The following is a 72089-nucleotide window of genomic DNA, read 5'->3' on the forward strand; positions in this document are numbered from 1 at the left end:
AAGACTGGCACAAAAGCGCTCATCAGTTCATTTCTGTGAAGCTAAGGCAGCTGTGTCTCTCGGCTATAATTATTGCACAGAGGAACTTCCTGCAGAGCCATCGATCAAGTGTTTACCCTCTATCCTCCTTTAATCTTATCTTTATGAACCTTTTTTTAAAGCACGGTGAAATCACATCGACCTGAGCTACAGGGAATTCCTCTAACCTAGCTGCAATAGCACCAAACTTCTTAGACATGTTTCTGTTTGTTAATTATTTCAGGACAGTTCTGTTGTCCTGCATTTTATGGCCCAGATCTCTCAAAAATAAAAGCAGCTTAAGTTAAGCAAACCATTAAGGCAGACCTGTCCAGACCTATTCATTACAGTATGAATAATTGCGTGTTGATTTGTGACTTAATTTCAAAGTGTCCTCCCATCAGGAACACAGTGGCCCCCAGGGATCCGTAACCTGTCATTACATACCCTTAGTTTGAGACCTCTTACTCCTCAAGGCTGTAGTTTGCAGGATCATACATCCCTCCGGCACGGACCCATACTGTACAACACATAAGTAATGATGACATGAACATGATTTACTCTTTCTAGTATCAGCCGCAAAACAAGGCTGGGGTCAAACTAATGAGATTTCAGCTAGTGGCCCAATGAGGCATTGCAATATCAATAATATACTGAAATGGCGGTTGGAAAAAACTGAGAAAAGGAGGAATTTTGCTTAAGATGTGAACGCACTATCAAAAGTCTTCTCCATAGTGGAACAATCAAGACACCCTTGAATGTTCTGGGTGAAACTCGTGATTTCACCCTGAAATCATATTTTTCATAAAGAAAAGTAAGCCTATGTATGTTAAGGACCATTAGGATTTTATAAATTTTTTTGCTTTGGGAAATTATTTTCCTGACAATTTTCCCTAAGCTAAATAAATAGATAAATCTCAAACTAATAACTGTAAAAATGACCTGGACATTCCCATTTTCGTGAGATTCACCCACTTGCAAAGGACATAAAACTGAAGAATATATAGTGAAAGTTCAACTTTTCTCACAATAATATCAATTTCATACACTTTCTTCATTCTTCATGATATACAGGTCATACTTTCCCCAAAAATAATATTGTTCTAATTTAAATAACTTATATGAAATTGTTATGAATGCATTTGGTGTACATAAATGTAACTCTAATATGAGAAAGCACAGTGTCAAAGCAATCAGTCCTTTTATTTTCCTGTAAAATTTGTTTGTGCAGAATGAAAGGGGAGAAACCAGAATGTACTCACAGCCAGGTGCACTGCAGCTTTTCAAAACATACACAAAATTGGCTGTTAGAATCAAACAGCTGTTTGTAGTAACAGGATCATAATCAAAGATTCATGTTCTAGTTTGCTAAAAGGAATAGTTCACCCGAAAATATAAATGATGTCATCATTTACTCACCCTCATGTCATTCCAACCCATATGATTTTCTGACTGTGGAACAGAAAATAAAAAGGTATATTTTGAGGAATAGTACTATAAAAGTTATTCATACAACTTGTGCACTATATTTCGCATATTCTGAAGCTAAAAGATCGCCATGAGAGGAACAGACCGAATTTTAAGTAGTTATTCACATATAATCTTCCTCTATGGAGCCCCTTGATGGACAGGAAGGAGATTTATTTTCTGAAACAGTTTTGCATTGTTTCACAAAAAGTTTTGTATTCCCTCACAACAGCTTAATTCATCCCCAACAAAAATGTGTACAGTAACTATAGTTAAACTATGGTATTTGTAGTAAACTGTAACAACATTTTACTAGAGAAACCATATTTTCACCATGACATTAAAATCATAGTAATAAAACAGGAAATCAAAACGATTGTAATAAAAGTATTTTGTTCTGCAAAATAATTAAATGAATAAATACTACTACTACTACTAATAATAATAATACATGGTTACTACAATTTTACTATCGTAACACCATAGTTCATTTATGGTATATGCACCATGATTTTTAAAACTATAGTTGCTATCAAGTAAATGAATAATAAAAACGCCCATATGAAAATCAACCATGGTTTTACATTAGAAACTATAGTTCAACTATGGTAGTTGTAGTAAAACCATTGTAAACACAAAATATTATATGGTTTAATACAGTAACCATTGTCAAACTATGGCATTTGTAGTAAACCATAACATCACATTTTTACTACAGTAACCATATTTTCCCCATGATATTAAAACCATAGTAATACCACAGAAAAATAAAACTATTGTAATAAAAATAATTAATTATAGTATAGTAATACCATGTAGTACCGCACACCCTATATACATACTTCGCAGACATCGTTGGGCACCAACTCCTTAGGGGGGCACAATCTTACCCTAGGAGGGCACCAGAAAGTCCACCAGCTGCCCTTATTCGCACGTTATACGTTATTCAAGGACCTGAAAGCAGCTGCGGAACACAGACGATCGATTCATGCTCATATCACAAAAAATGCCCTTTATTAATTATAATAAAATTGACCATGGTTTTAATTCAGTGAAACTGCAGGGTTTATATATAGATATCTTAACTGCTGGCAACAAAAGTGAGTACACCCCTAAGTGAAAATGTCCTTTTGTTACCAGAGGTTTAGACATTAATGGCTGTGTGTTGTTATTGTTATTTTGAGGGGACAGCAAATACTCACTACTTTGCATTGTAGCAAAGTGTGATTTCTTCAGTGTTGTCACATGAAAAGATATAATCAAATATTTACAAAAATGTGAGGGGTGTACTCACTTTTGTGAGATACTGTGTATATATATGGTTTTAAAATCCATGATACATGTACTACAAATTAAGATAGGTGCTTTTACAGGGAAACAATAAAACGGTCAAAATATTTTTTTTGTCAGAATGATTACATAATGATTTTTAGTACAAAAGATGTGGTTTTCCTGTAGTTTTAAAACAAAGTTACTGTAGTAAAAATATGTTTAATTTTCATCACATCTTCGAAAGTCTCATTTTTATGTTACATGAAACTATTATGACTGATATTTCATTCTTGGGTGAAATACCAATTTATTCACTGGGACCGAACACAAGAACACACTCTTACAAGTAAAACAGGTTGCCAGTTCTCTGTGCATCAGTACTTGTATTTTTAGTAAACAAATCCAAAAGGTCAGAATAGTAAGATTCATCTTTTAAGACTTTGGCATGTCTAAAAGCATCACTCAGCTTACAGCTATGCTGCAATTGAAGGCTGTAATGCTTTTTTATTAAACACTAAAAACACATTATTGGGTCAATGCCCTGTAAACCCAGGTATTTACCTTGTCAGCCTTACTCGGTGCCTGTGGAGAAACAAAAGTAGGCCACTAAGTAGTCTTAACCTTATTCTCTTTCTTTCTCTCTCTCATCAAGTACAGTCCTCTCAAAGGACTCACTTAACCCTGTGAAAGACCTTTGATTAAAATTTAAAGGCCACTCAGAGAAGGTCATTGCTCGTTGCCCAGATTAAGAGCTGTGAAGAGAGAGAACATTAGTTGGAATATGTCTGTTCATCCTCATGGAAGTCTTCCCGTCTGTACGCTGGTGTAGATCTGCTGTTATGAGAGTAATTAGGCACTTGCAGGACTGTAAATTATTACGTGTCTATCACTGTGTTCCTCATTTGTATAATCGCTCACCAACATCTGCCAACATTGCTGTCTTTGTGGAGACCAAATGAAGGGACCCAAATTTGCTTACTGTTTTTTCATGGCAGGGATGAGCAAAACAGCATATTTTCAAAATTAACTAGTCTGGGCATTGTCCGGACAACTAGTTTGCTAATCTGCTTTAAGGAAGTCCTGGATAATTAGTCTGGTTTGAGGTTAATCTGACCCCGACTGCATGCATTTCTTAGGACGCCTTTACATAAGACGCATTCTTGCATTCAAAAACAGATAGATGGAGCACAACGGAATGGAGCATCAACTTAAAAAATGCAACACAATATATACATTGACAACATGATTACAAGGGAAATCAACATGATGCTTACAAACATTCATGTACCCTGAAATTAACACCATACTACCGAATTACTGACAAGCGACATCTCCCATCAACCTTTTTTTTCATCAAATTCAATTAAGTTCTGGACGCATTGCCCTCTACCTCCGAGATACGGGTTCTGGTCTCATTGGAAATGAGATCTTGCACAACAAAAAAACGATGGATATGGAAAAGGATGGAGATGACGGTACAGCCCAATTGTGTGTATTGCCACCTAGTGGACTCAACAGTCAACCTTGCGCATGCGCATTTGTCCACGGCCAGTCCACATGGACAGAAAAATCTGGCTGCACGCGGACACTCCTGATGATGAAAATTACGTCCGGCGGACTGTGCACGGACCGTCGGGGAACATGGACAGGCGAAGTATACTTTGGGCTTCACAATGAACAATACTTTTACAGCATTTATAAATATTGGTTAATGTTAATTTCAACATTTACTAACACATTTGAAAGATTTTAATGAAAATTAATAAATGCTTCAAAAATATATTGTTCATCGTTAGTTCATGATAATACTAATGTTAACAAATAGAACCTTATTGTATATATTATTATTTTTTTTTTTAGATAAACTTCTGGAACTCATAGGTAAGTAGGTTGAATAGTGTTTTAAATCCAAGGAACATGAAAATGTAAACCCAAACCATTGCAAATCCTCCAGCTGAAGGACCAGACAAATAGCAGTGGTTTCCAAGACATTCCTCTGCTCATAAAGCCTATTGAGCCAGAGCTCATTTGTCTTTACACACATGATCCTCCCATAACTGATGAGAGCACTGCATCAATAATTCACCTATACATCTGATTCTCTCACCAGATTAACGACCCAGCCGAGCCTGTGTTCCCAAACCCATCATTTTCCCTCTGTTTGCGTGCTTTTCTGTTCCAGCTGGCTGTAATTACAAGACGATACCATAAAAGTAGTGTACCATGAAATTCATGTAACACAGAACTAATGGCTTGCATAAGTACCACAGCTATAGAAAGCACTGCAGTTGGAGCTGTTGAGCAGTGTAGTACAAATGCTTTTGACACAGTAAGCACCATTGTGCTCATGGGGGTGCAGGTTCAAGTCTGGATTGCATCATTTCCCAATCCCATTCCACATATAAGTCAGTATATTTATAGCAACTTACCTTAAGAGCATCCACTGAAGTACAAGGTGGTAGGAAAGGGCCGTGGGACATGCTTGCATAGTAAGGAAGTAAGTAGTATTGAGTAACAGACTACCTTATTACTCTCTCAGTGTGAAGTTTAATACTTACTTGCACTGGAGATAGGAAATCATCAGATAAATTGGATCAATAAGTAATTAACACTTAGCATCTTTGAGGCAATCTTCTTTAACTCTTCACGCAAACACTTTGGCTTCCCTATGGAATCACAGTCATGTAATTTAGCTATTTGCTGAGGTAGTCAGAATGCATGTCGGCGAATATTGATCACTATAGCGTCAAGTTAGGAGGCTGGCAGAACCACTAGAGAATCAAAGGCTCCAGTGGACTGTTGAATGGAAGTCTGGATATTAAAAGTGCAGTTAGCTGTACGTCTAATGTCAACAATAAGTAGAGTTTGCTTGATTTATTTGCCCTGTTTATTGTGTTAAGCTAAATGCTTGCCAAAGTTCCTTTAGTGGATTGTGCTTTTTTTGTGGTGTTTGCTAAGGCAAGCATCACTATAACTAATGCTCATAATTAGAATTTTATGTTTGAATAAACCCCATAACCCAAAGGCCACTTTACACAAGTAAGTTACATCGAAGCCAGCATTTGGCCAACACATTGCCAACAAGTGGTCCGGTTGAACATAGTTCACATGCAATCTCGGATTACTGTGGCAGTAACAAACCTCAGTACTCAAAGGGGCAATAGAGTTACCTGAGGCACTTAATGGAAGTGAATGGGTCAATCCGTAAACGTTAAAATACTCACTGCAAAGTATAAATATGCATGTGAACATGATTTTAGTGATATAAAATGCCATGACGACGTAAAGCCATAAACCCTAAAAATGACCACAAAAACATGATTTTAATAAATTTAAAGCTCAAATAATACACATATTTTAACAGAATAATTAATGTAAGTGCATTAAAAAAAAAATATAAGCTTCACATTTCTGCTTTTAAACACTCCAAATCTTGGCCTTATTCAATTCCATTGTAAGTGACTCACGGTAACCTCGATTTTTTTCTTCTTTCTATTTTTTCCTTTTAAAAAAAACTAAACAAAATTATGAGTCATTGGATGATTTTATTCCCCGTAGGTGTGACAGAACACACAACAGGGTCTTTCCTCCACATGTGAAATAAGAAAGGCAACAGGCCGAGCTTTAATAACTGTTATTAAACATGAATTTAATCGTCCTTGTAAAACCCCCATACTTCAGTAGGCCTGTATGCAGTATACCACTGACATGGACCATCAACTGCATAAAAGATAGATGCACATGTACAGCTTATGTATTATGTTAAGACACATCGAGGGTCAGTAACACTTGTTTATCCTCTTTAGCCAAATAAACAACAGCACCAGAAAGCTGCAAGCCGAACCAAAGCACCAGCTAATTGTGACAGACAAGTAATTTAGTACTGAACAAATTATTAAATCAGCATATGCTGTAAAGTCACTGTACAGTGACAATGCAATAGATAACACATCATTTATTTTCTCCACAAACCCACACACACACACTTTTTTTTTCTTCCATTATACAGAGGTCTGAATTCAGCACTTCTGCATGGGTCAGGGCTCATATATCAGGGCCGTGACAAACGGCTGACCCCGGGGTGAATGAGTAGCTCCACGGTGGATGTGGATCACGGCGGGAGATCTTGGGCCAACCCAATGACCAGCCCACAGCTCAGCACCCCGTGTGACATGAATCACCCCACATGCTGAGTCAGAGTGCTGACAAGACAAAGTGGTTATGAATTATGGACACACATGCAGCACATGCTTGCCAGAGAGCTGTATGTGGCTAGAAATACACATACAAATATGCAGTACAGGATAGATGAACATTCCAGCTGTATCTATGAATAATGCAAACACATAATGCTTGTGTCATGGCTAATAAACAGCAAGATTTTTATTAAGATAACTTCCAAAAATAGCTTATTTGTCACCATTTTGAGTAAATTCTAGAGACTGTTGTGCGTGAAAATCCCAGGAGATCAGCAGTTCCAGAAATACACAAACCAGCCTGTCTGGCACCAACAATCATGCCATGGTCAAAATCACTGATATCACAATTTTTCCCATTCTGATGGTTGATGTGAACCCGTATCTGAATGAAATTATGCATTGCATTGCTGCCACACGATTGGCTAATTTGAAAATCGCATTAATAAGTAGGTGTACAGGTGTTCCTAATAAAGTGCTCAGTGAGTGTGTGTGTGTGTATATATACATACAGTGTATATATACATCAACACTCTAATTTACTTTTTACAATTAATTATAAAAATTTAAAATTAAATGTATATTTAACTAGACAAAACATTTGCATTTACAGTAAAATGTTGGTAGAAACATTTGTTGTAATTAAACAGCACATTATGAGTCATATTATAATTTACAGTAACAGTAAAATGACAAACAAAAAGTTTATTACATATTTTGTTTGTTATATTTTGTTTCTCTTATATTTGATATCAGCTCCCAATAATTTGTCGCAAATGTAACTCTTTTTTTTCAGTAGGTACAGATATACTCGGTGGTCATTTCAAAGATGCTTTTATCCAAAGTAATTTACAGTACGCTTACAGTATTACAGGGGAAATACCCCCAAAGTCACCTGGGTTTTAGAGTCTTGATCAAAGGCACAGTGATAGCACTTCGTGGTTTATTTGTTAAATCTTCAATTTACTAGCCTAAAGCTGTGTCTGCTTTTCTAACCAGGTGACCACAAAATCAATCAAATTCACATACCCTGGCCTTAATTCAAAGAATAGCTGTCACTCATATGAGTAGACCTGTAGCTGAACCGCATTTTCAATCCACCACTAGCAAAACAAAACATTCTGGTAAAGCCCAGCCAATCTCTCATGCCTCCACAAGGAACAGGCTCTAACTTCCTTCTGGATTAACCTGTCAGGGCCAGATCACCGCTCATATTTTACATTTATAGGAGGCGGAAATAACCAGCCGTGCTATTTGACCTGTTCCCAGCTTGCGTATGTTCTTCTTTTAAAGTGCGACAGTGGCATTCTGTGACTGACAAGGCGTGTGATTTAATGCACCCATAAATTAACTGTTTAAAGTGGGACAGAAGGCTTTGTGGCTATAAAGAAGTATCGCTTGTAAACATAAGTCAGTGGTGGCTGTTTTAGTCAAAATCTTACCAATGTAGGAACATGCATTGATTTACTGTCCTGAACATTTATATGTTCACATCTAAAGGTCTTTGGCAGTACAGTCTGTGGGAGCACATGGCCTCCATCACAACATGGAACACAAAATAACTAAATTACAGAATTAAAGTTTAATGAACACAGAGAGAGAGAGAGAGAGAGAGAGAGAGAACGAGCACAAGAGAGAATGAAGGAGTGTGGGGTTCTAATTTGAATATATATATATATAATTTTTATGTAATTTATGAAGGTGGCATTTAAAACATTAATTATGAATATCATATAATATTACTGGAAATACTGCATATGTTGTGTAAATTTATGTTGCAAAAAATAGTTTTATTAAAAATTACAAAAAAGTTATTTAATTTCTTACATTTGCATTCTGTTTGCTACCTCAATACATCGACCTGACTGGAAACTAAAAGGTGTTCTCAATTCAATTCTGAATGGCACACAATCCTGACATGTAAATTCATTCCTCCTTAACTCTGCCAGAGCCTCTTCCTCTGCTGTGTCATGCCTAAATGGGCACATGGGATGTTGTGATGCCAGGCTAGCAGTCTTTGGATCAAGCTAGTGTCCTTATATCCCCTGTCCCCTCCATCTTTGGTTTGTGATAGATGAGGGAAAGCAAGGCAAACTGTAGCCATCTGTTGTCTTCGTGTCAACAGGAGACGGGAATATACAAGTCACACCAAAGAAACTGAGAGCAAACATTTATAATGGTGCCACCTGTCCACTATATTAATCACTCCTCCAGTTTGCCAGCAAAACAAGCATCAGAGTTCAGACAAACACGCAGATGAAGCAGCTAATTTATCTTTGCGTGTCAGCCCTCATCAACATGCGCTTTTTTTGTATGAAAGAAAAAACTTTCTTTTAACTCAGAATGTGATTTCTGCCATCCAGAACATGTAGCGCCTTGCCCCACTCAAAATGGCAGCAGAGACATCATGGCCCTTTGTTCTATGATCAAAGGTGAGACCTTGAACTCGGTTTCCCAGAATGCTTCACAGCCGGACGGGAAGTCCCGCCCATGGACCCAATCTCAAACGCCATTGGTCAAAAACAGGCTATGACCAATGACGTCATCTTCTTAACAAAACCAGCGGACAGATTTGATTTCGCTCTCTCTGCATACAGCTGCCATAGCCTGTGGTTTAAACAGACGCGTATCTACACAAAGGAATTTCCATCCTTCTGGACAAAGAGAGACCACATTTTTCTAAACTCACCATTTGGCCACGCTAGAGTAAGATTAACTTAGCTTTGTTCCAGTCGTGTAGTATACTTATTACAACTGGTTCATTTCATTTTCACTGCGAGACAACAGTGAATTTATTTAGAAAACGGAAAAGGCGACCAGCTTCCCTTCTCAATCGTTTTCTATCAACGTTGACTACCTCCCGCGTTTCTCTTCATCACCGGACCCAAGAAACAAACGCAGTTGTGTTTTCCATCTCAAATTTCTTCTTTTCTTTTTTTATGACACTATCAGTTTGGTTTAGGTTTAAGATTTAGGGTAGGTAGCTTATGTTTATTTATGTAAAAGTATATAGAGCACAACGTTTAAGTCATGATGCAAGCAAGGAGCCACATAAAAGCAGACACTTGATACTTGAGCCTATGATTGGATTATTATGTGTAGTGTGTAGCTTTTCATTTATTAAGCAACCATGTTGAAATCATATCCTGTGGTCATGGAAAAGATGTTACTGTGTTTCTGAAGTGGCAAATTATTCGCCTGCATCAAGCAAAGAAAACCACGAAGGACATTTCTGAAGTCACTGGAATTGGCTTTAGAACTGTCAAACACATTATAAAAACTTTGAAGGATAGCGGTGAAACGTCAGCAATGTGGAAGAAATGTGTTTGGAATAAAAATCTCTAATGATCATGATCGGAGATATTCAAATTCTTAAAGTCACATCGTAAAAAATCGACAGTAGAACACCCGTCTGTGTTGAATAGTGAAAGTAAGAGCGTTTCCACACACAATGTGGTAAGAAATTACAGGACTGGGACTAAACAGCTGTGTGGCCACAAAAAAGCCACTTGTTAGTGAGGCTAATAATAAAAAAAAAACTAACATTTTCTTGGGGGCATAAAAATTGGACTGTGAAGCAATGGAAAAAGGTCATGTGATCTGATGAGTCCAGATTTACCCAGTTCCAAAGCGATGGGCACATCAGGGTAAGAAGAGAACTGCATGAAGTGATGCACCCTTCATGCATAGTGCCCACTGTACAAGCCTCTGGAAGCAGTGTTATGATCTGGGGTTGCTTCAATTGGTCAGGTATGGGAAAATAGTAGAGTTTAAATGAGAAAACGTCAATCCCCCAATTCTCCCAAGGTTAGTTTTCTCAATTAACCAGCATCTTATGGTGTTTTGTGTTTCTTGCCACAGTCGCCTTCTGAATGCTCACTGGGGTTATAACTACAATTATTATTTAATTACTTATTTTTAAACACAATTCACAGTCGTATTTTATCACTCTTCACTTATTTACTCTTCTGTAAAGCTGCTTTGAAACAATGTGTGTTGTGAAAGGTGCTATACAAATAAAAATGACTTGACTTGAATATCCCAAAAATTGATTTTTTTTTCCATGACGGCACGGGCATATTCTAGGACAACAATGACAAGATTCAATGGGTTCAAATTGTGAAAGAGTGGTTCAGGGAGCATGAAGAATCATTTTCACACATGAATTGGCCACAACAGTTAGTCCTGACCCTAACCCCATTGAAAGTCTTTGGGATGTGCTGGAGAAGACTTTATGGAGTGGTTCGAGAAGACTTTATGGAGTGGTTCGAGTCTCCCATCATTAATACAAAATCTCGGCCAAAAATTTATGCAACTTTGGACAGAAATAAATGTTGTGACAGCGCAGAATGTTGTCAAAACAATATCATGATGACTGTGAGCCATAATCAAAGCTAAAGACAGTCCAAAGAAACTTTTTTTTTTAGGCCAGGCAATGTATATATCCATGCATCCATCCATCCAACTGTCCATCTATCCATCCATCCATCCATCCAACTGTCCATCTATCCATCTATCCATCCATCCATCCAGGGAGTAAGACAATAAGACTAAGTGTAAAGACAATTATGAGTTAAACTCATTCACATTTTCTGTTGACAGTAACATCAGTAAATGACAATTGTATGCCAAACCTCTCTCTCTTTCCCCATGATAGTAGCCTGAGGGAGGTGATTCATTTTCTTAGGATATTTGTCATAGCACACTTACTCTCCAGAGGAAACTATCTCTGTTCCCTCACCTTCCATTTCACAGACAAACACAATACAGCTGCATGAGGAATCACATAAGTACATTTCCATTCAGTAGCATACAATTCAAACACAAAAATACTTCACAATGTGGCACATTTGATAAGTAGACCTTAAAAAGACAGTTATTGAGCACATTAGGTTTAAGGAAGTTGAGTGTAAATTGAGTGAAAGAGGAAATATTTGTAATTTAAAGTAAGTATCAACTTTCTCTCAGGTATTTCTCCTAAAATCAAAAATGGGAAATAATAGAAAACAAATAAGACAAGTGTTGGCATAGAGTGAGTGCATAGAGCTATAAAATGTATGTGGACATCACTCTGCAACTTTGATAATTTTATGATTGTAATCTCAGATTTTTTGATTGAAGATACTTTCGTATCTTAGCAAATTTGAGCAAAGTTTGATAGATTGTGGACATTTCTTCTGGATCTCTCACGTCACGTTTTTCGCAACGCACAAAGTTTGAATTTTCACAAAAAACTCTTTGAATTAAACTAGTGTCTACAAACAAATAAGAAACAAACAAAAAAGAGAATGTTTACAAAGTCAGATAAATTCAACAAGCTATGCCTTTCTTTTTGGAAACCCGTGCAAATGTGGGGCTTTTCCACTGTACGGTACAGCTCCACTCGACTCGTGGATAGTACCTGGTACTTTTTTTAGTACCACTTTACAGATGACTATTTTTCAGAGGAAGTGTATAGTTTATTGAGGATGATTGTTACAAACATGTCTTTATCAGAAATGTGAAAAAAGGTAATCCGTTGTAATGACATTATATGTCTGTTTTAATGACTGTCTGAGTTTAAGGACATCAGTAACATGTAAAGGAATTTATGCTGATATGTAAAAGGATTTAAGTAAATATATATTATTTTGGGGACATTAGTTAACGGAAACCTATATGTGATATGTCTTCTGTAATATATGATTGGTTGAGTTAAAATTATATGTAGTTAATTCAAATCTACTAACGCTGATCCATGTAAAACGTATACAAATATTTAAACAGTTTTAATGTTTCTAAAAAAATAATACAGAGACTTCGATGGTGAAGCAGCAGCTACGTGTCTTGTTTTTTATTTCACATCAAATACTCCCCTCATTAGGTGGTGAGGGTGCTACACACACATACTGGTCTGATAAGCTTCAGAGTTTCTCTTACCACTTCGCAGTTTCTTTCCACCATAAAAGCAGATCCTTGTCCGTTGGTTTGCTTGACATCAACAAGTACAGAATATCAATAAGAATCAAAATTGTAAAAGTATTGCTAGTGCTACAATAGGCTTTACTTTCAAAAGCACAGAATCCATCAAATCTTCTTCTCTTATCCAACACCTCGACAACACTCATCCACAGCGCATCCCAGTGGACTCAATTGTAACTGTATGATTTGGTGAGAGATTCAGGGGGGAAGTAAATATAATTCAGTGCTGCTCACAGCAATCAATTTGTGGTTTCATATAGTGTTTTCGAGGAGCTGGTGCTGAACAAGTACTCGATTCCTTGTATGAAACCTGGAAAGGAAGGAGAGACAGAAAACAAAAGATGGTTATGAAGAGAAACAGATCTATCCTTGTCCCTTAAATGATGCATTTGGCCACACATTGAACGGGCATCACATCACAGAAAGTTGACGCATTTCTTCAAACGTGTGACCTATAGCTGAGATTTCCACCCTACTGAGTTCAAGTGACCAGATCACCATATTCAGGTCTGAGGTTGATCAATAAAAGGAAGGTGGACATAAAATGTGGCTAGTGTACTATTGAGTCGCCCCCTGCCTGTCTGCTCATTGGCCCCTGTGAAAAGCCCAGGACATAGGATGTGGCCGATCCCCGGTAGCCAGACTTCCTATTCATCCTATTCAGCAGCGTAATGTCACAATCAATTTCACAGGTCTATACAAACTTACAGACACAGGAATCTGGGATATAGAAAGACTATAAGTGTGTGTGAGTGTGTGTGTTTGTGTGTGTGAGAGAGAGAGAGAGAGAGAGAGAGAGAGAGAGAGAGAGAAAGAGAGAGAGGTTTTCTGTTCAAGCAGTGCCGGTCCTATCTCATTTGGCACCCTAGACGAGACCCTATTTCTTCCGTGGAGGCACCACAACACTTTATTGGAACGCACAGGGTGCATTTTGTTCGACACAGACTGGACACATACTTATTGACTCTGATAAGATCAGCGCCCCCGAAGCGATGCCGCCCTAGGCGCTCGTCTATATACTCAAATGGGTTGACCGGCCGTGTATTCAAGGGTCTGGCATTCAAGCAATGCTTTAGAAACGTTAGACTTACAACACCAGGAATGTTAAATCATCCATCCAGACAGACAACATCAGGAATGATAGATCCAGTCTTCCACTAGACATCTCTCTTCATCAGAATTATCTAAATATAAGAGTTCTCTCTGATATCCAAAACCAGCCAACATCAACAGCTTGTTATGCCTACACTTCTACCAGCACAAGAGGCATGCAAGGGCAGCAGGGCAATATAGCAGAAGGCAGGAGCTGAAGTGATGGTAAGAACTAGCAGAATATTGAATAATCTTAGTTGCTCGTTTCTCAATGCTCAGTCTGACTTCTTACAACCAACACAAGTTCAACAAGTGTTACTATACCAAGCAAAGACAATGGTAAATTATTGCTTCACAACATCATCCTGTGATGTTGTAGACCTTGAAATCGAGAATTATTTTTTCTAACTTTGAATACAATAAAGCGCACAACATTAGATTAAACAGAAATAATAATGCATAGCAAGATCAAGAAAAAATATAAACGGTAAAGTAATAGGTAAAAACAACTATATATAGAAAATATAAAGGAATTATTTCATATATAAAGAATTAAGGAAACAAATGAAGTACAACACAGATGTATGTTTTTTTTTCCCTTGAAGCCGCGCACCCACTCATGTGGCCATCAAAAACTCAAATTAGATCCAATATTTTTTTCGCCTTGAGAGTAAAATTATGCACTTTAACCAAAATGACTGTACCACCCCAATGACTAATGAGGGTACCACACCATTGTGCAATTTTCTTTCAGCAGAAAAGATCTCACAAGTGACTCAAAGAGGTTGAGTTTATTTGACATGACACCAAGCAGAATTCAATATGAATTCGGTGTGAATGGCTCCATCATACTCAAGCTTTTATCTGTCATGTGACTGCTCAAAGCTCACATTCTCACATTAAAAATTCATCTTTCAATGCAACTTTACGTAAATTCTTCCAATCTGAAGGAGCCATAAACATAAATGCTTTCTTTCCAAAATGCTTTTTCTTTGCCTCAATTGATATATTGATGAATATAGAATCAAAAACTGTTGTAAAGGATACAGATAGTTAAAATGTATACATTTATAAATTAATTGCAGCCAATGAATGTGTCTTCTTATATTAAGTGGAAACCATTTAAGTGACTTATACATTATTCAATCATGAGTATTAAAAGAATATCCAATAACAAATCTACATAGTTTAATGTATGCTGTATTGAGAGATAGAAGGTTAGTTTTAGAAGTATTTTTGATAAACTACGTCTGCATAGTCAAAAAAAAAAAAAAGAAAGAAAAATGGTAATATAAGTTGTGTGTTAAATTTTGACCGTGAAGTGCAAAGCAGTTTCTGGATTAATATAATGCACTAATTCCAAAATTAAATTTCCGAAGAATATGATCAATGTCAGGTTTGAAAGTAAGTTCAGAGTCAAGCCCTAAACCCATATATTTAGTCTGATCAACTTTTATGCAGGTAAGTACAATCCCTAAACATTATTATTAGGTTCTTAGGTTTTGTTTAAGAAGTAGTTGGTTAGATAAGAGCCAATTTTGTAGGAATTTAAAATCTGATTGAGGAACATTTTGAATTTGTAATAAATGGGGTTTAGAAGTGTAAATGACAGTATCATCTGCATATAGTTGGACAGAACTACAGAAGAAAGATCATTAATAAAAAGAGAGAAAAGAAGTGGACCCAACATTGATCCTTGGGGTATACCACTTTGTTGAACAAATAGATCAGACTTACTCCCTTGAAGAACAACACAGTGTTTTCTATTATGTAACTAAGAATTGAACCTTAATAATGCATTTTGAGATAGACCAACTGCATAATCTTATCTAAAAGTAGGTAGTGCTCAACCAAATCAAAGGCCTTCTTGAGATCAATAAAAATAGCTCCTGTAAGATTACCAATATCTGATGCTGACAACACATCATTAGTACGTTTTAAAAGAGCAGATGTTGAATAATTAGGTCTTAATACAGATTGAAATGGTGATAGAATATTATTAATCTCAAGATACTGTGATAAAGGATTAAAGATACATTTTTCAAATACTTTAGCAGTAGCGCATATTATCGATATTGGTCTATAATTAGTGGATCAAGAATATCACTGCCTTTATAAAGTGGAGTAACCCGAGATTGATTCCAGATAGCTGGTAACTCACAAGTAGATAATGACATGTTAAACAAGACAGCAAGTGGATACATGAGAATATGAGAGGCTAATTTAAAATAATTTAGTACTTTAGCACAATCCCATCTAGGCCAGCAACATCACTCTGTCTTAGTTGTTTGATAGCATTCATAACTTCTGTTGGTGTAATTTTAGTGAAGGAAAAGGTATTATGAGAAGAAGTATTATTCACAATAAAAGTGTAAAACGGCATCAGATATTAATTTGAAAAGTAAATTGAAAAGTCTTTGAAGGGAATAAGGATGATTGCTTATGAATGGAATGCACCCTAAAACGGACTGCACAGCAAGGTAATCAGGGCTGAGAGGAATTAAACGCCTGAGTGGGAGAACAAATTTGAAACTGGAGTGTGTTGTAATAAGTTTGAAATCAATGCTGATTGTAGATTCCCTTGCCTCAAATTAAAGCTGTGATGTGATCCGGAGCAGCGTGCAATCGCGGAGGCACCGCTCTGGGAGGAAGTTAAGATGAGAGTACCTATTGAGCTGTACTATAGGTATAAAGAAAGAAACAATAGTTAAAGTAGCAGCCACTGTTGCCACGAAAATAAGAAAAGAGTGAGCTGCTGCGGCAGCTTTGTGGAAAACGAGAGCTTATGTGATGAGGGCAAATGCTTTGCATGCTTTTGTAAGTGGGCACGGCCAGATGCTGGAAGAACTGTCGCTGGATAGAGGTAAGCGGCGGTTTATATGTGCTTACTCTGATTGGTTGGAATAAATGAACATGCTCCTCCCGAACTTTTGTTAAGAACTCCATTTAAGGTGAATTTTAGATGAAGGTTTTAATGAGCAAAGCGTACCTCCCTAACCTAAAATTTTAGCCTTAACCCAAGCAATAGTGTCCTAATAGTAAATTAGAAGTAACCAAACACCCTAACACCCAAACACCCTTAACCAACACATAAACATAAGCGATAGTGTTTTAAAGAAGTCATGAAATGGAGAATCAAATTTTCCTTGATATGAAAATGTATAAGATGTGACTGTACTATAAAAACATACTGTAATTTTAGAACTAAAAAATTCCTCCCCAGACTAAAAAGAGCATTTACAATTGCTACCCTGCAGACATTTTTCATTTTGAAATATGTCTATGACAAGATAAAACATTGCTCATTTGTATTTACACATCCCACAACATGCGGCATCGTATCCTTGGCCCCGCCCACTGGCATGCAGTTCAAGTCAAAATGGCAGGCCTTGCATGGCTAACTATTCCTAACATAACACCAAAGAGGACCCATCTGGACAATTATTTGTATTATTTTGTATATAAACATGAACTCCATTGACTCTTTGACCACTGCCATGTATCTCACCACTTTTAAAAGAAATGGCGTCAAGTTATACTCCGAAAGTGAGAAGCAATTCTCTCATTCAGCTGCTGCCTCTGTCATGGATGTGTTCTTTCTCCCATCTACACTATTTTTTAATTGTTTGTGTATGTAAACATAGGACGTCTTTATTGATGGACGTCTTTGACCATTTCGGTGTGTTTTCGGCAATGTGCGCCTCAGTGCACTTTCAGTATGTAAGTGCATAATTTCACCATTCTTTAGACTATGATGTGTTCATTTCTTTTTTAACTCATGTCTGCATGGCTTGTGAACAGTCAAAATATGATTTAAAGGAACTGTTATTGAAGGACGGGGCATTTAAAAACACTTCAACAGCGTAAGTAAATAATTGAATTCATGAATATGTCAAATGTCATGACAGTTTATGCTGCTGAGTATTAACATTTGTGCTTGAGATGAACAGTATAATGAATTCAGATGCTAAGTGTTGGATGTGTGTTACGTGTAAATCCTGCAATTTTGTGTTGCAATGTCGAGGTTCATTCTCTTCTGATTGAGTTTTCTGAATTTGAGGGGCTGCATGATGTTAGCAAATCATAACAGTGAGTGTTTACGTTGAAGTTTTAAGGTGGTGCTTAGGCCAAAACTGGATGTTTCAGACAGAGGGCCAAAAACAAGGTGGAAAATTATCATATATCTATATAACTAAATTGTGACTGTTTTGGTCCAAAAAATAAACTTTTATAACATTATCATTGGACCTCAGGGACAATAATACAATTATATTTTTAAAAAAGTACTTTAAGACCCATTTAAAAGCAAATGTGACATAATAGCACATTTTCTGAAGTAACCACCTAATGTTGTGCCCCTTCAATCTATGACACTTTCATCTCATGTGTCAGCTTATGTGCTTGGCTGAGCTCGAGCCTGAGGTGAGCTACCGCGCAAGCGAATCACGTTGGAATAAGTGTGTATATGTAGGTGGGTCAGTCATATAAGCGTTAAAATGTGTCGTTTTACAACTGATGTTTTAGAATAAAAGCAAAAGTGTATCGATATCACAACATAGCAGTGTGTGAGTAATAGAGCAAACAATATGTATTTATAAAGTTATAATCAGCAATTGTAATCCTGGTTTGTGTGAAAGTGAATAAAACACACAGTTGTCATAGCACCTCTAGTGTTCATTTCACCAGGTAACTACGGCAATACATAGAACACGGCACGTAAAACTCAGTTTGCAAAAATCTAGTTATTGTAACATTCATTCTGTGAGACTAGTTTGCTTAGATTACTTTAATCTATCTATGAGTAATAGTAATACTGATGCTTGCCTTAGCAAACACCACTAATAATTGAAACTTTATGGATGCAACAGGGGTGTGTAGCTTTCAGATTAATAAAGTGCGCTTCCTCTAATAATTACATTGTCGTCTGACCCACTGTACGGGCTGTCAGCGGTGTTCCATGTAAATGAATTGTTTCCTAGAGTGAATGATTAAAAATCCTCTTTGGCTAATTATTCATGCTAATTACAGTCTGTGCTTGTGACACTGAAGAAATAGCTAATTTCTAGCTGAATTTGTCTGTGAAACCGAAAACTTGATTTACAGTGTTTGTGTGCATAAGTTAGGCTATAATTTTAAGGGGCAATTGTTCGACTGTTAAAATGAAATATGATGAAGACTTACTTTTGAGGACATTTTAAGAAGTCCTGATTAGTTAAAAAGGCATGTATTGCTTTAAATCTACTACTAAAGTAGGCCTGTCGCAATTTAACCGTGATTATTTGAGGCAACCGCATTATTGGGCATTTAAATTCCAATCACAATTTTAAGCTTTTATTTAGATGAACTCCAAATCCGAGCACCACTGATCTGTCAACCAGGTCCTGTCCTGAAGAGCTCTGATGCATGCAATGTCAGAGGCTCGTGCTAAACTCCAGCGAAGTATACATTTTGATAATTTGGAGCAATTTGACAAATTGCTCCAGTTTCACTTTAAACCATCGTGTAATGGCAAATGATCCTGGTTCATACATGTTGTGCTAATGACACGCAGTGACAAAGAGGAAGCTACGCACACTTAATCTATTTCTGTGGAATGATAAAATGATGAAACAAAATCTCAAACGTTCTGCTTCATAACATATAAGAGCTCATGGGTTTAATCAGAGCATTAAAATAATGTGTGAAAGTGAAGAAATTAGTAATGAAATATTTTAGTACTGCAAAATATTATAAAAATATAATTTATATGAAAAAGAGAGACATATTTTAATTATTTAGAAAAAAAAAATTATATTTATTTTTCATGTCATTCAAAAGTTATTAAAGCCTTAAAATTAAATCATAGTTTATCCCTATTTTATTATTTTATTTATATATTTGAAGTTAAATATGTAAAAATGACTTCTTATAGTGTATGAAGCTCACATGCAGAAAAGCAGCACACCTTAAAAAATATGAGCACTGATATTTTTGACAATAATTGACAATTATATGACAATTAATCGTGAAAGCCCTTAACGAGACATGTAATCGCCACAACCATAAAACTGACAATTAATAGTCATAATCACAATTATTTGTTTGACAGATAATCGTCAGCCAAATGTCATAATCGTGACAGCCCTAATAAAAAGCATTGGATAACTACATTGTGAAGACTATTTATATAGACTGTGAGTCTATGGGAGTTTTCACCCATTTGATCATCTGCCAAGTGAAAATCAAAGCTTCGATAGCTCTCCTCAACAAGCAAAATGATTTGAGGTATCATTGATGCGGGATGAGTTATGCCCCAAAGTTTCATTCAAATAGCTAAACCTAAGTATCAGCAGTAATAGTGATGTTTATCTCAAGAAAAAAATATTCATATTTTTATTCAAGCAATAATATGATAATTAATAAACATAAAAAGATAAGCATTTTAACTGAAGCATATGATTAAATTCAAATAAAATAAGACATTTTATATAAATCTGAATATTGCAGACAGTCAGAAACAACTCAATATTATTAAAATATATATAGTTAGGGTTAGGTTAGGGTTAGGTTAGGGTTATGGTTAGGGTTAGGCTAGGGATTGGTTAGGGTTAGGGCTAGGCTAGGTTAGGGTTAGTTAGGGTTAGGGGTTAGGTTAGGGTTGGGTTTAGGTTAGGTTAGGTTATGGTTAGGGTTAGGTTAGGTTAGGAGTTAGGTTAGCGTTAGGGTTAGTTTAGGAGTTAGGGTTAGGTTAGGGTTATAAAATAATATAACCTATATTTTTTCATTTTCAATACCTTTTTTTATTTCTGAGTACTCCGGTTCAAACAAATAAGGCTGGGCATAGAAATGCATCTTCTCGTCGACTTCAAACTTTTCAGACATGTTTTGTACGTTTTGTTCTCTGGTTTGTGTGCAGCTGTGTTGTGTTTTCTAATGTTAACTTTGCTTGTGGTCTGGTTGAAGCAAAACAAAGTGGTTAATCTCTTGAATGCCCCATCTCACGAGCAGGTCTGTGTATTCTGCTGCTCTTTTGCACTCGTATGAAAGCGCACAGATCAACGGTCGGTAAAAATGTTCACTAAATAATACATTCGATTTTTGTTTGCTTCTCACCAAACCTTATTGTATGCCTTCAGAAAAAGGCTTGAGTCTCTTTGAATAATTTATTACTACTGAATTACACATGTGTGTCCTTTTGAAGCTGGCAGAGGTGGTCAACATAAACTGCCATTGTATGACATCGAGAACAACATAATACCATAATACAGACCACCCTAGCAATCACACATCAACAAGCTAAAAACACTCAAAACCACATAGCTACATAAAATGTTGCACAGACATACACCTCTCATAATTTCTTCACAAACTGCAAAAATCAAGTAATTTTTATTAAAAAGTACACTATGTTTTGTATTTCAGTAATGTAGGCAGGGTTGTGGAGTCACGGAAAACATGTAACGGGATCATGTATTTAAGACACTAAATGGTAATTAGAATATAATTACATTTTTAATTAGAGTTTAGTTTGCCTATTAGTGTAATGTGTTTCATTTAATCTAAATGCTGCAATCAGAGGAGCTTTTGAATTTCGGTAAAACAATTTCTTATGATTTGTTTCATTCATACGAGCGCTTTCACACTGTTGTGAGTGAAAAGGTGGATATGAAGTCATTGAGGAACCTTCCCTAGGGAACTTAATAGCTTCATCATGTTTCTATAGCCTAACAAAAAACATTTAAGAACGCTTTGATGGATGAAACATAAACACAGTACATACACGATTACATGCCTTGTCAATGTTTTGTATGCAGTTAGGGCTGTACATATTACCAATATACATATTAACATCGTATAAAAATACAATGGTGGATTTTTCAGCATACGTTTAATTAAATGTTAAGTATAATTTTTATTACAGAGCTGCTTCTGTGTCAAAAGATGGCAGCATCAAATCAGTATTATTCATCATATCTGACAATAATTCAGTAAAAATTTGAAAACAACGTAGAAATGTACTTTTTACCTCTATTAAGGTTTTCCTTGTATCTGGTTTAGCCATGCATGTATATGTGGTATGTATACATAGTTGTTAAAAAGGTCTTCATTCACAGAATGCAACATCTTTTTTTTCACGCAACATGAAGTGGTGTTGTTCCAAATATATAGTTTGATAACCCTTTGGCCTTTTGTTTCATTAAGAAATTATTGGAAGGAAATTGATCCTGTTATAACCAGTTACCGGCATTTAAAAATAACGTTTTCACTCCGGAACATTTAAAAATCACTTTGTTATGGTTTTCGGTTCCGTTCAACTAACTTTTTTCATTTTCAATCCTTGAACCATTTATAGTCCCTGGTTTTTGCCTCTACATTATATGAACATTATACATATATCTAGGCTTTTTCAGATAATTTATTTTTACAGTGAAGTGTAACACTTCTTACTTTGTTTACTTGTTTGTAGTCAAGTGAAAAAAATCTGCCAGTGCTGAAGAAGAAATCCAAAGTATTTCGATTATGTTACTGACCTTGAGTAATCTAATGGAATACAGAGGCGGACCCTGACTCGTCAGTCGACCTAGAGGGCTTCACGCTGGTGAGGATGGACCGTAACCAGAACTCCGGGAAAAGGAAAGGTGGAGGTGTGTGCGTGTTTATTAACAATACATACTGTAACCCTGGTCATATTACAATGAAGTATCATATTTGTACGAAGGACATTGAACTGTTAGTGCTTTCCCTAAGGCCTTACCGCTTGCCTAGGGAGATACACCAAATCAGACTGTTTGTTGTGTATATTGCACCCTCCGCCGACACACTGGCCGCTGCCACTATGATTCATGAACTTGTAACTAAAGCGGAGGAAGAGGCCCCCGACGCAGCTAATTTTGTGTTGGGTGATTTTAATTCATGCAGTTTAAAGGAATATTTACCCACGTACCAACAATATGTCACCTGTTCTACGCGCAATAAAGCTTGCCTTGACCATTGTTATGGAAACATCCAGGATGCGTTTTATTCTAAGGCATTGCCCGGTCTAGGGAGCTCGGCCCATAATATGATTAAACTGATGCCTACATATGTGTCCCGCTTACGGCGTGAGAAAACAAAAAAGGTGGAGGTTAAATGCTGGACTGCTGCTGCGACTGAGGCACTTCAGGATTGCCTGGAGTGCACGGATTGGAATGTAGTGACGGACGGGACTGACAACGTCAATGACGCAGTGTTTGCTATCTCGGGGTATGTACAATTCTGTGAGGACACTATCATCCCCAGAAAGACTATTAAGATGTTCCCAAATAACAAGCCTTGGGTTACCCCAGAGTTAAAGCAACTCCTTAATGAGAAAAAGTGTGTGTTTAAATTAGAAGGAAGTAGAGAAGAGAAAAAGATTAAAAGTAAGATCAATGATTGTAAAGCAGCATATAAACACAAGTTAGAAAACTTCTTTAAAAATGATGCTAGGAGAGCTTGGCAGGGAGTCCAATCTATCACAGGATATAAGCCTAAGAAGCACCCGATGGTAGCAGAGAACAATTTTAATATGGCAAATCAATTAAATAATTTTTATTGTAGATTTGACACATTTGATTTTAAGGTTGAACAGAATGAGGCCATTACAGCAGTAAAAGACATGAAGGGGACGGGCATTTACATTCCAATGGATGAGGTCAAATCTTATTTTAGACGTGTAAATCCCCGTAAAGCTTGTGGACCTGATGGTATCAGTTGCAGGACACTAAAGGTGTGTGCTGACCAGCTGGCACAGCCCTTCCATAGGTTGTTCCAGCTGTCACTAGATACAGGTGTCATTCCCAGCCTATGGAAACAATCCCTAATAGTGCCTGTGCCTAAAAACAATAGACCTAAGGAACTTAATGATCTGCGCCCTGTTGCCCTTACCTCTGCAGTTATGAAATTTTTTGAAAAAATAATTTTAAAACAACTTCTTTATGAGGTTTCACCTCTTTTAGATCCGAATCAATTTGCCTATCGTGCAGAGAGAGGTGTTGAGGATGCACTGCTATCTTTGATTAACAGCACTCATGAGCATCTTGAGCATGCTCAGAGCCTGGTCAAGATTGTGTTCATTGACTTCAGTAGTGCTTTTAATACGATCCAACCCCACCTGTTGGTGAGAAAATTAGTGCATTTAGGAGTAAATCCACAATTGATTTTATGGATCTATGACTTCTTGACGGATCGTAGTCAGCAAGTCAGATTTAATTCATGTATATCTTCCTTAAAAATGATAAATACAGGGGCACCACAAGGGTGCGTTCTGTCGCCTATCCTATATACATTATACACTAATAACTGTCAAGCTTCCTCTTCAGCCCACACTTATTTTAAATATGCTGACGACACAGCATTGGTTGGTTTTTTAAAATCGGACAATTCTTCTGTGAGTGGATTTCAGAGGGAATTGCAGGTTTTCACTCATTGGTGTTCGGATAATTTTCTCGAAATCAATGTGAAGAAAACAAAATAGATGGTCATAAATTTTAGTAAAAACAAAATAATAGTTCCCTCTTCTGAGATCAATGGTGAATTAGTGGAGAGGGTCTCAACATATAAATACTTGGGAATTGAAATTGATTCGAAATTAACTTTTAATGAATGTGCACTGAACAAAACTAGGAAAATGCACCAACGGATGTACTTCCTTAGAAAATTATATAATTTTAGATTAGAAAGACACATTCTTGTAATGTTTTATAAAAGCTTCCTCCAGAGTGTTCTGTCCTTTGGCCTTATCTGTGTGTTTGGTAACATGCATGTTAAGGACCAAAGGAAACTGCAGCGCATGATTAAGATGGCCAGCAGGATTATCGGAATTGACCAGGTGTCGGCAGCTGAACTGTACAATGAGCTTATTTTTTAAAAAAACTGATCAAATCCTCAGAGATCCTGCTCACCCTCTATATCATAAATTTATGAGAAGCAATAGGTCAACTGGTAGGATTTTACAACAGAGAATTAGAACAGAAAGGTACAATAAGTAATTTGTACCTACAGCGATCAGATTGTATAATGATCAAGTACATCGCAAGTTATCATAGTTTTAGTCACTTGATAATATTATACATTTTTTAGCGTTAAATGTTGGATTGTGATTTTCAATTCTGCAGTATTTTTATTTCTTTTTGTGTTTATGTGTTGTTTAGTTATTGTGTTTATGTGTTGTTTAGAGAATATGTTGTGACAAGGGCGTGTAATGAATGACCACATGAATTTCCCCTTGTGGGATAATAAAGTTAACCTTGACGTTACAAAGGACATTTTACAGCATGTATTCTGTAATCTGTAGTGGAATACATTTAAAAAGTAACCTTCACAAACTTGACTGTAGGTAATATGTCCAGTTGCCAAACCAAGGACAGAACTGATGGAATATTTAAATTTTTCCTGCAGCAACATGAAAAATGTAACTAAATAACCTGTACTTTTTGAGAGAAAATAACATGGAGAACATTTCCAAATCCAAGGCTGTTTTACGTATTGGCAATATTTTTTACGTAGATGGAAAAAGGCTTTACCATAAAGAGTGATGGCAGATAACCATGAATCTTTAACATCATTTATTTTCTACCACCTAATGAATATTAATGTCACATAATGGACCACATCCACAGGCTTTGAAACAGCTATGAATGGAAGGAAAACAGATATATAGAAAGTGACAAAGGGGCAAAAAATTATAATTATCTGTAGTACAAGTCAAAGGTTACTTGAAGCCAAAATAAATGTCCTGACAGCTCAATTATCATGCCAGTCATTTCTGGAGTAAACAAAACAAACTATTACATGGCTCACTTTAGTGGTTTAGCTGTGTTTATTAGTGTTTTAAAGGTATTCATGTAGTAGTAAGGATGTACAATTCTGGGAAACTGATTCTAAACAGTATATTTCATAAAAATTTATATCTAATGCACCTTTATGATGAATACGACGAGTTAAAGCAAATAAACATCCTTCTCTCAAAAGAATTTCTAAAGCTAACTCAAACTATTTCATAGTTTTAGAAAAACTACATTTAATACATTTTTGTTGACATGTACATGCTAGATGACAATAATGTGACATGACTCGGCATAGAGCCAAACAAGAGTTATGTCATATGAATCTTCTCTTTTATTTTGTTGGAAGAATATGGACGGCTAAACATTGTGTGTGAAAAGGGACAGACAGACGGACGGACGGACGGACGGATGGATAGATAGATCTGACCCATGCATGCATAAATTATTATTATTATTTATTACATTTTTTGCTTTCTTTATTTAGTCTAATGGAATTATATAGTGATAGTTGTGCTGTATTCTAACTCAATGTGTTCCTTGGCTCTAAACTCAATTAATTAAGTGAACAAATTAAAACGTATTTAGTGTGAATTATTTTATTGAATTTTAATTAAATGGGATTAAGCTGTTATTTGGGATTTTCAGAGCTTGCTTTCCCAAAAGGCAGCCGAGTCTCTCAATGTGTCCCATGTCTATTACTTTTTTAGTCCAACAAAAGATGTCTAGCCACAATTCTTTTGGATTTTAAATAATCTTTCTTCGAAGATGGCAAACTGGGAATGCTTTCAAAACGAAGACTCATTTCCGTACTGATCCTCTCTTTGTCATGACCTTTCAAGCTATTTTATGAAGCAATAAAAACTAGTTTGCTTAACGGCTCACTCAGAATTCATAAAAGCAATTCATTTAATGTCATAAGAGTTGATAAGAGTATAGGAGTGAGAAAGGACTCGTGCTTGCCTTTGCTCCACGATTCCTGGGTCATTGAAATCAAAATTGTGCAAAAGTAAAACCACTAACAAAAGAAGGTAGTTATTGCGTTCAATAATATGGAGACCCAACCACTGAAACATAAAGCTATAGCAGTGAGTGAGATAGAAGAAAAACTCTAGCGTCTCGCTTGTTCCATAAAAGATTCAACAAGCCACGGGAGTGATCTGAACACTTTTAATGTTGAACCACACTGGATGTCCAGGGATTTGCATGTTCTATTATTAATAATGAAAGTTAGCTTGAATACCATTCACGGGAGGATTATTGGCCAAAGAGTGCAGTTTTCTTTCCCACTTCTATTTCTTTTTATCTGTCTCTCTCTCTCTCTCTCTCTCTCTCTTTTATTGTTAAAGCTGCCTTCAAGTCAAGTCAGAATGAACTTGACTTGGATCACCCTGGCATATCTCGTAAATACATTCATATTCATAGGTATTCATATATACAGTGTACACATATGTTTTGTACATTTGAATAGACACTGAAAAATACAATGTCAATGAATTGACAACATCTTAAACATAAACGTTTTTTACATATGCATAATTTGAGAGACGTGCAAATCTTAGTAAATTCTTTAAAATAACTTTTGGAGGACCAAAGAACCTTTGAAATTGTACAGTCACTGTTCAGTACTAACACAACTTAATACCAGGACATTCATTTATCAGTAAATGATGGAGAAACTTTGTCTGAGGAAGAACCTTTTGATATCAAGTTTATTTATAAATGAAAACCAGATGGGACTAATACAACTCTTTCACATTTCTAAAAGTTATACACACACTTTGTATGGCTGAATTTAATGTTCATCTAGCACAAAACACAATGAAACTGTTATAATATTAATATATACAGTATAATATTAATAAAATGTTACATTTCTGGTTATTTGCTATAAATACAAATCAAATTAATGATTTATGAACCTCATAGGAATCATAAACATTTGTCTATCTCTAAAGTTTGTCTTATGTAAAGGGTTTAAGATGAATGCGGGATACTGTTAATACATTGATACTGTACGTTTCATTGTCTATCCAAAAGTACCATAAATACACTTTACATATGAGTAACTATGGATACTAATGAGATCATGTTGGATATGGCCACATGAAAGCCACCATCTCGTAAATGGGTGTGTTTTTTTTTGTTAGTTTTTTTTTGTCTACTAACAATGTCAAACAGCATATGTTTAGGCTACATCACAGATTCATGTCTTTTTTCTATCTTTTTTTTTTAATTTATTTTGATAGTCATAAAATTTTCATAAAAAGTCATTAAAAACACACACACACACACAATGTAATTTCCACCACATTTTCATAATTTGTCAAAATTACAGCTTGATTGGAAATGGCCCTCAATAAAAATGTTCGGTAACACTTTAGATTACAGCCTGCAATTTACAGCATAAGTACATCGAATTTACAGCATAGCTTTTTGTAATAATAGTGTACCTATAAATTACTTACGTGTAGGTATAAGGAAATAAAATGCAAAGTTTGGGGAATAAAGGGGTAACAACCTGGAAAATTAAAAATAATTTATACTGTAACTACTTTATAACTAAGGAGTAACTATTGTAATATTACGTGGTATGTATGACCTACTATGCTGAACATCAATCTTACGTGAAACAAGGGGGTAACAAGTACCACTTTAAATTACAGCCCACAGATGTTGTACTTACTCTGTAAATATGTGAAACAAGCGGGTATATTTGCAAGTAAATAAATGAATGAATTAATTTAGTTTTACTTGCCTTGAAACATGGAAGACCAAACTAAGTCAGATGCACTTTGATATCAAAACAACATATGAATTATAGGCTACTGTATATGTGCAGTAAGATGTTGTGTTGTGTTGTATCATGTTATATTTGTATTTTATTTCCTGGGAATAGCTGGAAAGTGCAAAGTTTGTTTTCCACTGCATTGCACCTTGATGGACTTCAATGTCATTCAAACAGAATAGCAGAACAAGTTATTTGGTGTATGTAACACACTTTCATTAGGTAAGTAGCCTTTATTTAATAATAGAATATGTACCCCGTAGTTAAAAAAGTTCCCTAGTCTGATATGTATAATATAATATGAATTATTACAAAAAGGTATGCATTGAATGTCTTTCTAAATTGCTCCCAAATGATTGTTGTTTAGCATAGTAGGTCATATACCACATAATATCTCTAAGTTTATTTATAATATGTTATTTCTATAGCACTTTACACTATATGCTACAGATTGATTCAAAGCAGCTTCACAGTAATAAACAGAAAATAACAGTAATGATTCAAAATGCATCAGTTATGAAATATACTTAAATTTCAGCTATAAAGCAGCTCAAGACGGTGATGTAGTTATTCAGCTCAATTCAGTTCAAGTTTTGTGTTCTCATCCGATAGTGTCAATACAGTTAGTTCAATTATATTTTCTGAATATTAATAGTCATTTAAGCCCCTAATGTGCAAGCTAAAGGCGACAATGGCAAAGAAACATAACTCAGATGACAGTAGTGAAGAAAAAAAAACAAGCTAATGTATTCTGTAATAATGGAGTATGTAATTCATAGTTAAAAAATACCTACAGTAGACTATATGTTGGTACAATATTATTACAAAAAGGTACGCATGTTCATATACACAAAAAGGTCATATACTACGTAATATTAGAATAGTTGCCACTTAGTTATAAAATACTTACAGTATAAAATATTTGTAATTTTCCAGGCTGTTACCCCTTTATTCCCCAAATTTTGCATATTGTTCCCTTATACCTACAAGCACGTACTGTGTAGTTACACTATTAATACAAAAAAGGTATGCTGTAATTCGGTGTAATTACACTGTAAATTGCGGTCTGTAATCACTTCTGTCATATATCTTCTCAGCATGCTTTTAACATACACATTTTATTGATTTGTTTTTTTGAGACCAAAAGTTTGGTGTGGTGGAATTTTAGAACATTTTAACAAATGATTTATACAATTAATTATATATATATATATATATATATATATATATATATATATATATATATATATATAAAAGGAATTTGAAAAGTAGAAAAAGTCCTGGTAAAACAAATTCCATTTTAGTTATAATGTGACCTTCATATAACAAAAATAAAAAAGTTGAAATTAGTTAGTTTTAATGCAAATCCAGATGAAAAGAGACATGAAAAGTGCCTGAAGTTGGAGAAACATCCAGTTACCAGTGGGAAACTCAGGAGCTTCTTTGAGCGCTGAATTTCCAAGCTGAGAGAGTGTCAATTCAATCAAATTGGTATTGATCATAAGAATTTGTAATCATGAATGAATAATTCAGTTTGTCTGCATTCTGTGAAGAATAGCAATACAGCTTGCATTAAAGTACTATGCATTTAGCTACTGAACGGCTTGTTTGACAAAACTACATTGCACATCATTCTCTGGAGCAGCACAAGATTGATAAAATAAACCGATAAAGCAGCAATGAAACACCTAACAATTACATATTTTGTTGCACAAACATAATTATTGTATTTATTTATTTTTATTGCAGAGAAGTAGAAAATAGAGAAATGTAAATGAAATTGCCCAATTGCTGTACGAGATTAAAGAAAAATGCAATGTGATAAATGTATTGGATAATGTGATAAAAAATATGAATCTGTCAGAAATCAAACTCAACTATTTTTAAGTGATGAGTAAATTTTGCTAACTGGGATATTTTGTGAAATTGGATTTAATGTTGAGCCTTATGCTCAATACATTCTATTTTTTCCCCAAGCAAAATCACTTAAATGCACAACTTTCAAACTCATAAGTAGCAACTTACCAGGTGGACTTGAATAAAACATAAGGCCTTTAACCAAGATATTACCATGCCTTATGGTGAGAATAGCTCTTATTCATCAAAAACCAACAGAACTTGTTTTCTCAAGACCAGGGGCGGTTCTAGAAGCGGGGCCAGGGCCCCCCATGTGACCCCACCCACCCCTGGTCGGACGATATATAACACTCGCACCAACCCACCCACTCATAAGTAGCAAAGTCAGACAGAATTTCAGTACTGATCACTGTACTGTCAGGCCCTCCTGTGAAAAAATCCTGGCACCACCCCTGCTCATGACCATAAACTCAACTTTAATACCTCATTCTTTGCATTTCGCACCACTTCTCTCTCCTCCGAGTCCTCACCACCTAATGTAAATGTTTCTCTGATTAAATCTGACCCAGGGAACACTGTTCCTAATTAGCTTTGCTAAACTTTGCATTACAGTCATAAATCAGCAACTCTGTGTTGGTCTTCCGGGGGGGAAATGTAAATTTAGTTCTTTATCGTATTCATCATCCGGCTAAAACAACAGCCGAGCTTGACACGTTATTTAAATTCAAGTTACTCATATAAAAATTGTAGCTCGATAAATTGTGCTTAGAAATATGGGTAAAGCTGCATTGATGCAGAAGAGTGCTATTGTTATTAAAGCAGAGAATTGTAGGCCAGCTGAAATTAGCTTTTTATTGAAAAAACAGCCATTATGAAGGTCAAACATAATGCACAATGTCAAACACAGGATGTGCTCGAAATATTATACTGCCTTACTCGTACTGCATCTGCAGTAAACAGTATGTATGCTGTGTGCAAGATGAACATTTTCTGTATACATTGCATAGCTGGATGATCTACAACATTTGTCAAAATGTGCAATAGAGCACAATGCACAGAATAATGTATTCGACAGTATGCGCTTGACTTGATGTTACATTTACAGTGTGAAGAAACTTGAAGTAATAATAACTGAGATTTCTCAATGTCTCCTTAACACATTATTTGATCAGACTGCCAAGAATGAAGACATTTTTACCCAAAAATTGGATACTAGATTTCTTTATGAGGTTGGAGACAACAAGATGCAACTCGCTGAATTAAACATGCAGCATAATGAGATCACGTGATACTGTTAATTTTTTTGTTTATCAATCGAACCACTGCACTATGCATAATATTGCACATACACATTTTTTATTAGATTTTTTTAATTTTCTGAAGAAAAGGTGAGTGGTGTTTGCTATATTTTGTGTTAGGGGTTTGTTCAAATATGAAACCCTTAGTATGAGCAGTAGTAGAAGTGATGCTTTTCATAGCAAACACTACTAAAACTAGGAATGCACGGATAATTAATTTCTGGACCGATAATGATAACTGATAATTCACAGATCATTGTAGCCATTACCGAACTGGAGCTGTGAACTAATTCATTAAAAACTACTCACTTGAAACTAAGGTGTTGTAAATAATAGTTTAATGATTAACTGAACGGAAAACACACAAGCATAAACACAGAGCAGCTGCATGTCATTCTCTCTCTCTCTCTCTCTCTCTCTCTCAAACCGTCGTCACCGGCCGCTAGGGATGGGCGGATCGATCCTAAAAGTAGAGGTAATGATAGAAAATCAGAGAAACAGCTTCTGGACAGCAGTGTAGTCTAGAGCAGACATGGCCAACATACAGCCCACGGGCCAGATCAGGCCCTCCACATGGTTTAATGCGGCCCGCGGATCATTTATCTTGAAAGCGTTTTTCTTTTTCTTTGGATATTTCAGTTAACTTGCATTGGGACCGAGATCTACTTTTATATTTAATTTAATCACCGAGAAGGTTTACCTGCAAAATTAGTAGCACCAAACATCACAAGCAGCCTCAAGAATGGACACAGAGTAGCCGTATAACACCTTTCCTTGAGCAGAATATTGAACTACAGATCGGGTAGCTTGTTCAAAGGGGAAAGTGAGAGCTAGAAAGAGCGCACTCGTGTGCATGGTTGCCAGATTGCACAAAATAAGTATAACATTAGGCAGACTATTTCCAATTTGCGCAAGTATAAATCTCAAACTGGGGGTGTTGCATCATCTTATCTGGCAACCCTGAGCACGTTAAAATGCTTGTGGAGACAAGTTATTACGAGAAAAATGCACCACGGACAGCAGTAAAGGGCAAAAAAAGAGGTGGGTGCAATAACATGCAGTATTTTCACAAAGTTTAAATGCATAAGTTTCATTTAAATGTATATACATATATTTACGTTTAGCAGCTAAATAAATATGCAGTGCAAATTTCTCCAGGGATACTTGTGTATCAGACGATGGAAATGTCCTGCCCCTTACTGAAATGGCCACACGTATCATCAGTTATTTCATGTGGGCATCCGCAAAATCCTAAAAGTGATAGGAGGGCATACAATGTATATATATGCCCTAGACAAGAAGTGGGCCACTATTTTGGTAAAGGGGCCACATCCGGCTTTAAGTAGTGCATAGGGGGCCACATTGTATTCCTTTTGAGATACAATGTTCTGCATTGATTTGGTTTTTGTATATTTTAAGCACATGAATAGTTTTGTACTCAATTTTCTGAAGTGTATTTGTGACCAATGAGACTATTCTGCAATTGCCAAAAGTATTGTATTGCTCTACAAAGGTAGATACGTTTCTATCAGGCATTAAAAAACTGAATAAAGGCTGAGCTTATACAGTAAATGTATTTTATCATCTCTACTTCCCTGGGGACGTGGCTGGGAGCGGCTGGGAGTCCTCTGCATCAGACGCCTGAATGCTCACCGATGCAGCGGCGACGTCATCATCCAACTTCGGGGGCTCAAGGGAGAGCGCAGGCTGGCCGTGAGGTGAGCCGCACTAACCTCGAGCCTGGACGTAAGCAAGCATGCCGTGGGGCGGGTGGTTCGTGGGGATTTTCCCGGCAAAACCAAGTCCGGTGCCATTCCCAAATCGCCTCCATTGCCAGCCAGGTCGTCCTCAATCCCGTATGTCCAGAGGCGGGACATGCAAATTATGTCTGCCAATTTCTCATTGGCCTTTTCTCAAGTTCAGAGGAAGGCGAGGCTCTCAAGAAAGAGCCCTTGTGTCACTACATTTGACACAATGTCGAGTGAGTGACAGAAGGGGAACATCCTCTACAGACTGTAACTGAACTTTTGGTCAAATTTTAGGAGTGCATGTACTCCTGTGGATTTTCCCTTGCTCCCTATTTAGTGAATAACTAAACCTTCAGTGTGCTGTCGTTCTGTACTGGTATAAGAACAATTCAAAATGCACATTATTTCCATCCTGACTCCATATCATGCCACTGAAAGCAGCATTTAACAGCTTTTGGATGAACCCATTCATTCTCATTGTGAAAATACACAGTGAATATAGGAATGCATTTACTAATGTTAATGAATAGAACCATATTGTACAGTGATAACAAAATAAACAAAATAAAGTTTACAATAAAATGAAGCAAAATGAACGATTGATGTGTTAATGTGGAAAGTTATTCAAAAGAACTAACATTATTCCCACAATACACTTATGTGTACATCAAGTATATCATCATGCTGACATGGGAAAAATTTATGATTTTTTAAAAGCGGCATATCAAATGAAAATAGAGACACTACTCTTTACACCCAAACAGGTTTCAATGAAAAAACTTAAAGAGGTTTCTTAGAGGCACTTTTGTTGGCTCTGCACCCGTAGAAGCACTTCACGGAAAACAACGTCATGTTGTTGTGTCATGTGACTTGGTGCACAGAAGTATAACCCTCAAATGACAGACTAAATTGTTTTGAACAGTATTAAGTCTGTTTAAATTATGCATTGCATATAGCGAAGTCAAAATACAACGTACATGCATGTGTACGTGGGGTCGCACAAGGTTATGGTAATCATGTGACAGGTAATCATATGATTATGGTAATCATATGAATCGCTAAGTTAAACAGAGAGAGAACAATAAACATAATCAATCGCGTTTTTGCTCATTACTTCCCGAAACAAACAGAATATAGACAACAACATATTGTTACTAACAGCTGTGATGATCCGGATTAAAACAAGCCCCAAAACCCATACCCATAGATGTTGAAATATTTCTCACAGAGCAACATGATATGCTAGCTTGTCAAAAACATAGCATGCAGTAAGCAGAATGAAAGTTTTCCATTCTGTACATCGCCACTCACACACACGCAGATGCACAGTTTAATTAACTTGTAAGTTATAGGCCACAATTCAAATGGAACTACATGTAAACAAACACAGACAGGCTGCAATAATGGAGAACCAAGCAGTGGAAACAGCCCAATTTACTTGACATTAAAGACAGATATTCACGCCTATCTGTCGCCCCCATGCAAATGAACTGTAATTAAGTCTGCAATATTTGGGTGCTTACAGGGTTTCTGTGGCTGGTGGTACTAGGGCAAATTATAGAACACTGTAACTAAGGGACACAACAAGAGCTCTTTGCAGTGCATGGTCTAGTATCTAAACAAGGACACTATGGTGGCTTTAAGCTCACTTCTTATGGGGATCAAATCTGCAACGTTCCGATGTCCAGGCTTGAGCCTTAATCACTACACCACATCCTATATATGGGTGTTTCTTCAACTTCAGACACTTTTAGCTGTCTGCATTTCTAGAAAGCAAAGTGTTAAAAAAAATGCACACTCTTAATAATTGTATTTATTTATATGTCTACTTGTGTGTATATATATATATATATATAGATATAGACAGACAGACAGACAGATAGACAGATATTATAAAATACAATTAACATAAAACAATTACTTAAATACACCATACTATGATAAACATGTTTTCAATTACTGTATTCAAAATCATTCTGATATTTTTAATCAAAACATTGGATAACAGTCCAGAGACAGTAACAAACAAACAAACAAATAAATATATACATAAAACTATCATTAAAGCTCATATTTAGAAATTTTGGTATTTAGAATAATATTTTATTATAATTAAACTATTTTGTTTTAAAACGTTATTACCTAAAATAAAATATACATATTAATAAAAATGTATGAAATGGAATGTTTTGTTTAGGATAAATGGAGTTATGCTGTGAAAATTTATTAATATACATGACATAGAAATGATATTTGTAAAATAAATAAATAAACAAACAGGAAATTAATGATTAAGTTGTGTACACCCACAGGTATTTAAAGTTCAAATAATTTATTTGATGGTCACACCACAGTTGGGTCACTACACTCTTTGCATTCCATATAAATATAACTTTTTTCATAACCAATAGCCCTGATGGGTCATTGCAGGATTAGTTTCATTTGACATATTTCATGTCTGCAATGCAGCAGAAGTTCCCTGGACATGGGGGATTTACAATTTTTTAAAACTCATAAAAATAAAAGAAGAGCTTCACTGAAATGTATTACTTTAAAAAAAGAGTGTTTTAAATTATTCAATGCAGTACACAAAAAGGTGAACAAGACAGTCAAATAATCAGATTAAAAGAGTCAATAGGGCAGAAATGCATGAGAAGAAATCCAAAAGTATTTAAAATGATTATCAAAATGTTTCAGATCAATTTGGCTCACAATTAATATTTTTACATTTTTATATCGAAGCACTAAGCTGATATGTAAATTCTATATTGGTGAAACTGGTATTTTTTTAAAATATGATTTTCCATCCTCTTATGGAAAAATTTGAGGTTTTCTTGGCATGTAGTCATTAGTACAGACTGGCAGTTTAATAGTCTGTGGAATACAAAGGTGTAACTACAGTCTTCAATGACAAAGGACAACTGGCTCTAACCAGGACAGAAAGAGATGTGGAAGACCAGACGTACAACTAAACAAGAGGATAAGTACATCAGAGTCTCCAGTTTGAGAAATAGACGCCTCACATGTCCTCCGCTGACAGCTTCATTGAATTCTACCCGCTCAACACCAGTTTCATGTACAGCAGTAAAGAGTAGACTCAGGGGTGCAGGCCTTATGGGAAGAATTGCAAAGAAAAAGCCACTTTTGAAACATGAAAACAAAAAGGAAAAGTTTGGAGTGGGCAAAGAAACACACACATTGGACACTAATTGGAAACGAGTGTTATGGATCTTAACCCCTTTGAGCATTTGTGGGATCAGCTAGACTGTAAGGTGCGTGAGAAGTGCCCGACAAGACAGCCACATCTATGTCAAGTGCTACAGGAAGTGTGGGGTGAAATGTCACCTGAGTATCTGGACAAACTGACAGCTAGAATGTCAAGGATCTGCAAAGCTGTCATTGCTGCATGTGGAGGATTTTTTGATGAGAACACTTTGAAGTAGTTTTAATTTAAATTGTTTAAAAATTGAAATAGTACCTTTTGGCTGCCAGTGTGTGTAACTTTTGGCTGCCAGTGTGTATATCTATCTATCTATATATATATATTATTTTTTTCTAGTTTCTATATTATTTTTTTGCAAGATTATTTCTTGCAGTTGCAGGTAAGGTCCTGGCAAAAATCATGCTACGTAGGCTGGTGGAAAACCTCACCGAACATTTGTTGCCAGAGTCACAGTGTGGCTTCAGAAAGATTCCGCATACTGTGGATATGATTTTCACAGTGAGACAGCTCCAAGAAAAATGTCGTGAACAACATCAGGACCTCTTCATGGCATTTGTCGATCTTTCCAAAGCATTTGACGCTGTGAATCAAGAGCTGCTCTGGGAAATCTTAACAAAATTTGGCTGTCCAAAAAAGTTTTGTAACATCCTGTCACAGTTCCATGAAGGGATGGTAGCTCGTGTGACCACAGGTGGTCAGGAGTCAGAGCCTTTTGGAGTACGCACTGGGGTAAGACAAGGATGTGTGCTGGCACCGGTACTTTTTAATATCTATCTCCTTTGTGTCACAAAGCTTCTGTGTGATAAGCTTGAAAGCAGCATTGGGATTACTGTCAACTTCAGGTTAGATGGAAATCTCTTAATATTCGAAGGTTCCAGGCCGCCACTAAGATCTCAGTAATGCGGGTCCTGTGAGTTGCAGTATGCTGATGACTGCGTGTTTGTGGCACATACCCCAGAACAACTGCAAATTATCCTTGATGCTGCTGTGAAGAACTATAGCAGATTGGGCCTGTTAGTTAATACCACCAAAACTGAAGTGATATGCCAATGGAGGATCTGTCCACCACCTACCATGCCTGTTTTTGCCAAAGAACAACAACCACTTTCAATAGTCCCATCCTTTAAGTATCTAGGCAGCAATGTATCAGAGGACTGTAATCTCGATTACGAAATAAAAAAGGCAAGCTTCTGCAGCCTTTGGCAAACTTCGACGTAAGGTCTTTCAAAATAAGCACCTTCAATTACCATCTATAAAGCTGTGTGCATCACCACTCTTCTGTACAGCTGTGAAGCCTGGGTCATATATAGCCATCACCTAAGGTTGCTGGAGAGTTTCCATATAAGGTGCTTGCAGCGAATCTTGGGGATTTCATGCTATGACCATGTACCACATTCTGAAGTGCTTGCTAGAACAAACTGCAAGAGTATGGAGGCAACAGTCACTGAACATCAACTACGTTGGCTTGGGCATGTTATTAGGATGCCTCAAGATCGTCTTCCACGGCGAATCCTTTATGGTCAGCTGCATCAGGGCCGCCGCTCTGCAGGGGGTCAGGAAAAGCGGTACAAAGACCAAATAAAAACATCACTAGGAAAGTGTCAAATAAATCCATTATGCCTTGAAGAATTTGCTGCAAACCGAACCACCTGGAAGCAGCTCTGCCACACAGGAATTGTGCAGCTGGAATCTGAGAGGAATATAAGGAAACAACAAAAAAGACTACGGAGACATGCAACCATGTCTGCCTCTACAAACTCAGCCTTTACATGCCCAATATGTAATAAAATTTGTGGATCAAGGATTGGACTCTACAGTCATAAAAGAGTACACCGTAAATGAAGTGGAATGTCATCATCGGATACGATGGACTACCGAAGAGAAGATATTATTTTTTTCTTCTTTTGTTCTTAAAAACGTATTTTGTATTTAACAGGACAAATAACAGAACAATGGTATGGAACAACATAAGGGTGAGTTGACTATAAATAATCATAGTAAACTCATACAGGTGAACTATTCCTCTCCACAGTGATACCACTGAAATCATTCATTTTGAGGTGAAAAAAAAGATTGAACAATCTGGCTGAGACTGCTGCCCTGCTCTTTAAACCAGAATAAATAAATTCTGTTTGTTGGTCTCCTCTTTCAGATGGCTTATGAACAACATGGGAGGTGTGAGTCATGGCCAGTTTCTCTCAAATGAACACGCCACTGTGCGAGGGTCCAGTCCTGCTGCTCGGCTCTCTACATGCTGCCAAATCACATTCTTGTAGAAATTGTGGTTTGTGATGGTTGTTATTAAGAAGAAGTGCTATCTTATTTCAATGAGTGACTTTTAACCCAGCCTCTGGCAATTCCTCTGTGTTTTTTAGTGAGGTTTGACACAAGTGTTTGAGTGTTTGTGTCTTTGTGTGCATATTTGTGAAACAGACACAGCTGTTTTCCTCAGTTCTTTATCACTAGATAGTGGTGAAACTGTCAGTCTTACCTCTTCCTGTCACCCAGGGACACAAAACGACGAGATTTGGAGTATACCGTTTTTTTGTTGGACAATGACAGGACACTGCCAGTCATACTCAAAGAACCTCAAAAGCTGACCAAATCCAGCCAAAGCCTTTACAATTAGTGCATAAAACTATCAATGTAGTATCAGTGTACTGTTTTATGTAATGGGGGCACTAGAGACCGCTGAATACAAGAACAATATGCAATTTACAAGGCCACTATTTTAAGTATCTGTTCTAAAGGAATAGCTCACACACACACATGAAAATAAATTAAATAAAAAATATGGTCAAAAAGGAGTTGTGTGGGAAAGTTTACGCTTAGAAGCAGGTGCATCACCTTCCAGACAAAACACTAAATATTTTTGTTCTGGAAACTCCCAAAGCTTTAAGTTAAAAATGTGGCCTTGTTCACAGTTCATTCTGTAGCACCACCATGGTGAAACACGTTACTATTCAGGAGACCATGTAGCCGTCTATTTGCTATTATTGTCTCCACAGGATTTTGAAGTTATGTTATTTATATTTTGTATACCAGATTGTAATCTGCCTCCAATATATGCCACATTCTCATATTTTCTTCATTTTCAACTTATAGAAGTATAGGTTTTTACTGTACTAATGTTTCATACATTTACTAATATGCAAATTAATGGTAAAATGTAGAAATTTACATATAAATAAGATTATGAACCACCCCATCACGTGACTTGTTAAGCGCGTTACCACAGAGACATAGTGCACGTAGAGGCTTCACACTACTCTCCGCAGCATTCACGCTCAACTCACCACATGCCACACCGATAGCAAACCACATTATAGTGACCACGAGGAGGTTACCCATGTGACTCTACCCTCCTTAGCAACCAGACCAATTTGGTTGCTTAGGAGACCTGGCTGGAGTTACTCAGCACGCCCTGGATTCGAACTCGTAACTCCAGGGGTGGTAGTCAGCATCTTGTATATTTTGAAGGAAGTGAGATTATTTCCCTCTAAATGTTTGACACAGATGCCAAAGAGTATATCTATTAGAGTCTCTTAAAGTTAGATGGCTGGCTGTGGCCTCCCAGACGAAGAAAAGAGCCCTGCAGATTTATCCGGCATCTCAAAATGTGTTTCTGGGATGCAGTGTTATCCAGGTCTGCTATTAAACCATTGCTCAATAGCAATATTGGACGTATTTTTCTTGCCTTCTGCTCTTTTGTAAGGAGAGTTTATGAATTTGTTAAATAACAAGACCAAGACATCTAATCCTAAAAGCCTAGTCAGTCTGGCATATTCAAAAAGTTTGCATGGAGGTGCTTTCGCATGTTTGTGGCATGTTTATGTGTATTTGCTTGTGTGTGTTGGCAGATCTGTTCATTATCTCATGCACTTAACGTGATAGCTAATACACGTGAGTGAGAAGCTTTTCATTTGCGCTTTTTACGCTGCCCATGAACAAGCCCAGGTTGACTGTGATTTATCTTTGGGGCTGATAAGGAGAGGGGCTTTATCAGGGGAAACAGCTTGTATTTCAGCCACTGTGGCATAGCCTGTATGCTTAACTATATCTGCTCATCTTGTGTGGACATTATTAACTATTTTTGAGACACAAATGTGTTTTTAAGCTCTGGTGGCAGATTAAAATATATATATATATATATATATATAAATAAGAGCAAAAATAAATAAAAAATCACATAGATGCAGAGGAAAGAAATATCAGTGTTGCATTGAACAGAGATCTGTACGGTAAACCTCATGTTGCACTCGGACTGACCTTATTGACCTTTGATTTGCACCTCTGAATGGATTCAATCTTTCTGTGGCACTCCCTTAGGACACCTTGACCAATTCTGCTATCATTGTGGTATTACTGAGGGGATCAAACTGAAAAGTTGCACAGACAAACAATTCTTTGAAGACAACTCTTGAATTGTGCCAAACAGGCCTTTATTTTCCCCTACAGAGAAGTCTGGCTTCATTCACAGCTGAATTTGAAACATCTAATTCCCTCATAATCCACTGTAAGCCCGTTTATCGGTCCAATGGCGGTCTCCAATAATACGGGTGAAGGTCTCTGCGCATTACTGTCTTTCTTGTTACGCAACACAACAATATTAAATGAAATACATTTTCTCTTATGTATTCTCGTTATTTCATCTGACTCCATAAATGAAAAAGGTTTTTAATGATATCTGAGTATCATTAAAAGTGAGCGAATGTTTGATTATTCCTTTAACTCTTTAATTATATTTTACCCGTGTAGATTAAGAAACTATGTCGCTTTGAGGTCCTCGCGTGTTTTCTCTACACCGTGGGTCTCACGATCACAAGTGGCCAGTATTGGATCATCAAACAGAGGTAATTGCTATATACCTGAGATCGGATACGTTCACGTATACACAATCAAAGATACTTCAGTATAGCCCCATGGAATTGCATACACTTGAATGTAACTTAACGTTTTCTTCAGTAGAGGTCACGGCCACTATTACAGATGTAAGTTGACCAATATAACTTATAATAGCTTTGGATTGGCCATGCGTGGTTTCCCACGTACACTTATCTGGAGAAACATCAAATTAAAACAGAGGTAAGACACCCAGATTTAGATTGGTCAAGCAGCGTTTGCTGTTCTAAACGGAAATTCCCTTTTTGTCTTTGCAAACCAAGTACACTTGAATCGATGCCAATTATTAGTCAGTCACTAATCTGGCGCAGACTTGCGTGTAACATACGAATCGTTTAATCTGTTTGGGAAACACAATGTCAGAGTCAGTCAGAATAAAATCAAATGTTGACAATTTATTGATCAGGTAACATAATCAATTCATCAATTCCAATTAGACAGTGATAAGTCAAAGTTAGACATTTTATCAAAACATAAGAAATTCGAATTGCAATCACTTGAAATAAACTACAAACAGTAAACTGTTTGGGATCGTCTGATTACAGAGAGCCCTGAGCAATGTGTCGCCTTTCCTTAAATACCCAAACCATGAACAAAGGGGAATTTGGGAGTGGTTAGGTTTGGAAGTCCTGGGGACATACTTCATTAACATACAAGCAGGGATGGAGACAGACCTCCAGAATTATAAAGCATTTGGCAAAAACCTTATAACTTTGCTGTCATTAAGTTTACAAACCTGGGAATAAGAGCACTATACCAGACGCACTAAGACATTTTAAATGATTCCAAACATGTTACACTAGTTACATTATTTGTATACATCAGATATATACTTTTGTTACATACAGATCTTAGGTGATTCTGAGCTGAATGGGGGAGAGAGGAGAGAATGGGATAGATGTGGGAGGGCAACAATGAGGTGTGAATTTGCAGTCTTCGCTCAGTGGGGTGTGGTGCCTCAGGAAGAGATGCTAATTGCGAGAAAGTTAGTTTGGTGATTTTCTCAAAGATCATACATTTGCTCTTTGCCTTTGAATGCAAACACATTGGCACCCTGCCTTACACCAAAGAGATGTACCATCAACCGGTAAAAATCTAGGATAGTGACGAGTCCCACTGCTAAGCTGAATTTGGCCGGGTTTAGTGCAAGTGGAGGAACCTTTCTTTAGATTTACTAAAAAGGACCCGCATCTACGGATCATTAATTCTGGAAGAAGTGCTATATTTTTTGCTATGTAGTTTCAAAAGACCTGTTTCATAAGTGTAATTTGTTTAGAAAACAAACTACACTCATCACACTGTATGTTTTGCACTGCAGATTCAAAAGAACCAGCTGATAAGAGTAATTTGTTCGGTAATTGGGCTACACTGGTCACACTGTATGTATTGGGGTGGCTCATAAATGTCATTCGCCAGCAGCACATCACCCTGCAGCTCTTGCCTGGTTACCCACTGAAGCTATACTAGGTTGAGCCTGGCTAATACCTGGATGGAAGAGAAGACCTCCTTGGGAAAACAACGGTTGCTGCTGGAAAATGTGTTAGTCAGACCAGCAGGGGGTGCTCACCCTGCAGTCTGTGTGGGTCCTAATGCCCAGTATAGTGACAGGGACACAGGCACTATCATTCAGATGAGATGTTTAAATGGAGGTCCTGACTCTGTGTTGTCATTAAAAATCCCAGGGCATTTCTAGTAAGAATAGTGGTATGACCTTGGTGTCCTGGCCAAATTTGCCCATTGGCCCCTATCAATCATGGCTTCCTACTAATACCATATATACAGTATATGAATTGACTACATCACTGTACTTTCCTCTCTTCCAATAGCTGGTGTGTGGTGTGTGTTATGGCGCACTATGAACTGACTCATAAGGGTCAATTGTTCAGGAATCAGGCAACCCAAGATGCTACACCTGCCCATTGCCTATGCCAGTCTAAGGACACAACCAAATCTCTCTGCTCTCCACCTGTCAAGCAACATCAGCATCAAAAGGTGACCAGAGGGCTGAGATCTGGTCAAAACATGTGTAATTTCACTCCTTGGCTCTGAGTGCAACCAGCCTGTGTAAGCCAGAGAACTCTCCCAGGTTCACCACTGCAACAGATGCTCTGAGAGGGAGCTGGGACATCATGAATCATTTTCCAGATTGTGAAAAACACAATTCATTTTTCAAAAGGTGGCAGTGTGAGTGACGTGAATTCTTCACCACATTCCGGCTTGACAGTGCCCATGAATCAGCCACAACATGTCGGACCTGTGAGAAATATTTGTCAAGTTTCCAATACATGGCGCACTTGATGGCAAGGTTAATGTGACATGGAGAGAGAGAGAGAGAGAGAGAGAGAGCTGAGGCCACAGGCATTTCATCTCCTTTGAAACATCCTCGTGAGAGGAACCGAGGTGACACATGCGACAGCCCTATCAGGAAAAAGTGCCAATGCGCCTAGACTTAACTGAAGGCTTGCCAATTTTAATAATACATAAGCATTGATTGGTTAATGATCCATTATGAGGAAAAACAAGTTATTAACGATTATATGAGGCTATTAGCAAGCTTTTAATGAAGGTTGGTAATGACAATGTCGATATTAGCGTGGTGTTGGTAGGGCAGATAACTTTGGTTGTTTGCAATGTAGTTTTTTGCTTGGACATGTGAAATAAATGACTTGTGCTTGAGTAAACACTGGCAGAAAGGGAATCAATGGCTTCTGTGAGCAAATAGCACTGTCTCTTGTGTTTGAGTAGCACAATGACCTTATGAAATCATTGAGTCAAACTATGCTATGTCTCTATTAAGTTGTCTCCAGAGTACCACACATTAATTCCCTGAAAGAATAATCTCAGGTTAACTAAACATGTTTGCATATGCTGACAATTTCACATAATTCTAATAGAAGTTAGTCTTATAAAAAACAGTTAGTCTTATTTAAAGAGTTAGTTCACACAAAAATGTAATTTACTCATCCTCATGCCATTACAAAAACACAAATGCCTTTCTTTCTTGCATGGAACATAAAAGGAGAATTTTTACATTGCTCTATAACAATGAACGAATGTAGTGACACGTAGGGCTAGGTTTCGATACTGATTCCCTGATTCAATTCCAATTCACAAGCATTAGATTCAATTCCGATTCTGATTTCAATTAGATTCAATTTGAAATTTATTCATATGGGTATATGTCCCTTTTGCTTACATAGGAAAGAAATTCTCTCACGGCTAATGTTGTTAATTATACAGGGGAACTTCTAACTAGGTACATTATGAAAATAGTAATTCTACTAATTATATTTTATTCGTTTTTCATCATTTTGGTAACATTTTAGCTTTTAAAAATCCATGTATTCAATCAAAAAATAAGATATTATATTTCATATATATATATATATATATATATATATATATATATATATATATATATATATATATATATATATGTTTAGTCTTTAGTAACATAATTTGTTACTAATTGCAGGTATTTACATTGATTTGTTGAACACTTGTTAAAACCAGTACTGTCTCTTTAAGAAAGTCTGCAATTCTGTAAAGAATCTGTAAATAAGCGCATGCTAACGAGAGGGACTCGAACGGCTTTATCTAATATGGCTGTAGATTGTAGGGAACAAAAAGTGTACTAAAAGATACATTCTTAAATGACAAATGGGTTGCATGGATCTCATCTTTGGACACACATTATACTGAACAACTTTTCTTCTTAACACGCAATGAAAGTATCTCGCACTCAAACATTTACCAGCCAGTAGCCAATATACATTTTAGTTGCATAGCTCCAAATTTGTCTGCTAATGCAAGCGGTTTCCTCTCATTGTAGAGGAGGGCTGCGAATAGAGTCAAAGAGTGTTCTTGGGATTTAAGAATGATATTGAGATTGTTTAAATGAAGATCGGGATGCATTGGAAAATCCCCAAAAAAAATTCCCACCCCTAGTGACATAGGCTGGCCAGCTGACCCCCTGATTCTTCTGTGTCACGTGATCAATCATGATGCAGCAATTTCAAATCTGTGCAAGTGTTAATGAGATATGAGAGCTATAGCGAAGGCTTAAATTTTGGTCTGTTCCTCACACAAACCTATCATATTGCTTCAGAAGACCAGAAGGACTTTTTTTCAGCCTGATTTTGGCATTTTAAGATATTACTTGGCTCCTAACAGAGTGGGGGGCTAAATGCAATTAAAATTTTCTTCCAAACAGATGGCGTTTTTAAGCTTGAGCTCTATTGAGTTATTAATAAAAAACCTCCCTACCCTGAACCTTAAACCTAGACCTAACCGAAAGTGTAATAAAATACAAATGTGAGATGAAAAACACAATTGGTGAAGCAACAATGCCAATTTGTATTGTTTCTATGACACTTTTGGCTCACGTGTCTACTTGCGTTCTCTTCAGGATTTCGTGGTCCTTTGCATTACCAGTGCAACGCTCTATCAGTTTGATCACCCTTGAAAACATTTGTAAATGCAGTTGGTTATATAATGCACTTAAAAATGCCTGACAAGTCGTCCACTATAGTAAGAGTTTTGATGTCATAAGTCAGCATTGTGTGATGATCAGGATAAAATGTCTTAATGAGCTAATAATCTGCCCTTGTACTTGTAATTTGTGTTAAAAGTGTATTAAAGTCTTAAACAATTAGTCAACATTATTGTCAGTGTTGAAAAAAAAAAACACTAGTAGTTTTGTTTGTTGAATAGCAGTTTGATATCAGGATGAAACATGAGATAATTGTATAATTTATAATGATGTTTTAACCAGAGGAGTGCTGACTTGTTTTTCGAATGAAAATATCTAAAAATCATTAAAACAAGGAACATTTTCTTGAGCTGCAAAACATAAGATATTAAGATTTGTTTTTAGAGAATTTATCTTGAATAAGTGTATTTTATCTTAGCGTGCTCTAACTGTTAATGAAGTGGAAAACAAGTGGAGAAAATACATTTTTCATTGAACATTTTCTGAAAAAAAAAAACAATTTTTCTAAATATCTTATGCAGTTTAGAATCTCAGATAAATGTATCTTTGATTTAATTTTGATTATTCAATATTTTGTATATATTTTAGACATTTTTACTGGAAAACAAGACAAAAATGCAATGTATGTATTCACTTATTTGCAGTTTATTTTTTCCTGAAATAAACTTCATTAAAACCCTCATGTATTTATTAAACTGCACTTTAGTGAAGGTCATTTAAAGGCATTTTTAAAAGATGCTTTCATCCACATTTCATAATTGTTAGTAAGAACATGTTTAATACAACCTCACAAGCTGAATTTTTGTTTAAGAGCTGTTGCAATAATCTCATAAACAGTCGATTTATCATTCTAATAACGCTTATATTAGTCAATTATATAAAAAATAATAATAATCCCTAGTTGCAACCCTAATCTCAAACATTTGTGAATGACTTTTGATTTTAGACTTTGGTATCTTGGCAAACCTGAGCACAGTTTGAACATTTTTGATATTCTTCTGAAACTCTAGAGAAGTCATATGTGTGATTTCTGGGGTCTATTGGCTCAAGAGAAATATCAGAGATGCGGGAGACAAGCAACCTCCGAGCAATACATTTTCCTTCTGGGAATGAACCGAATTCAGTGACCAAAGCCATCAAAAGCCGAGGCTGTATGTGGACCTGTGTCAACCCTTCTGGTGTGGGTTTCTAATGAGATGTCTGTTTGTCCCTGAATCTCTCTAAACTACCACACATTCTTCACAGAATTCTCTGGAATTTGCACTGCGGTGTCAAGATTCTCAGGAGCTGTCCCTGAAGCTTGCAATAACCCTTAACGCCACTGCTAAAACTACTAAAACAGCAGGAGGTGAGCACAGCTCTAAGTCCAAGACAGTACATTTTAGATAGATACAGATACAGATACTGTACATTGGCCTGTATATGCATTTTATTTTCTGCTCGAAATGAAGGCTGCTGTGCTCGCAGACATGCCATTACTTCATTTAACAAATTACAGAGACAATAATATATTCCTACCACACAAATCATTAATTCCACATGATTACATAAACTGTGATGGCAGTACTATTTAGAGGATGTTTCTTCAACTTCGGGCACTTTCATGTCCCAGGGTTTTTAATAAAACTAACTGATTTCAGCAACTGATTTTAACTTCTTACCAGGGCTACATAATTTATTTTGACATTAAAATGCCCTTAATACTGTATACAGAATTTACTGTAGTCCAACATTACCACACCAAACATTTCCCCCCCCCTAAAAGTTAGTGTATTGGGGGCCTGTGTAGCTCAGCGAGTATTGATGCTGACTACCACCCCTGAAGTTACGAGTTCGAATCCAGGGTATGCTGAGTGACTCCAGCCAGGTCTCCTAAGCAACCAAATTGGCCCGGTTGCTAGGGAGGTCACAGTCACATGGGGTAACATCCTCGTGGTCGTGATTAGTGGATCTCACTCTCAATGGGATGCGTGGTAAGTTGTGCATGGATCGCAAGAGAGTAGCATGAGTCTCCTCACGTTGAGTCTCCGTGGTGTCATGCATAACAAGCCATGTGATAAGATGCGTGGATTGACGGTCTCAGAAGAGGAGGCAACAGAGACTTGTTCTCCGCCTCCCAGATTGAGGTGAGTATCCGCGCCACCACGAGGACCTACTAAATAGTGGGAATTGGGCATTCCAATTTGGGGAGAAATGGGAAAAAAATAATAAAAAAATGAATAAATAGATTTAGTGTACTTACATTTATTAATTTGGCAGACACTTTTATCCAAAGCGACTTACAAAAGAGGAATAATACATCATAAGCGATTTATCTTCAGTGGTATGCAAGGTTGTAGATTTGGCTTGAACAATGGGGGGATTGCAGCATAAAGCATTTACGTGTTTCCATTGATCATGGTATAAATAATAGTACTTGCTTGTTTTGATTATGGGTGGGAGGTTGTCAGTGAAGAGCATTCTTGAGATGAAATATGAGACAAGTGATCTTTGAAGAAAACAGAAAATTCAAGGTAAATACAATTTGTTAGAATAATATTGCCGTCATTTCCGATCCAGCTTAAATTTAGCAAAAATACACAAAAAGTGTAAAATATTATTTAGCTGCTTGCACCCCTTTGCAAAGAGAGGCAAATACTATTTGAACCTCTAATTAAATACTAAAACACAGTATCACTGCAGCATGTTTACTGTGTTTATTTAGAGTCCAACACAAACACTACAAAAAATTCTACCCTTTAACCGTACCCTAACCTTCCTTAATTCCGTAACCATAATTTTACTACAGCAACCATAGTATCACCATGTTATTTTGTAGTAAAATCCAACACACAAAATTAAACTACTATATTAACACCAGGTTACTGTAGTAACACCATTGTTAACTGCATCAAATCTATGGCTTCTGCCAAAAAACATGTTTAATACAATACTACTATAGTAAAACTAACTTTATAGTAATTTTGTATGCATTATTGTAAGTAGTATTAAAGAAAATGTTAAGAGAGGAGCAGAGGTGGGTAGTAATGTGTTACATTTACTCTATTACATTTACTCTGTTACATTTACTTGAGTAACTTTGGGGGGATTACTTTTAGAGTATGTTTAAAATTGGGTACTTTTTACTCTTACTCAAGTACATTTCTAATTATAATTTTTTTTGTACTTTTACTTCTTTACAATTTTTGGCATTACTGTCGTTACATTACTGGGTTTAATTTGAATTAATGCGTAATTTATTGAGTGATTATTGAAAGGGACTTTTGCGAGAGTGGAAGTTCACAGCTGCACGTGCCCACTTGAGTGATGAGAATGCCACTCAAGTCATCAGTGCAGAAGCATCAAACTCTTCAAAGTGAAACACTTTCTTCGCTCCACACAGTGAAAAAAGTACAGTTTCGTCAAGCAATGCCTTCATTTAACACCAAGACAAGCTGATATTTCAAGATTGAAGTCACAGCTCCAACTTCAGGCAGCACACTGAGGTAAGTTTTGGCTCTAATTCTAACGCAGGCTTTTCTGTGTAATTAGATGGTCATTTTTAGGGTGATTCTCTAACTGAACTCTTATGACATCAGTTTTTAAGTGTACATTTTTAATTCAGAGCAGCAATATATCAGTGTGCTTTGTCCCACATGTTATAAGCAGTATTTATGTATTTACTCCGCGCCCTCGTAGGATACTGGAAACTATCGAAGCTACTTCAGATTAACTGTATAAATCCATAAACACATCCAAGTTGAGTGTAAATCACTGCCATTCGCATGATCGACAACTGGAGTGCAAACAGACAGCATTTCTGTGCGTGCACAGCGAGGTGCGTGAGGCGCGCGTGTGAGATGTGCGGGCACGAGACAATCGTGGCAACGAGAGTGGCTTGTCCGCAATCGTTCACTCATTCACTTTTTCCTATAGAATTAATGGCAGTTAGTGCACTATATCTCAGCAGTGAATGAAATGAGTGAATGAATTTGTGTTCTACAGAAGAAAGGAAGTCATACACATCTGGGATGGCATGAGGGTGGGTACATTATGAGAAATATTTTCGGGTAAACTATCTCTTTAAAGTGATAGCTCAGCCATAATTTTATATTCTGTCATCATTTCTCTACCCTCATGTTGTTCCAAACCAGCATGAGGTTTTCTATTATGTGGAAAACGAAATATGTTAGACAGAATGTTTAGGGACTGACAGTCTCGGTCACCATTCACTTTCAAAATATATACAGTATATTTAAAAAAAACATTCACTGAAAGTAAATAGTGACTCGGGCAAACATTCTGTCTAATATCTTCTTATTGTGTTGCATGGAAGAAAGAAAGTCATATGGGTTTGGAACAACATGATGGTGAATGATGACAGAATTTCCATTAATAATAATAATAATAATTCTGCAATGCATGTTAAATGTGTATTATCTAATGGAATATAGGGGAGTAAACGTCTATGTAGAGCAGAGGAGGGTGGGGCAGGGCCGCCCTCCTCCGATCTACAGTCTATTATATTGTATTTGTATTTTTCTCTTGTAAAGCACTTTGAGATTCAACTTTTAAAGGCGCTATAGAAAATAAAGGTTTATTATTATTTTATTACTATATATCCTGTTGCTAGGATGCAGCCGTTGCTACAGTGTACTTGGTGGTTGCAAGTTGGTTGCTTACTGGCCCAAGTCAAAAGAGTAGGGAGGTCATAAAATATCGATATATCGATTATTGATTGGCACATTATGTTAGCGATATAAATTTGAAGCATCCATATATAAAAACGAGTCAACATTAAAATGAAAGTTTTGGTACTTCTTCAAGAATGAACTAAGTCACTTTGATTTTGCAGGTCAGTGAAACTGATGAAACTGTGCAAACTGAACGATTAGAAATGATGACATTTATTATGCAATTGCTCTGTATGTACCCTTGAATAGGTCTTTCATTCAAGCTATCGGTCAAATAGTTACTATTTGCACCCAGGATTAAATTACACCTTTTATAGTGTTGGCGGTGTGTTGATACAAGTCTACAGTACATGATTTTCTAGTCTCAAGATCTGTCAATACAAGTAAAGGTATATGCAATATTAGCAAATATTGTAAGTCTGATCAATTAGAAAAGTAAAGCACACCTCTCCTTAACAACTCGGGCAATTGAGGTACCATAAATATGTGCAATATTATTAGTAAAGCTTGCCTAAGCAAAAACCAATAATCATGAAAAATATCTAATTATCCCAACTTTTGTCCCACTGGTGACATTGTGATGTCCACTTAATGAGCAAAGAGGGCAGATTCCCCTCCCGTGGGCCACCATGTCCTCAACAGTCCCTCAGCAGGGTGCCTCTGTGGCAGATAATGGGTCCCCAGGGTCACCCATATGGTCCCGAACTCCAGTTAAACCCTTAAGTCAACTGCTCTACTTTGCCCTGTATAATTACTGAACTGCAACAAGGTACTGTATGGTTGTTCCCATAAGGTGAATGTGTTAGAAATTGAAAGATATTAAACTAGACCTGTTTTTTTATTGAAATTGGACAGTAGGCATTACTGTTTCAAACTCCCATCAGTGAAAGCATGTATCTTTCAAATAAAACATGTTTAGAGTTAAGGGGAAATGATTCAAAAACATTAAAAGGTGAAGGTTATGTATGAGTTTGTGAGTGCGGGGAGGAAAAGCAAAAATCACTGCGCAAATATGCCTAGATGCATACCTCTGGGAGTCATGTTCAATTTTTCATGGCTTCAGCACATGTCATAACACATCCATATCAAACAAGGTTACATGCATCTTCACAGTTCTGTGTAGCGGGTCTCACGTGTGTCGTATTCAAGAGACTGTATGCCTTCACCCGCAATATGAAAGAGCACCTTCAGAGAACAGTTTAAAAGCAACATGAAATAGAAATGGACCCGATTTCGTTTCTTATTACACTAGATATATTGTACACGATTTTCCAGCACACGTTATTCCAAAAGTGTAAATGTGTCTTCATCTGGGTGTAGGAGCGATATGTAAATTTTAAAGAAGCATTATAAGCCTTATTAGCTTGGCTCATGAATATTAATTAGGTAATGTTTGGCCAGTAGTCCTTGCTGACACTGTGGGCACTACCTTACTGCTTACAAGTTTGTTCAGTGCCGATGCAACCGGCAGGTAGAGGCTTCTGCATATGGTCAGCCAGCTACAATTTTTATGAGCATCCATAAAACTTAAAATATAATGAATATTTAACAAATAATTGGATGGTGAACTTAGACATTTCTAAAAGTTATATACAGTATAGTAATAATGGCTAATTCTCTAGTCTTAGTAAGATTAATTCTGGTTTGGAACGCCCACTTTTCACGATCCAATCAAATCCTGATAAATAAAAGTCCCCTCATTTATTGTTTTTGTCTTCCCTGAATATCCCGTTTCACTCTGAACTCACATGACTTGAGTATGCATTTGAGGTATTTTTGCGTTTTTATGTCATCTTTATTAAATGTAGGATATTTTGTTTCAAGAATGTGGCAGTTCAAATTTGTTTAAACATGAACCAGGTGTTTCCAATCATTTTCTGTGCTGTTCTGTTTAAAAAAGAAGCTTTCTTTCCTCAAGAGAAGTCCAGTGAATTGATATCTTGAGAGGCACTCAAGTGGCAGGATTGATTACAAGCAGATAAGAATGAATTTGACACTCCCCCCCCTGCTTCATCATAAAAGAATCCTTGCTCACTTGTCTGCTAACATCGCCCCCTAGGGGCCAATATCTCATTGCAAACTCAACACACAGCTGCTATTTTGAACACTTGCAGTGGCGTTCAATGTCATACTGAATCCAGTCCAAGTGGATTCACAAATGTTCCCTGAACTGCTGAGATATCAGGGATCAAAAGGTGCCTCAGATCTCCTTATCACATCATTTAAGTGCTGATCCATTGAGCACTGAAGACCTTTACTTAAACCAAGACATGCACTCCAAACCTGCAAGTGCCCTGTCATTCATTCTCACATATCGTATGTCTTCTAAGAATATCTGCATATCATTTAAAGGAATAATTCAGCCAAAAATGTTTATTCCGTCAATTCTTACTCACCCTCATGACTTTCTAAACCTGTTTTTTTCTTCCATGGAACACAAAGCTCATTTTTGAGGAATCTTCACACTGCTCTTGCCCATACAACCAAAGCACTTAGTGACATACCACAAAACTTTTGAGGTCAAACATCATTGGTTCAAGCAATCACAAGATGGCAAGTTTGAATCAAGTGTGCCGCACAAGCCCTCAAAAGTGAACCCAAAACGTCTCGATCGCCCCCTGGTGACTGGTCCTAGTATAGGTCATAAACCCCGCCTCCCCATGTTATTCAACGGGAAGTGAGACCAACTAAACAATTAAATTACAATTCACATATCTTTTTTCCAAAGATAGTTTGTCATTTACTGTAGTTTCTATCACGTTGATGTAATTTCAAGTGTTTGTTTTCAGAATACGTTTGTTTTTAGTTAGTTATTTGATACTATAAAAACGGTGCTGTGACATCATGATTGACAGCTGTGATTGACAGGTTCTCTGAGCGAAGTAGTCACTGAAGCACCAACAGACTTTTTTTCAGGATCTTCGGAGGACTGAGGAGATTGGAGCTTTAAATTTTATATCTAAATTTCTATAATTAATTATTTCACACCGTCAAAAGTCAAAAGTGCAGGGGCGTGTGCTTGCGATTGATTCAGCGAGAGTGAGGGCGGGGCCATGATTTCGCGGCTTTACTTCCTGCTCACTACTGTGCAGGTCTGGTCCCGAAATCGCAACTGTGCAGACTCAAGTTCCAAGATGTCAGCGCCATATCAGGACACTGGCGGCTTCAGTTCTCACCAATGGAAAAGAGCGAAGGGGCGTTGTCCATCTTTTTTTACAGTCTATGGTTTGAATATGCAGCATCTTCAATGGAGGGGAAGATTTTTAGTGAACAATGTCTTCAATTTTAATCATATGCCTGCAGAAGACTTGCAGATAACTTGCAGCCCCTTGTCACTAAATGCTTTCATATATGAACATCTCCTTTGGTGTTCCACAGAAGAAAGTCCTGGGGTTTGGAACAACATGATGGTGAGTGTAGGATGTCAGACATTTTTGTGTTTTCAGAAAACTGGGACCATTTGGGAGCTATCCTTCCTATCCTAGAACACATCTTGAGATCTCTTAGTTCGGATTTGCGCTCCATCAAGTGTTTTGAACGCAAGAACGTAACGCATGTTTGTGTTGTTCTGACTAATGAAGTGTTGTTTTGTTCACTGTATAAACTGTGTTTTGCTCACACAGCTGAAGTTTCACTTACTGCCCTCTGGAGTAAACAGGTGGTACTACAAGATTGTATTGCTCAGGAATCTTATTACAGTCTGGGGGCATTGCGATTCATTGCGTACATTTTTTTAACGCGTTATTATTTATAAAATTAATCGCACTGAATTAACGCGTTAAATCGACAGCCCTAATATATATATATATATATATATATATATATATATATATATATATATATATATATACAGTGAGGAAAATAAATATTTGAACACCCTGCTATTTTGCAAGTTCTCCCACTTGGAAATCATGGAGGGGTCTGAAATTGTCATCGTAGGTGCATGTCCACTGTGAGAGACATAATCTAAAAAAAAAATCCAGAAATCACAATGTATGATTTTTTAACTATTTATTTGTATGATACAGCTGTAAATAAGTATTTGAACACCTGTCTATCAGTTAGAATTCTGACCCTCAAAGACCTGTTAGTCTGCCTTTAAAATGTCCACCTCCACTCCATTTATTATCCTAAATTAGATGCACCTGTTTGAGGTCGTTAGCTGCATATAGACACCTGTCCACCCCATACAATCAGTAAGAATCCAACTACTAACATGGCCAAGACCAAAGAGCTGTCCAAAGACACTAGAGACAAAATTGTACACCTCCACAAGGCTGGAAAGGGCTACGGGAAATTGCCAAACAGCTTGGTGAAAAAAGGTCCACTGTTGGAGCAATCATTAGAAAATGGAAGAAGCTAAACATGACTGTCAATCTCCCTCGGACTGGGGCTCCATGGAAGATCTCACCTCGTGGGGTCTCAATGATCCTAAGAAAGGTGAGAAATCAGCCCAGAACTACACGGGAGGAGCTGGTCAATGACCTGAAAAGAGCTGGGACCACCGCTTCCAAGGTTACTGTTGGTAATACACTAAGACGCCATGGTTTGAAATCATGCATGGCACGGAAGGTTCCCCTGCTTAAACCAGCACATGTCAAGGCCCGTCTTAAGTTTGCCAATGACCATTTGGATGATCCAGAGGAGTCATGGGAGAAAGTCATGTGGTCAGATGAGACCAAAATAGAACTTTTTGGTCATAATTCCACTAACCGTGTTTGGAGGAAGAAGAATGATGAGTACCATCCCAAGAACACCATCCCTACTGTGAAGCATGGCAGTGGTAGCATCATGCTTTGGGGGTGTTTTTCTGCACATGAGACAGGGCTGACTGCACTGTATTAAGGAGAGGATGACCGGGCCATGTATTGCGAGATTTTGGGGAACAACCTCCTTCCCGCAGTTAGAGCATTGAAGATGGGTCGAGGCTGGGTCTTCCAACATGACAATGACCCGAAGCACACAGCCAGGATAACCAAGGAGTGGCTCTGTAAGAAGCATATCAAGGTTCTGGCGTGGCCTAGCCAGTCTCCAGACCTAAACCCAATAGAGAATCTTTGGAGGGAGCTCAAACTCCGTGTTTCTCAGCAACAGCCCAGAAACCTGACTGATCTAGAGAAGATCTGTGTGGAGGAGTGGGCCAAAATCCCTCCTGCAGTGTGTGCAAACCTGGTGAAAAACTACAGGAAGAGTTTGACCTCTGTAATTGCAAACAAAGGCTACTGTACCAAATATTAACATTGATTTTCTCAGGTGTTCAAATACTTATTTGCAGCTGTATCATACAAATAAATAGTTAAAAAATCATACATTGTGATTTCTGGATTTTTTTTTAGATTATGTCTCTCACAGTGGACATGCACCTACGATGACAATTTCAGACCCTCCATGATTTCTAAGTGGGAGAACTTGCAAAATAGCAGGGTGTTCAAATACTTATTTTCCTCACTGTATATATATATATATATATACACACACACCAATCAGACACACCATTAAAACCACCTGCCTAATTTTGTGTAGGTCCCCCTCATGCCACCAAAACAGTGCCAAGCCACATCTCAGAATAGCATTCTCTTATCATGCAGATAATAATTGTTCCCACCACAATTGTACAGAATGGTTATCTGAGTTACTGTAGACATTGACCATTTGAACCAGTCTGGCCATTCTCTGTTGACATCTCATCAACAAGGCATTTCTATCTGCAGAACTGCCGCTCGTGATGTTTTTTGTATTTGCACCAATCTGACTAAATTCTAGGGACTGTTTTGTGTGAAAATCCCAGGAGATCAGCAGTTTCAGAAATACTCAAACCAACCCGTCTGGCATCAACAATCACCCATGAGATTATCTAATCAGCCAATCGTGTGGCAGCAGTGCAATGCATAAAATCAAGCAGATACGGGTCAGGAGCTTCAGTTAATGTTCACATCAACCATCAGAATGGAGAAAAAATTGTATCTCAGTGATTTGGACCGTGGCATGATTGTTGGTGCCAGATGGTTTGGTTTGAGTATTTCTGTAACTGCTGATCTTCTGGCATTTTCACACACAACAGTCCCTAGAATTTAGACAGAATTCTGTTCTGAGATGTTATTTGGCATTGTTTTAGCAGCATGAGGGGGACCTACACAATCTTAGGCAGTTGGTTTTAATGTTGTGGCTGATCGGTGTGTGTGTATATATATATATATATACACACACTTTGGACATGAAGTTCCTTAATTACAATCGTACATGCCAGCTGAGGAGATTGTAGCTGACTAAGTTACTATGTTAACGTAAAATATTGATAACTTTGAAGGCCGTCTCCCCGAGTCCATAGTAAAAACAATGGTATCTTACCCACTGATGTGGTCCGTCTGAGAGTTGACAACCTTCATTGACATCTTACTTAAAAAACTAACTTGAAAAACAACACCACGCATGGTATAACCTATAGTTAAGGTTAGAGTTATGGTTCGTTTGGCTCTATAATTGTCTTGCTAAACATTCTTGGTTACCTTGAAAAGCTCTGCTTTTACTAGCATTTTTAAGGGCTGCACTATCTCAAAATTTTTCACACAGAAGCTACTGGTGACCCGAGTCACTAATGGTCACCAACTTCACAAGATAAGAAGGCAGTAATGGCCAGAGGCTGTCTGTTTTTGCCCTGGTTTATGCACTCATTTCATTCTGTTCCTCACCCGATCCACAAGAAAACAGATCAGATGTGTCAGGAGCATGGCCCGGCTTCCTACGCACCAATTCTTTCTTTCCCTATGCCTAGGGAAAAGAAATCCAACCCAGTTTACTACTATTAAATCTGGATAAAATAAATAAATAAATATGAGTCATTCCATGAAAAGAGTACCATTTGTGTCCACAACATTTGATAAACTGCACCACTAAACACAAAAATGTTATGTATTTAATGTATTTATTTATATTTGAGCATTTATTCAAAGTTAATTATACATTTTTTCCATTCAAAATATTAAATATTTTGATGATTATATTGTTAAAGCATTATGTACAATTTTTCATTTCCTTATAGCCAGTCATAGGATATATATATGTAAGGGTTAATGCCCGACGAGGTGTCCATTGTCAGGTTTTAATGGACGACTGCGAGGTGTGAACCGGCCGACGCGCAGCAGAGGACGGTTGCCTCCGCCGAAGGCCATTAAAACCTGACAATGGACACCTCGGAGGGCATTAACCCGCTTATACCATGGTCACTTGCCAAATAAAACATTTTTAAAACATTAGTTTATATTTTAATTAGGCTAAATCTAGTTTTTACAAATAATAACTTGCCTGACGGTTTATTTAGCAACCGGAGATATTTATAGTCCGCTCAGCTTGTAGAACCCTTCAGGTTCAAAAATGCATTTTTTTTTTCATGAAACACAAAGGTAGGCATAGTTATTTTTTTATTACACATAAAACAATTAATCAAACAACAATCAAACAAAAAAAACAATTAGTTCTGCGCTGTACTCTCCTCCTGCCTTGGTTGTCTGGACAGCTGCGTAAAACTCCCGCAGGGTCTCATTCAGAGCAGCAGCGGTGTAATTTTCAAAGCTGGAGTCCATTTCTTTTTGAACAATTAAGTCTCTGAGTGTAGCCCATTTCGTATTTTTTTTCATGTTGATCTCATCTTTTTCGTCTTCTATTTGATTAAATTCTCCCGGTGTTATCTCTTTGTGTCGTTTCTCCGTTTTATTTACATTTTTTCTTTCTTCAGCAGAATCCCAGTCATCAAAGTTGTCATATTCTCTATAAATGTTAAAAGAAATAACGAAGTCAGCTCATTGTTGTATTAGTAGGCTATGTAATATCTAACTAACGTTAGATGTTTGTTTTGATAGAGCAAATTGTTAATGGATACTTTGACTGCTTGTTGCTATGGGTACTCACAGCTGTTGTAGGCAGCGCATTTATTTATTAATTTCGAATGGTAAACAGGCAGTTTCACCAGAACTACTTTACTAGGTGTCCTCTATCACTTTTTAACGGACACCCTGCAGCCAATCAGAATCGAGTATTCACCCAGACCATGGTATAAATACATATATGCAGGGTTGGGGAGTAAAGGAATAAATGTAGTGGGAATATATATTTAAAATACAAAATATAAGTAACTGTAATCCACTACTACAGTTACAATTTAAATAATTGGTAATTAGAATACAGTTACATTCAAAAAGTATTTTGATTACTGAAGAGATTACTTTGTATTTTATTGTCATTTGTTTCATTTAATATTTAGTCTGTTAATATGGAAAACATTAATACATATAAATGATGCAATACAAAGTGAACAGCGGTGAAACACTTTCTTATGATGTGTTGCATTCATACGAGCAGACAGAGAAGTAAGTTTGAAGTAAGTTTGGAGCAGAATAAATAGAAATAAACCTTGTGTAAATTGTCAGCATTACGCTAAGCTACAATTATATTTCTAGCCATTTTACATGCACGTGTTATCAGACACGATCAAGAAAATTCATGTTGGATCATATTTCCTTTTTACTAGTAAGACCTTTTGATATTAGAGCAAAAATCTTATTCTTGATAATAATTTTTGTATTGTTTTGCTGTAAAATATCTATAAATCCTTAAAACAAGATAAATTCGATTACACTTGTTTTAGAAACAACACTACATAAGACATTTAGGTTTTTCAGAGAATGTATTTTTAACGTGTATTTTGTCTTACTGTACTGGCAGAGTTTTTATAGTCAAAACAATGAAAAAATGTACCAGTGCTGAAGAAGTAATCCAAAGTATTTAGAAGACGTTACTGACCTTGAGTAATCTGAGAAATATTTCAAAAGTAACCCTCCGAACCCTGTATATATATATAAATATATATATATATATATAAATACCAGCTCAATCATGTTTAACAACTTATTAAAGGTATTCATTATATATTTCATATATTTCTTAATTAGTTTTAATGAAAAAAAACAATAATTTGTGAATTATATTTGTGAATTTGTAAACCCCCTTTCCCAGCATACGCACACATTTATCTCAAAATAAAAGTGAATAATTTTTCAATAATTAAAAGATAATAGCTATTGTTTTTATTATATTTATTAATTATTTATTGGTTTCAACTACTGCAATTTTGGTATTTTGACAACCCTAATATGTTATGCTTAACAAATCTTGTAAAGCATGACAAAAACATGAATGTTATATAAGAGTATAACTTGTCAACTTTTAATTGAATAAAAGATTCATAATGATTCTCGATATTACACCTGTATACTTTGGTAAAACATCAAAATGTTGAAACAAATGCATTGGACAAGCTTGTCAACAAATACAACATGCATGTCCGAAATATCAAAATATCAATGCTTGTTTATATTTGTCTGCTACATGGAAGGAGATCAGGATTGCTCAAAAAGAGAAGTATAAATAAAGCTAGCAGATTTCGAAATAACAAAGAAATACATGAGAGGTACCGCAGCTGCGCTAACAAGATTAGAATAGCAAGTCTGCCTCATTAGAAACACATCCGCTTTCTAATCCTCTAATTACTTGTAGAGTTTCACACACACATACACACACGTTGGGTTTCCATGTTTTATGGGGACTTTCCATAGACATAATGGTTTTTATACTGTACAAACTTTATATTCTATCCCCTAACCCTAACCCTACCCCTAAACCTAACCCTCACAAAAAACTTTCTGCATTTTTATATTTTCAAAAAACATAATTTAGTAAGATTTATAAGCTGTTTTCATCATGTGGACCGACAAAATGTCACCACAACCTCAAAAGTTTGGGGTTTTACTGTCCTTATGGGGACATTTGGTCCCCACAAAGTGATAAATACACACTCACACACACACACACACACACACACACACAGACACACACACACACACACACACCTGCACATACCAAGGTAGATTTATGAAGAATAATTCAAAATATCCCCATGATAGTGCCATAGTTGCCATTTCAAATATTGATTAAAAGACAAATAATCTTTCAGGAAGTGATGAATTTTATGGAACAGTTTGCCTAAAATGAAATATTTGTCATTATTTACACTTTTTCAGTGGAACATAAAAGGAGAATTTTATTTTACATACAGCAGTGACCAGAAATATTGGCAAAATATTGGTAAATATGAGCATAGAAGGCTGTGAAAAAATGCATTGTTTATGCCTTTGATCTTTCATTAAATAAAAATCACAAAACTCTAACATTTATTTGATGTGAAACAATTTAAAGAGGGGAAATATCTCATTATTAAATACATATTTTTTCTCCAAAACACGTTTGCCACAATTATTCGCACCCCTAGGAATTCTTATGAGTAAAATATATCTGAAGAATATTCCAATTCATATTTAAAAATGTTTAATTGTTAATGAAATTGGAACATGAAATTGTTCAGCCATGACTTCCTGTTCCAAAGGGGTATAAATATGAGGTAACACACAGGCCAAATTCTCTGAATCATCAATCACAGTGGGTTAGACTAAAGAATCTAGTTCTGATGTGCAGCAAAAGGTTGTTGAGCTTAAAAAAATGGGAAGTGGCTATAAGAAAATAGCCAAAGCATTGAAAATGCCCATTTCCACCATCAGGGCAATAATTAACTTGTTCCAATCAACTGCAGATCTTAAACGGTACCTATTATGAAAAATGCACCACCCTACAATGTTAAAAGTCCAGCCACTCCTCTTACTTATATTTCTAAATCAGTGTCTAAAAATGAATGGTTTTTGTTTCTGTTCTAACGTGATGTCATGTTAGAGCAGGCCTCGCCCACGACTAGTGACGGACTCCACCCTATTATCACGGAGATCCTCCCCGAGTGATCTACACACTGTCCGCCATTTATTTCCACGCTGGAGCAGATACAGTGAGAACAATAATGTCTCAGCTTTGTAAGTGTCATAAGTGTTCTGTTGTTGGCTGTAAAAGTGAACATAAGAGTCTTCATGTACTCCCGGCATCAGAGCCACTGAAGACGCAGTGGACAAGTTTTGTTTTTGAAGGAAACGTGCCCCAAAATTTTCACCAAAAAATCCCCCACAAAAATTTGTGCAAATACTTTTACACCGGACTGCTTTGTGAATAAGTGTCAATATAAAGCAGAATTTTATTATTTTTATTCTCAAGCATGTATCAGTACCAACTGTTCCTGTTCCAGCTTTATATCCTGAAGATGTGAGTATCGTACTTTATATTTTGTGAATATTTGCAAATGTGCTTATTAGCTGATTTCACGGCTAATGCAGCTAAAGTTACCATTGCCTCCGATTGTATTATTTGTATATTTAAGCCCTTGTTTCCCCCAGTTAGTTTGTCAGTTCTCACAGGTCATGTTCTGTGCCTGGTTTCCTGCATTTTATTATATTATGAGGTACATTGTTTATCTTATGTTTCATTAAAGCTGCACTTGGATCCTCATTCTTTGCCTGTCTCGTCACAGAGTGTCTATATCAGAAAGAAACAGTCAGTATATGTGGTGGCTACCAGCTGCATTAAGTACTGCAGTGCATCTCCTTCTCATGTTCTGCACCAGATTTGCCAGTTCTTGCTGTGAGATGTTACCCCACTCTTCCACCAAGGCACGTGCAAGTTCAGGCATTTCTGGGGGTAATGGCCCTAGCCCTCTCCTTCCAATCCAAGAGGTCACAGAAGTGCTCAATGGGATTGAGATCCGGGCTCTTCGCTGGCCATGGCAGAACACTGACATTCCTGTCTTGCAGGAAATCATGCACAGAACAAGCAGTATGGCTGGTGGCATTGTCATGCTGGAGGGTCATGTCAGGATGAGCCTGTAGGAAGGGTACCACATGAGGGAGGAGGATGTCTACCCTGTAACGCACAGCGTTGAATTTGCCTGCAATTACAACAAGCTCAGTCCGATGATGCTGTGACACAACACCCCAGACCATGATGGACCCTCCACCTCCAAATCGATCCCGCTCCAGAGTACAGGCCTCGGTGTAACGCTCATTCCTTTAACGATAAAAGTGAGTACGAACATCACCCCTGGTGTGACAAAACCACAACTAGTCAGTGAAGAGCACTTTTTGCCAGTCCTGTCTAATCCAGCGAAGGTGGGTTTGTGCCCATAGGTGACATTGTTGCTGGTGATTTATGGTTAGGACCTGCCTTAAAACAGGCCTTCAAGTCCTCTGTCCAGCCTCTCTCAGCCTATTGCGGACAGCCTGAGAACTGATGGAGGGATTGTGTGTTCCTGGTGTAACTCAGGCAGTTGTTGTTGCCATACTCTACCTGTCCCGCAGGTGTGATATCTGGATCAAGTGGCCTGCCACTGCGAGGACGATCAGTTGTCCTTCCTGTAGTGCTGTCTAGGCATCTCACAGTGTAGACATTGCAATTTATTGCCCTGGCCACATCTGCAGTCCTCATGCCCCTCATGCAGCATTCCTAAGGCACGTTCACACAGATGAGCAGGGACCCTGGGCATCTTTCTTTTGGTGTTTTTCAGAGTCAGTAGAAAGGTCTATTTAGTGTCCAAAGTTTTTATAACTGTGACCATATTGCTTACCGTCTGTAAGCTGTTAGTGTCTTAATGACCTTTCCACAGGTGCATGTTCATTCATTGTTTATGGTTCATTGAACAAGCATGGAAAACATTGATTAAACCCTTAATTATATTTGAAATACAGTGTTCTGAAAAAGGGATGTTGTTTTTGTTTTCTATTTACCAAGGGTGCCAATATTTTTGGCCACCACTGTATAATGTCAAGCTCCAAAAACACCATAAAAATTGTTAATAAGATTTGTGTGTTACATTTCAAGTCTTCTGAGGTCATAAGGTTGTTTTGTGCAAGGAACAGACTGAAATTTATGTCATCATTCACATAAAATCTTCCCCTCCCCTGCAGCTCTCCAATTTCACTCTCGAACAAATTTAAAGAGATGCGTCATCTTTGGTTACGGCGAACATGAAAACCGATGCCGTTTTGGCATCAATGATATCAAACCAATCTAAATGTAATTGCGAATGAGTGTTGAAGCGGAGGGAAAGCTTATCAGTGAAAAACGATTACGATTTTGACCAGATCCTCACACAAAGTTGTTGTTTGGCTTTAGACGACCTGTAATGTAACGCACAAGTCATGAGGACTATATGGTGTTTTATGGTGTTGTATTTGGAGCTTGACAGCCATGGTCACAATGAAACAAGAAGCCTGAGGATTTCTTGAAAAATTCTCCTTTTGTGTTACACAAAAAAAAACTACCTGATCTCACAGAATCAAATTACAAGAACTACATTTTTGCAAAAGTAGATTTTCACTTGGCTCTTTGTACATATCTTGGCAGATTCCTTGTGAAATTATCTCTAGAGTCAATACAACAACAATGACTTTTATTCCCTTTCACATAAATCACCAGTAAAAAGGCAGAATATCCATCAATAAACACTTTTCACTCTGGCTGTGTCTCATTTCGAAGGCTGCGTGCTAGGTAGGATGTGTCCTTTGAAGTCTGCAGTATACCGAGCATCCTCCTTTAAACAAGTCTTGTTTAGACAAGATGGCCTTCGTAAGACAAACGGAAATGGAACCTATCATGGTTGCTATGACAGCACGCCACTCTTTAATAAGCGCGAGCGCTTTGAGTGAGAAGGTATTCTAATACTTTATTTTAATTATATATTAATATTATTATACATATTATATACTCTGCACCCATCTACTGAGGTACTTTGTAAAGCTGTTCAATGGAAAGGAGGTGAGAACCGGCTTATATATAAATAATATTCTAATGAGCAACTAAACAAAAGACAAACACACACACACACATTTACATTTACATTATATTTATTCATTTGGCAGACGCTTTTATACAAAGCAACTTACAAAAGAGGAAAAACATAAGCAAATCATCTTAAGGAGACATTTGTACCTCTCATAAAAAGTGCCATACTACAAAGTTTTTCTAGCATCAGAATAGCATAAAATATTATTATTATTTTTTTTAGTGATTGGTTTAGTGCTCTTGGAAAAGATTTTTTGAAGACAGAGAGTGAGTCAGCTTCACGGATGGAGTTGGAAAGGTCATTCCACCAACGTGGTATGATGAAACTGAGAGTCCAGGAAAGTGTTTTGGTGCCTCTGTGTTGGTACAATAAGGCAACATTCCTTAGCCGACCGCAGGCTTCTGGCAGGAGTGTAGATCTGCATAAATGATTTTAGGTATGCTGGAGCAGACCCAGTGACTGTTTTGTATGCAAGCATCAGAGCCTTGAATTTAATCAACCGGCAGCCAGTGGAGAGAGACAAAGAGTGGTGTAACATGCGCTCTCTTTGGTTCATTAAAGACCAGATATGCTGCTGCATTCTGGATCATTTGCAGAGGTCTAATAGCACATGCAGGAAGGCCTGCAATGAGAGAGTTACAGTAGTCCAGTCTAGTTATGACAAGTGACTGAACAGGCATTTGTGTGGCATGTTCAGAGAGAAAAGGTTTTATTTTCCTGATATTGTAGAGTGTAAATCTATATGATCTTGCAGTCTTTGAGATGTGGTCTGTGAAATGTAGCTTGTTATTGATGGTTACCCCTAGATTTCTGACCGTTTTGGAAGGCAATACTGCACGTTGATGTTGTGTTCAACAGCAGGGTTGGCTGGAAAGACTTGGAAAGGTCTTGGCTGGGTTGAGTTGCAGGTGGTGCTCCTTCATCCAGGCCGATATGTCTGCCAAACAGGCAGAGATTCGAGCAGTCACTGTGGTGTCGTTGGGCTGAAAAGAAAAGTAGAGTTGCGTGTTGTCAGCACAGCAGTGGTAAGAGAAACCATGTGACTGAATGATGGGTCCCAGTGGTGACACACATGACGGACATGTCCGTAAACGATCTCTCTCTCCCGCCCCATCCTCCGCAGTCGGCCTTTATCCCTCTCGGAGGCTTGATTAGCCTGATAAGGGACCGGGTGTGTAGAATCATGACCTGGCAGACGGAACGCCCTGCCGCGTTCTCGGGGAACAGAAGGGGTCTCCCCCGCCCCTGGCAGCGGTTCTCCCGCTCCAGGTGGTCGGCAGCGAGCCCGCCGTGTTTCAGCGGCTGGTAGGGTACTCCTCCGCCCCTGGCAGCGGCCCTGACCGCTCCAGGCGGTCGGTTAGGAGACCCTTCTCCCCTCGCGGTCGGCGGCCGTTCCTCCGCTTCCAGGCGGCCGGGCTCCTTGTCCCCCGGCAGATGGCCGAGGCTGCTCTGTTGGGGTGGACGTAGTGGCGAGATGGTCTCTCCCGCACCATCCTCCGCAGTCAGCCTTTATCCCTCTCGGAGGCTTGATTAGCCTGATAAGGGACCGGGTGTGTAGAATCACGACCCGGCCCGGCCCTCCACCCTGAATTAACATTACTTGCTTTTGAACATCATATTTACTGCCAAATTGGTGTAATTATTTTAAGACATTTCCATTGAAGCAAAGAAATGTGGGTTGTGAGTGGCCATGAAGGATACACTTCATGCATTCTCTGAATTTCTGTGTAAGAAGGTTGCATTTGAAGGATGACATCAGAACTGCCATGCAAGGAGCTAGCCTGCCATTGGGAGCAACTTTGTGTTCAGTGTCATGCCCAAGGACACTTTGGCATGTGGAGTCGTGTGGGCCGGGATCGAACCACCAACCCTGCGATTAGTGGACAACCCGCTCTACCACAAGTTAGCTGAAAGTGTTATAGAGTGGTGGTGGCATAGTGGGCTAAAGCACATAACTGGTAATCAGAAGTTCACTGGTTCGATCCCCATGGCCACCACCATTGTGTCATTGAGCAAGGCATTTAACTCCAGGTTGCTCTGGGGGGATTGTCCCTGTAATAAGTGCACTGTAAGTCGCTTTGGATAAAAGCGTCTGCCAAATGCATGTAGAAGAACCACAAGATGATGTGATTAATTAAGCAAGTGTGTTTTTCCTCTAACATGTGCTTTTCCAGACACTATCTATTAGGTTTAGATTTAAGGTTTAGGGTTTAACTATTAATACTATTAATTAAGTGTAATTAATGTAATTAGATTCTGTTGTTTTATCATCAGTGTAAGGATGCTCCCAGATGAAACAGCACAAATAATAATTAGCTTTGTTTCTGTCTTAATATGTGTTATTTATTTGAGTCGGTTATATTCATTTAATCAAGAAAATGTGTCATCTTTTGCAGTATTTGCTTTTGCATTCTTGTTGACCTTTTCCGTTTATTAACGAGTTCTCTCCTTGGGAAAATTTCCCTCATTCTTCCCTCCCGTGTTGTTATTCAATAGAAGAATAGTGCCTTTCCTAATCACCATTGCTGAGATTAACTCCTCGCAATCCATCCAAACAAAGGCCGGGAGATTTCCGAAGGGCCTGATTCTGCAGCCTCAACTGAGCGAGACCAAAAAACTAAAGGAGAAAGGGGATTTTCTGTCCACATTTTGGAAGCCACGTAAAAAAAAATACAAAAATCGATATATGCTGGCTTCTGACTAGCCTAATATTTAATTGTTGAGTGTTTGCTCGTTCACATATTGAATGCGAAATGCGACTTAAGATAAACCACTAAGTTCCTGGCGATGACTATCAGTGTGGACAAACTGACAGCAGCTTGTCTTTGGACCCAGTTTCGGCAGGCTTCCTTGCTGTCAAACTGATTTATCAGTCAACACAAGCACATTGCTCTGCAAAGACCTGAAAGCAGTACCTGTATGTAAAGAACAATGTGCCTTTTCTGGAGAGTTTACAAGTATAAGATCATATGAGATCAGGGGATGGAAAAGATGAATTTATCTTTGTGACATGCCCATCTAGTATCTGAAAGAAATTAAGCCGTCTGACAAAGACATATTGTAACATTGAGCTCACCACTGTTAATTTTCAAGCGAATCTTTTCCGCAATATTGCTAAATATGTGCTAAAGCAACACAATTCTAGAACACTTTGTCACAACTTGATTTCACTGCGTTCTATCCATTTAAATTTGTAAAATGGAAGTTTGCTTAATCCATTTGAGTTGGCACTACATGAATACTTTTTGTGGTGTTAATGTAGCATTGATGAAAATGGGCTGGGGATTTCCATTTCCCAGCATGCTTTGCATGAGACTCGAAATGGAGAGTAAATGTTCAAATTAAGGGCTCTCTTTTAGCGCAGTGTGCAAAACAAAGCCTGTACATGCTACAACCATGTGCTTATACAACTTAATGAATTCTAAGTGAAAATTTCAAGTGGGCATAGGTGGGAGTGTTTGTGCCATCTGTGGGTGTTTTGTATGTTAATTAAGTGGCACAAAACTATTTTCGTTGTGCTAAGACGTTTCAATGCCCACAGAGTTGGAGAGAGTAACATTTTTGGTTTTGGTATGATTTTTTTTTTTTACCACTTCATTGTTTTGATTATATTTGTATTTAATTTGAAGAATAAGTTGAATTTAAAGTAAAATTTTTCGTGTTTCAGTAAATTAATTGAATCGACTGGTAGAAGTGAAGTGCTTGCGATACAATCACTGTTAATACCAGCCATGATTTGTGTGTCAGTAAATAAAAATAATTAAGAATACTTACATTTTTATAATGTAACGTAGCATATAGTCATATCCTGAACCACATTTTACATGCGTATAAAAGGAAAGCATCACATTGAAAAAGGACACAGTTAAAAGTCCAAATTTGTATTCTTCTAATTCATTGCATACAGTCCATTACACTACCAACTTCTTATGAATATGCTGTCTTTGTATATATATCGCTAGTGCTTAAGGGAATGAACTGCTATATAATAGGACGCAGATGCTGCAATAACCGGAGAAGAACCTCAGAATAAAATTTCACTTAACCCAGCCCATTAGTGCTTGCGTGAAAATACCAAAACTTCATGGCCATGCCCATTGAATTTGCACTTATGACTTATGGTATAGCGCTGCGTGTAGGGCTGGTGCTCTTATAATGTGTTATTTTACTGGTATGTGTTTTTGTGCAAGATGAATATAAAAGTTGATGCTTGTTAATTAGTGTGTAATGTTTTATTATGTTGATATTTAGAAGAGTTTCAGTTATGTTGGAGTTTTTGGGGTTGCCAATAGATGTGAAACTTGAAATTGATTGCTCGCTTTGTTGAAATATTGCTGTGTTGACCATAACATAGTTACTAAACATTTCTCTAGATTAATTTGTAGTGCTTCCAACCAGCATGTATTTAGCATGTTAACATTCACTTTTACTACTTAGCACATAAACAAATAAAAGAGATAGATTTGAGTTACATTGACACGTCTAAATTTGTTAGGTAAACCTAATTCAACTAGTTCCTTCCTACACAAAGTGTAGTTTGTGTTGAGATTACATAGTAATGTTAAGTTAAGAAAACGAATTTCAAACAAGTGGAATCACTGTCCACGATTAAATCAATTTCAGCCAGAGTGCAATTTTTTTGAGTGTGTTGTTGTCATGCCACTGGTAAGTTACAGCAATGCTGAGCTGCTAAGATCGACATAATGCCACATACACTGTCAAATTATAGTCCAGAAATTGACAAATGGGACACCTAACATTCTTGTGGACTTCACAGACACCTACAAATGCTGCAAGAAGGCAAGGCTGCAAGGTTGCCATTCAAGTGTGACACGGCCTTTTAAACAAAAGTGAACAGAAACTAAGGTTTCAGGCTGTTGCTGGAGATGCTACTGACTGCATGGATGGATGAATTAATTACACATCCGCTTGCATAATAAGATTGACAGTGACCTTAAAAAGGCTGCAGGAATGGAGAGAGGGAGACAAGGAAAGATGAAGCTTTAAAGAACGATAGACAGTTTAGAAAGGATGGTAGGAGAGTAAAGAAAGATGGATGGTTTGGTAGATGCATAAATGGAAGCAGTAATGGATATGGTGTATAAATACCAGTGCCTGTACCAACACAATACATAAAATGTGAAAATGTGAAGTCAATATAATCATGTAAATTCGGTTCTTACAGTATCTATTTGAATGGGGAAAGACTGAAACCTCAATCTCTTGACAATGTTAAGGTTTCAACAACAATGTTACCGATCACCGATACTATCTGACAAAAATGCAATCCTAAATGTTCAGGTCATGTCAATGACTTTTCCATGACCTGTCCAGGCTTTTTGTGATCACTAATAAAGATTTTTAAAGATCATTTTGATTCAGCCTTATTTATGATCATTTATAGGCAACATGCAGCTGTACAGAGAAAAAAAAACAAACTCGGGCTTGCGTGACACTAGCGGCATCACAAGATGAGAATGTGTTCTTGTGTCCAAACACAACTTGATTGAGTGCAATTCTGAATGCAGGGCTCTCAAGACGTGTTTTTATAAGTTTCAAGCTACGTTTAACTGACACAGCGACCACAAAATGCAGTATTTATGATGTGAAGTGAGACGCTCGAAAAGCTACCATCTGAGGCATATGTACATTGACAAGTCCTCAGAAAAGCCCTTAAAAAATCTATCTCAGACAGACTGCTAAATGCATTGCTGTTGACTGTAGCCCAATGGTTGTCTTATTTTCAATCATTTGGAAATAAACAATGCACTGCTTTCTAAAGCCACTTTACTCACAATGTTTTACTCGTCTGCCACAATAATGTAATGCATTTTAATTATCAGAATTATTATATTTATTATATATTATATTTATAACTTTTTAAATATAATCCATGGTTGGTTAGGACAAAATAATTTACTCCTTTAAACTTTATCACATGCAAATGATTAAGGTACGGTATAACTCTAATTATGACCTGAGCAGTCATACTCCATGGAAAGTCCTCATATGTTGGTCCTCGGTTCTTTTTCATAAATCTGTGCGGCAGCAGGACTCTTATGGACTGAAGAGGCCATATGTGTGTGTTGATATAAAGTACCACTTCACTGTAATATAAACTCAGACATCCACAGGAGCTCTGATTGGAACAGGGCACTTGAAATGGCTACTGTTGTGAAATGGTGGTGTTGCCCATCTATTGCTGTAAAACCAGACACTTTAGGCTCCCAGAGCCCCTACCCACATCCCAGAACACTCGCCAGTCTCCATGATGCTACAGCAGTCCTTAGAGAACGTCTGTAGGTTTGAGATCTCTTTCATCTAGATCAGTGGTTCTCAAATGTTTGGCACAGTGTTGGGTGACCACTTGATGTCCAATTTAAAATGTAGCTCCTGAAGAAAAACCAGTTGTGAACCACTAACCTAAGCCAAAATCTCTCACACTTTCTTACACTGTCTAACTCTTCTCTCCTCTTTTTATCTCTCTTTCATTTCCCATTTTCTGAGTTTTCCTGTCACAAAAAATTTTTCCTTGTGAATTCTCATACAAATTTCACATTGCAGGTGTAAAAACATGGAATTTTAATGCTATGTATAATATCTGCACTGATTATTTCATAACGGTCCCATTACAAACTATTCTGCTCGCTCACAGTGATTTTAATTGAAATATGATTCTCATTAAAGCAGCCTTGAAGTAACCCCATCCTAACCTCAGATGGCATGACTTCTTTACGCTTGGCATCCTCTATTGCCCTGTTGTTTTATGGGTCATTTGTTTAATTAAAGCAGCAATGAATGGAACTGTAGTCAGATGGGTGTTTCTTAAGGGAAATTACTAACTATTAGACTGGTAATTTTGCATGCCACTCCAGTCAGGAGTAAATGTACTTTACATGTAGTGTATTCTCATTACTGGATATGTGCATTCCACAATATGAAAATATAAATATAGTCTGTCTGTCTATTTCCATCTCTCCAGCCATCCATCCATCCATTTATTTAGTCCACCCATCCATCCAACTATCCGTCCGTCCATATATCTATCCATCTATCTGTCAATCCAATAGTCCGTCTGTCAATCCATCCATCCATCTATCTATCTATTTCTATCTGTTCATCCATCTGTTTAGTCGTATCGCTATCTATCTATATCCATCTGTCCATCTGTCTATCCTTCTGTCTGTCCATCCATCTATCCATCTGCACATGTGAATCAGGGAGGATGAAAATATATTGCTTATGATTTCTCTTTTGTAGCTCAGACGACTTAATCTCAATTCAGAAGGGAATTCAAAGAGAGAGTAGTATCAATCAGGTATTTTGAAATGTGCTAATTATCATTAGGGACATTTGTGGAAGCTGTAATCTCCTTGAAAGTCATTTTGCTTAGTTGTTTTCTATAAATCTAGAACTGAGCCTTGGGGATCATAAATAATATCAGTTCTCTAAGAGTGGCAGTCAGCCAATGGAGTGAAAAACTAATTAGCCAAAAAGTACATAAATGACTGATAACTATGCCAGAAAGGCCTAATCAGAACTGATGTTGAGCCA

Source organism: Xyrauchen texanus, chromosome 21, assembly GCF_025860055.1.
Source record: "Xyrauchen texanus isolate HMW12.3.18 chromosome 21, RBS_HiC_50CHRs, whole genome shotgun sequence".
In the NCBI taxonomy this organism is placed as follows: Eukaryota; Metazoa; Chordata; class Actinopteri; order Cypriniformes; family Catostomidae; genus Xyrauchen; species Xyrauchen texanus.